Source organism: Talpa europaea (genome assembly GCF_964194135.1).
Source record: "Talpa europaea genome assembly, chromosome: 12".
NCBI lineage: Eukaryota > Metazoa > Chordata > Mammalia > Eulipotyphla > Talpidae > Talpa > Talpa europaea.
In genome coordinates, this window is record NC_140079.1 from 23,068,651 (window position 1) to 23,140,739 (window position 72,089).

Sequence of the window (72,089 nt, forward strand, 5' to 3'; positions counted from 1 at the left end):
GAACACATCTTTTGTAGACCCATCACTTGAGTTGGACTTTGGAGAGAGGCAAGAGATTTTTTCTTCTGCCGCCTTTGATTCTAAACTTTGATGCTAAGCCAATTTACCATATTTTCTGGTTCACTAAGTTACTAGATTCTGCTCTAGCTTGAGGCCTAAGTTCTGGATTTGAAAAAAAAAATCTTTATCTTTTCCTATTTCTCTTGGGACCTGAAAGAGGAGGCTGAATTCCTAAAATAATTGCCAAATACACTAATATTTAATTTCATACCTTTCTAAGCACATCAATTCTAACAATCTAGCACTCCCCTGTCAATGAACTTATTAGACCTTGTAGTTCCTTCCTGCAAATAGTATCTTTAAATTCTGCCTTTTTCCTCCTGTTTTCTTTAGTGCAGTATTCAGGAACTCCAGGATTTTATAGCTCACAAAATCGTCTAAGAGACCTTTATGAAGGGGGTGGGTTGGGCATCCTGTCCAGTAGGACTCGTCCCCACCTCCAGCTATGAGACTCCTGCTACTTAGGCTCCTGTACTAGCCTTACTGCTGCAGCTGTGGTTCTGTTCATGTTCAGATTTAGGAGACAGCTAGTTGCTCCAGGAACCTCAGGAAACATATGAAGCTCTGCAGGGGATCAGCAATAAAAGAATTATTTGATGTTTCATAATATTGGAATTATCATCATAAGAATTGTTTCATAATATTCATGTTTAATAGTATTAGGTTTTCTCAAACTTTTCCTTATGTAAAATCCTCTTGACATGTTTATTTATTACTATAATGTAGATAAACAGTGAAAAAATAAATTTGCTGTTACTGCTAGTATTTTATCTATTTCCAGAAATAATTTAAGAGAAATTATCTTTTGGGTCTGACATTTCACCCAGGACAAACTCTGCCATTGACCTTGGATCTATGGCTAAGTGTCTGACTGTCAGGACAGTTTCTTCTACAAACTCCAAGCTTAGATCTTGCTTCAGTGTGCATCTATTCTACCTGTGACTCTGCTAGACATGCCAACCCTTCTCTACCCTTAGCAAAAACTATTCTGTACTCCCAGGTCTCTTTGTAGTCTGAATGATCTCAGAAGTATCAGGAATCTGAAGGCCTGTAAAGTGAATGGTTATCATGGAAAGTCCCAGACACCAGGGAACTTAGCTGCCAGTGCTACCTTTATTTATTCCACGTGTGTATTTCCAGAAGGATGAAGGCCGACTGGTGGTAAAACCAAACAATTTAGTTAGAATAGCATTACTACTGACCAAAATGAAAATCTCCTTGTTGAGCTGTTAGAACTGAGGTCAGGCTATCCCTCCCGTATCCACCTGGTGTACACTGGCACAGGATGAATTGAGAAACTGAGTAGAAGAAACCAGGCACAGTAGACAGTCTACCTTCTCATGCTTTAATCCCATACCCTGTGCTCCATTTATGGAGGACAGTCTCCCCAGTCCTTTCCACTCCCACAATCAGAGCAGGTGAAATACTTGATTTAGCCTCAACTTCATGGAACCTTTATCAGGCAACAGAGATCTCTGGGCCATGAGATATTAATATTTAGTTCTTAATTACATGAAAATGAAATCACGTAAGAAAAAGCAAACAACACAAATACATGAAAGCCTTTTACTCCGTTCTTCTTCAGGATCCCAGGTACTGGGGTTCATTTTTCCCTGTTATCAGAGAACTGAGGCATGCATGATTGGGTGTCAGGAGAATAATCTTTATGGCCTTAGCAGCAGCCACAGCTTTTTCTTATTTTTTCCATGGTTTGATCTCAGATCTTCTCCAGTTGTCTTCATGTAAATGAAGTGACCTAGTCAATCATGATTGTATAATTATCATAGTGCCTTTGTAAGATGACACTGTTCCAAAATCCCCTCACAAACCCATACAAAGAGGGTGGGGTGGGTGGGTTTGTAGACATGTGGGAATGCAAATAATCTCATTATGATTTAATTATGCTTTACTGAATCCCTCAGCACCCAATGCTGCATCTCACTTGTAGTAGAGGTGCTAGGGACACAACCAAGAGACTGGTAGAATGGTTGGAAGGCTGTAAGCATGAGTAGTCTAATAGGGAAAGAAAAACTCATGAGGAAAGAGGCTTCTGACTGTCCTATCAGTGCCTGGCACCAGGAGTCATTCTGCCAATGGGGATGGGAGCAGCCTGACAAAGTTCACATGAAGCAGCCTTCAGGTTTCACTCACCAGACACTTGTCTTATCTCTCCGCAGGATCAAAGGAAAGTGTGTGGTGAAGCGAATCAGAGGGAGATTTGTAGAGTTATTCTGTGAATGTGTGGCAAAGCCATCAATATGCAAATCTCCTGTGTAGAGTTCAGGGCTGTGTGCTTTAAGATTTAAGCCCAGTAAGGACAGAGCCCTAACGGCAGGTCCCTCGCCAAACCTAAGGGGTTGTCAAGGGCCACTTTAAACTTCAGGCTGTTAAGTAGTCTTTAGGATATGTAACAGCCTGCTTTTGGGGAAAATATAGTTACCACAACCTCTTGAAAGTCTTCCAATTCTCCTACTTCAAGCCTGTGAAGTAGAGGCAGGAGAAGCCTCAGTTCAGTTTGTACTTTGGGCAAAATTATCTCAAGGTGAAGAAGATTGAGAGGTTCTGCTCAGGGTTGTGGGAAGAGGTTATGTAGATCTGGGTAAGCCAGTGAACTCCCTAAGAAAGGTCTTCCAAGGCTGACAAGAGGGATTGTTCTGGCCCAACCCTGGGTAAGAGGTGAATGCAAATCTCTCTCACATGGGACCTAGCTAGGTCTTTTCTGAGTGGGTCCTCTGATGTCTTATTAAGTGATATCCTCTGCTGAAGCTTTTTCCACAGGTAGGGCACGTGAATGGTTTCTCGCCAGTGTGTGTTCTTTGATGCCTGACAAGGTGGTCCCTTCGGCTGAAGCTTTTCCCACATTCATTGCACCGACAGGGCCTCACTGAGGCATGTCCTCTCAGGTGTTTGGCAAATGCAGCGCTGTGGTTGAAGCACCGTCCACACTCACTACAGACATAAAGCTCCTCAGCTGCATGTGTCTTCCGGTGGGCCAGATACCGCCTGTGGTCACTGAAGTCCTCTCCACACTCTCCACACAAATAGGGTTTGCCTCCAAGGTGAATTCTTTGGTGTGTTGTTAGCACAGATTTCTGGCTGAAGCTTTTGCCACAAATAGTACAAAAGAAGGGTTTTTCTCCTGTATGTGTCCTCTGATGCCTGACAAGGTCTGACGTCCAGCGGAAGTGTTTTCCACAATCATCACATCTATAGGGTTTCTCAACACGTGGAGTTCTCTCAGCCTGGACGAGAGGGGAGGTCTTATCCAAATCCTTCTGGTTTACGGGGAATTTATAAGCAGTGCCCATTTTGTGAACCTTTTGGTGCCTGGCAAGATGTGAGCTTCGTGTATAACTTTTTCCGCACTCCATACATTTATAGGGTTTTTCTCCTGTGTGAGTTCTCAAGTGTCTAACAAGGTGGGAGTTACAAGTGAAACTTTTCCCACATACAGTACAGTCATGATGTCTTCCTAACAAGGGGAGGAGAGGCATGGTTTCCTGATGATTTGTGAAACTATTAAGTTGGGAAATATTTGTACCAAATCTTCTTTCAGTAAGTCTACCTGGATCATCTTCCAAGACTATTTCCCAATCTGGAGTCTGGTGAATTTCTGGATCTCCCAAAACAGACCTGTGTAGAGCTTCCAAACTCAGATCTTCTCGTTCAAGATTCTCTTCCTCATCTTCACTCCTATCTCCTGTAGAGGGAGTGAGAGGAGAAAAGGGGCATTATGGAGGCAACAATGTCTTCTACACAATGGGCTATTATTAAATGAGGTTTTGAAAGGACAAGACCATAGAGACTAGAAAAGAGGGAAGTAACTAAGTAAATGCCTACATGTTATCTCATGCTATCCATAAGCCTTAGTTTGGGCAAATACTAATATCCTCATTTCACAAAGGTAGAGATTAAGGATCAAGAGTTTAAGTGAACTGTTTAGCAAGTAAATGGTACAGCTGTAATTCCAGTTTCTTTTTTATTTCTTTCACCATTTTGTATTACATATCCTTCAAATGAATCATTGGGGGGCTCAGAGGGTAGGGAAAGATAGGAAGATTTCGTATTCAGAGGGAGAGAAGTACTGGCTGACATATTAGAATAGCCAATGAAAGGGGCCCCTGGGGGAGAACTACTGACTAGAGGAACTGCCAGCTTGGGAGGGAAGATTCCCTTATCATTCCTTACCTGTGTAGGTAAAACTCAGGATTTCTGGTTCTTGAGGTTCTTGAAGTTCTGGGATATCTGGGACGAAAGGCTCTTCCTCTCTAATGTGGGAGAGCTCATCTAGTCTGGGGATTGGAAATGCTGCTCAAGAGAAGGAAATAAAAGATACTCTAATTGGATCAACAATTCCCTGTGTTAAGAGCAAGAATTTTCTGTTTGGCAGAATACAGAACAAATTCATAGCCAAATCAGTAGATCCAATCTTTGGTCTCTAGCTTGAGCACATCTTAACTACTGCCTATCTCTCACTTGTCTCTTCCAACTCAATAATTACACAACTGTAAATATTACTCTCTTTTCCTATGTTTAAGTAAGATTGAATCCCACTTAATTTCTTGTTTCAAACTCATGCACTTACCTCAAATATACTAAGGCTATAGCATTATAACTTCATTTTCTTATCAGATGTTTTCAACCACTTTAAGCATTTTCTTTTCCCTTAACATGGAAAGATAACATTGTCCTCAGCTAATCCTTAATCTCATTTGTGAGGTAGGCATAGAGAAGTGTAGTGCATACAATAGAAGGTCTAAGATGTCCATAAACTTCCAACAGGATAAAGATCTCTGTGCTCAGAACATTCTACAAACACTTGAAATTCCTTACACAGAGAAACCACAATCCCACAGTCTTCTTCCAAGACATATTCTCCATAGAACTCTTTCTGTGTAGGATCCAGGTCACTCCACTGGTCCTGGGAGAAGCATACAGCCACATCTTTGAAAGTTACCAACCCCTGAAACAACACAAGGATTCAATTAGAAAATAATACTTCATAGAACCGCCAATTTCCTGAAATAAAGGTCATTCATATAGTGAGGTCTTTCCAGGAGAGAAAAAGAACTCAAATGGGACACTTGGCTCCCTTTGCTTCCTGACTTTCTACCTTTGCTTTGGCTCCATGGTTCCATTCAATTGCACTGCTTTTTCTCAAGACCAGCCTATGTTCTTTTTCTTGAGGATATTGTTTAAGAAATAGAAGAAAGATCTTAAGTATTCATTCAACTCCCTATTTGCATTAGTGTCCCCTACAGTTCTACAAGTTTATCTTCTAGGAAGCTTTCCTTAACTAACCCTATCCATTCATATTACCACTTATACAGCATAAACAAGACTTGTTTCTTCATTTACACCACACTCTAAAAACACAGATAAGTTCTACCATTTTGTATTCTAGGCACATGGCCTAGTTTCAGGGCCATGAGGGAGTATATGAATACTTCCTCAATGTCATGGCTTGACTACATGTAATTCTTGGAAGAATCAACAAACATACAACTACAGAGATAGGTTCTGTAGCACAGTCTTTTTTATAAATGATCATCAAGTTTATTCTTAAGAAACAAAACAGGGCCTCCCCTGGTGACGCAGCGGTTGAGCACTGGGCTGCGAAGTTGCCCGCAGTCTCTGCAGCGCTGGTTTGATCCCTGGCCGGCCGTCGAGGGTCCCACATGACATGACAGACCTCTCCTGATGCGGCCACTGCTCCCCTCAGCAGTGTATTTCTTCAGTCTGCCTGTTCTGTTCCCCGCTCTGGCTCTGGTGAATTCTCTCACCCTCCCACGCTTCTGAATGTACCCAGTGCTTGTGTAAATAAATAAATAAGTCTTAAAAAAAAAAAAAAAAAAACAAAACAAACCCTCATTCAACAACTTCAAAGTTATACTGGAATGACACAAAATAATCCCATTTTGTTAGTACCTCTAATTAATGGCAGATAAAGAAGGTCATATTTATATATAGTAAATATAAATAGAAAATAAATATATAAAATATAATCATTATACATAATATTTAATAAATATAATTTATAATTAATCTCATCAGATGCAATTTCTCCCCTTCCAGATATGCTGTCTGTAACTTAGAATTTAAATAGAAAGTGGAAATTTGTGTCCTGTCTGACCTATTTAGCAAATAACAAATGCTAATGACTCTCCAGATGTTTTTCTGGTGGGGAAGGAAACTAGGATGCACCTGTGATAGAGCAGTAAGAAGGGCAACCATCTCTGGGTTTCCAGTGTTCCTCTCTTCGTGAAGATCTGGGTCCTGGGGCACTGGAACCTCTATGGAAAAAAGAAGGCAGAGATCAGCAATATGTAAAACACCCCTGTAATTGGCAATGAGCTAGGCATCCCCTGTCATCTTTGGTAGAAAGGTGGGAATCAAGAAACTAGCCTAAGGGAAATTCAAATTATCCCAACCTTGCCACCTATAACACCACTGGATGCCAATGGAATAACCAAGAATGCTGTAAGTCTGGCTGTTTATGGGTGATGTTAGCTTGTATTGTGTCCTCCCAATAACCTGGATTCTGTGACTTACTCCCATTACCATCTACCCAATCTCCTGTGTAGAGGAGAAATATCTCTCTCCTGTCACTGTGCAACAATCTCAGCTTGCTGCTGAGGCCTCCTACCGCTCTCCTGTGGGGGCTGGAACTCCGATTCATGGCACGGGGTCTGCTCTTCCGGTGCTAGATCTGGGCTCTGGGTAATGTCCTCATTGGACTCCTCAGTCGAGGTCTGCACAAGATCTTGTAGTTCAATAGGTGACTCGGACTCTGCTCCTGGTGGCACCGTTTCCTCTGACAGGACTTCCTGGCCATGAACATGGACAGTCACCTGGGAATAATTCCAACTTCCAGTCACCATGGAGTCAGAAGAAAAGTCTTGGTTGTCATCAGGGCTTACTTTAAGAGCAGCTGCCAATAGAAAACTCCCAGAAGGAACTGGATGAGGTGAAACTCCAGTTCCACAGGGGCATGGATGGGGGAGCTGAAGGTTCTCCTCACAAGCAGGGGACACTGAGATATTGCAGTGCTTTCTGATTGTGCTGTCCCTGTCCCTGTCACCCACCAGGCTCTAGGTACCTATTCCTCCTATCTCCACCCATCCTATATGCAGTTTTCCTTCCCTATCTTGTTGTCTTGGAAGGAGGATCTGTGACTGAGGGTCTGTGAGAACCTTTGAGGAAGTTATAAAATTCTCCTCTCCAGGAACTGGAGGGTCCACTTTTAAAGCAAAAACCAAAGCCATAGGACCCTCATATGGGTGGGTGAGGGCCCTGAAGTATCCCTAGGTGGGTGTTTCAAAAACCAGGAAGTCACATTCACACACACACAGACCTCTGCCCTATGGGGCTTATGGATCTAGGTGCAACCCAAGGGCAGAGCCAATTAAATCAAAAGGGTAATTTATAGGGGCCCTGCAAGTCCTACCCCCAAATCCATCCTCTCAGCAAATAGTCCCCCTCCACATCACACAGATCAGGACTCCCCCTCCTCACCCACCGCCTTGGTCTCCTGGGTTGTTTCTGCAAACCCTCCACCAGCGTCACTGCCTCCTCGCCACTTTCTGGCCGTTGGCCCCGCACCCAGCTCTGCAGTTCTCCAGGTAGGACGGTGAGGAATTGTTCCAGCACAAGCAGCTCTAGAATCTGCTCCTTTGTCCGCCTCTCTGGTCTCAGCCACTGATGACAAAGTTCTCGGAGTCGAATGAGAGCTTCTCGAGGGCTTGCAGCTTCCTGGTAGCGGAAGCGTCGGAAGTTCTGGTGGGAGGTCTCAAGCACAGGGTCATCCCTCTGCAAGACAGACTCTGGCCTGCAGGTGAAATCATCTTCCAGTTTCACCATTAGAATTCCTTCTTCTTCCCAAAGATCCTGGTCTTCTGGTTCCAAGGCTGTAGCCATTTTTTGGCTGTGGGGTGGTCTCACACCATCTAGAATGCACGCTGTTGTTACCCCCCAATCTTAGCCTGGGCACCCCGAGGAGTATCTCCCAAGGGACCTGAGGTAGAAAGTAGAGACAAATAGCAATATTAAGCATTAACTTATACAGAGGACAGCAGTTTTGAGTTCAACCATAGCCCTGTATACATGTTACCCCAAACTATGAAATCCCCATAACGTATTTAAAGTACATCTAGTTGGGATAACATGATCTGTCACTGAAAGTATGTTCTTGTTACTGAGATAAGGTTCATAACCCATAGAAAAATACTGAATTTCTACTCCAAGAAACCTGGTAACATAAAAGGAAAATGGCTAGGAGGAAGGACTCAATCATCTGCTGAAAAATGTGGTACGATGTGACCGTGTACACTGTTTTATACATATACATACACAATTTAAATATATACTAGATATATTCTGAGATATAACAGGCTGAAATAGATTGGGAAAAATGTATTCAGTTCCTTTGAAGTGAAACACAAACATTGTAATTTCTTTGCAAAATGTGGACTCAGATTGTGTGAGGTTAACAGTGAATAGTTACAGTGGCTGGCATATAGATAGCTCAAAAAGTAACCTTCCTCTTAAGATTTCTTTAATTGGAAGACCTACAGATCCTTAACTTCAAGTGTTCAATACTAAACTCATTATTCTTACTCCTAAGCCCACCCCTTATCCTGGAATCCTGTCTTAGCTAAGATACCACTTATACTCAGTTTTGTAATCCTGGGATTCAACTTGGATTCTTCCCTACTGCTTACTGTTCATTAAACCAACTCTGTCTCTGAAGCCTCTCAATCTGTGCCCCTTCCTCTTTCCCACAGCCTACTTTAGTTTGAAACTTTATCCCTTGCCTTAACTTCCTAACTGGGATTCCTGCAGTACTCAATTGTGAGCAAAGGGCAGCAGAATTACCTATGAAGCTTTTCTAAAACAGAGTGTCACGCATCCTTCTGGATATTCTGATTCAGTCAAGAGAGGCAGCTGTATCTTTAGAAATGCTACATGTGACTCTGATGTGCATTCTAGCTAAGAAACACCCAAGTGCCTAAAGTTAAGCGGTCAGACCACTAGGGTCTCAATCCTGGATCGACTCTATGGGACACTGGGCAGGTTCTTATTCTCCTTATTACGCCTGTCACCACATTTACAGGAGGGAGACAATAATGGTATCCCTCTAACAGTTACTGTGAGGATGAAATGTATTATCTGGGAAGAACTCAGGAGTGACGGTAACCCAATGCTAACCGTTATCTTTTTAAATTATAGTTCCGATTACATCACTTAACATTTAAAAATAATTTCGTACTGTTAGTTCTGAAATTTTTGGCATGGCATATGAAGTTCCTGTCAGCTCTCAATTTAATTTTCAAGCCTCATGTCCTGTACTGTACCCTACATTTCTGTGCCATCTAGGAATGAATGCACTGCTGACCACCTTACAATAGGGCACTTTTCAGATCTCCATGCCCCCCCCCCTTTTTTTTAATATTTATTTATTTTTTTATTTAAGCACAGGGTACAGTCAGAAACGCGGGAGGGTGAGAGAATTCACCAGAGCCAGAGCGGGGAGCAGAACAGGCAGACTGATGAAGTACACGATGGCCCGGAGTCGAACCAGCGCTGCAGAGGCTGCGGGCAGCTTCACAATCCAGCACTCAACTGCTGCGCCACTGGGGAGGCCCTCTCCAGGCCTTAGTAAAGGCTTCTGGCTGCAATACTCACCCTCCTCCCCGTAATGCGGTACAGTGTATTCCTATTTCTTAACAGGTAGCCTCTTCTTTAGTCCCATTATTTACCATTTAGGTTCTTCTCTATTGGATTATAGCAACTGCCTTATTACTTCAAGTATTTATTATAACAATTTATAACATTCATAGTCTCACAAGAGTGAGTACCCTTGGCAAATCTGGTCTCCCCACTTTAAGATCCTCACTCACTTCTCTGTCTTTTAAGTGAAAAACAGTTGACCCTTTAACAACTCAGGAGTCAGGGATGCACTTGAAAATCCCCATGTAATTTTTAGTTGGCCCTTGGCATTCATGGGTTCCCTTCTGTGGTTAGATGAATGCATGAATGCAAAAAAAGTGGATCTGTGCAGTACTATCATTTGTTGTTCAAGGGTCAGCTGTACACACTTGTATTACTAGCTTTGCTCTCCCCCCATACCACACACACAATATATGCATTGGAAGCACACAGAAGCCCTATGCTTGTTAGCTTTTACACATGCTTTTCCTTCTGACTCTTTATTGTTTAGTTACTTTACTTATGAAGAAACAGTTCAGGTTTCAGGTCTTGAGATGTTTTCTTTGATCCCATTCCCCCTGCCTTAGACATGGTTAGAAATCACATAAGTGCTCCCACAGCAACCTGGAGACATCTTTTATCGCAGTATCTGTCCTGTCACACAGCCATTGTTTCTCTTTCCTATGAAACGCCTTGAAGTCAGGAGCTATGCTTTTGTTATCAATTTCTAACCTCTAAAGTGCACAATAAATGCATTTACATCAATAAAACTACACTTTGAAACTTCTTCCTACTTTAAAAGAATCAATCTTTTCCTGTCATACTTTAATAAAAAAATTCACCAAATCTTGTTAAATCTAGCTTCTAAATGTTTGTCAGTGTCATCTCTCTCATCTCCGCTGGCATTCCCAGATGAAGCCATTGTAACACACTAGAAGGTTTTAATAGGATCTTTAAAAAATGATAGCCTCTGCCCTGACCCCACACTGGTAAATAATAGGCACTCAGATGTTGAACAACTTGGTTTAACTTTCATCACTGGTCTTCTTGGTCCCGCTGCTTCCAGACCATTTTCTATATTCAAACTGAGGGATTCTTCATTTTTTTATCTTTTTGCTTCACTACAGCTGTCTCAGATCCAACTTCAAGGTTACCATCCACTCTTAGCCATTGCGTCTGATGTGCTGTTGCTCATCACCAGCTTAATTTCAATGGCCATATCATTCACTGTTATTTTTATCTCAAATCTCTTTCTAGTCATGTTTACTTCAATTTCCCACTATCCTCAAACATTTCCAGTATGTTTTCCTGGCCTGTTTTAGATCATTCCATTGTTTAGCTTTTCATGTGTTGTCCTACTTATCGACTCTGCTGTTGCTAACTCACAGTGGTTTTAAGTTTTGGATTTTATGCTCATCTTTAGTAAGATTATTTTTCCTTTGGAAGTTGAGAGCCCTGGGACTTATATGAGCCCTTCAAACACAATTTCATTTGCTTTCACCTAAGTACTGATGGGTTCAGTGACCTTGGAGTGTTCCTAAATTATGCTGACAATGTATTATTTGGGTCAATCCCTGCAAGTGATTTTTGTCCTACCCAAGTATGGAGGCCCATTTCCTTACCCTTCTGTTTCATCAATAGGCAGATTTTCATGATGGGGGGAGCTCAAGGCTGCAGGCTGGCAGGTGGCTCAATTCCATATTCCTCTGAGTTCTTCCCCAAGTTATCTCTTTGTTGACACACAGACATTAAAACCCGTAACTCTAGAAGCCATATTATAGTTTGAAATCTTCTTGGGCTGTAGTGGAGTCAGCTTATACTTACTCCATCAGCTTTTATTTCTGGAAACTGTATTTACCTTTAGTTTTCTCTTTTGGGGGGTGGTAGTGGTGGTGGGGGAAAGGTAGGAACAAACATTTAAAAAATGGGCAGGGGCCCATCCACACTGGTTCTACCTAAAGTATACAGGGAGGTATGAGTGGTGACTTTCATACATACAAAATCAGCCAATGGATTTACACTGTCCTTATGATAAAATTTAAACTCTTTACAATTTGATTCTTAAGGCTCTTCAGACCTGGCCCCTGCCCACCTCTCTTCTGGCACCAAGTCACTCTTTTCCATGTCCCCACTGGACTTTCACTATACTGTCCACTCTGCCTGAAATATATGCCCCCCCTCGCCTCAACTCCCTGGATTTTTTGACTAACTCCACTCATGCTTCAAATGTCAATTTTCCTAGGACGTCTCCCCTGATCATTCAGATTGTCTATAGGGACTTGTACCTCCCCGTTTCACAGCACACACACATATCTATTTTTTCTGTGAGGCAAAAATTGTTCATCTTGCTGCTTAACTCACCGAACTGAGTTGAGGGCAGGGACAATGCAGCACTCTCAACCTCTGTCACAAAACAGGTACTTAGTAAGTACCTGGCACATGCAGAGAACACTCAGGGCTTTTTTTTTTTTTTAATTATTTTTTTTCCAGGATAAATGCCTTATCTTACTAATATTTATTTGCTCAGCAGTACATGGGCTAGACAAATCAATAAACAAATGTAAAAGAATCTATTGTTTGGGGCCTCCCCGGTGGCGCAGCGGTTGAGCGCTGGGTTGGAAGCTGCCCATGGCCTCAGCGGCGCCGGTTCGATCCCCGGCTGCTCCCCGGCCACCAGAGGAGGGTCCCACATGGCGCGCAAGACCTCTCCTGCCGCCCGCTGCTCCCCTCAGCAGTGTACTTCGGTCCTTCTGCCTGCTCTGCTCCCCGCTCTGCCTCTGGTGAATTCTCTCACCCTCCCGCGCTTCTGACTGTACCCAGTGCATGTATAAACAAAACAAACAAATAAATAACATGCCCCTATTAAAAAAAAAAAAAAGAATCTATTGTTTGGATTCTGAGTAAAACAATTCTCTGGTTTCTGAAGTGATGGGACCACAATGCATCGCAAGGTATTTCAGGTTGCCATGGGATAACCTAAATGCAAGTCAAAGTTGGGTATTGAAAAAAAGTCACTTTCTTTTGAAGATGTGAAGCAACTTTAATAAGCACAAAACCAGACATCAAGAAATTTAATGCAACTACAATGATTATTTGTCCACACAGCTTCCCAGGCCTCCCTCACTCCCACCCCTGTCCCCTACAAGGCAGTGAGAGAAAATGGAATTGATAGGCATCCTCTTGGCTTATTGAAGGAGTATCTATTATCCCCAAAGTCCAAGAATCCATGCCTAGCACAGCAGACTTTCTAGAAACTCTCATTGTTTTCTAGTGGCATTAGCTACAAGATATTCCCTCTATGGATTCTACAGAGTATGAATTGAGAGAAGGATTCCTACTCTCATAGGGCTTTGCTAGCCAAACAAAACAATGAATTGACATTGCCACATATAACCTGCTGATTTTAAATGTTCTTCAGAAATCATAAATTGAGATTTCCACTGTTTATTCTCATTTGCTTTGGCAGCTTAGAAACGTTGAGATGAAGACAAAACAGTGCAATGAGAGAGGAAGAGGAGTCCGTGATGGGACGAGAGACAGGAAGGAGCACCAGATTAGGGATCCAAAGAGACTCCAGCCCCAGACTGCAAAGTAACCAGAGCTGCTCTAAAGGTTTCATGAGATAACATATAACAGAATCCTTGTAAAGGGCAAAGCCCTCTGCATATAACCACTCTTCTAACTCTAGCATTAGCTGAATTCTATGAGTGCTTACAAACTATTAAATAACATGTGCTATGGAAATGTCAGGTTTGGGGCTAGAAAATAGATACATTTTATTCTATAATTTATAGGATATGCTACATTGCACATTTGCCCTACAATTTGTTGCCCTTGCTAGTCTAATCCCTTTCCTTAATGACTGGCCTTGGAAGAGTTCCATGGTGAAAGATAAAAACTGAACAACAGGATACTATAGAGATAAGGTGAAACCAGGCCAGAAGGACCTAAGGACTTGGTTCTAGAAGGCTCTATAACATCTGCAGAGATGCTTCATGAACTTGGGCAGGTTCCATGACCTAGTCCTTAGAATGTCTTTATAGGATTTGTGGGGCAGGACTGGGGAGATGTGGAAAGGCACATTTCTTCATTCTTTCTTTGATCCCCTTATCTGAAGGTGTTCTATGCCAGAGGAGAGCCTAACTCAATTCTATTGACAAGAACAGAAAACTGTTAGCAATAAGGTTATCTGGTCTTCTTTCTTAAAATACAACCTCTTGGGGTGATCTTTCTGGATGCTAAATGACAAGGCCTGTAGTTACACATTCACTACCTAAAGGAGAAACAGTGATCTATTTATTGGCAAATAATTATTCTTCAAAAGAAAACAGGGACCAGAGAGGTTCAAATGGTTTTATTGAGCAATTATCTATATAGCCCCTCCTGCCTCCACTAGTCTTTTACCCTGAAAAGCAGGCCCATAATCTGGATATTTGAATATCACTGCTCCTGGGGGCTCACCAGACCTTGCACCAGTTCCTGATGTTCTAGAACAGAAATTGACTAATACAAAATTGTTAACTGCTCTTTTCCACTGGTGGCAAACTAAATATTACTCCAGTATGACTTTCCACTGGAAAGATTCCTTTACTATGCTAATTATAGTATATATATATGTATATAAATGTTTATGTTTTCTGTATAATGGTTATAGAAGGTGGCTTTGGATCCCTATCCTCACTTATTAGCCATGTGACACTCACTAAAGCCTGATTATCATCTACAAAATACTGCCTTCCTCACATGGTTGTTTTAAGGAGTAATGAAGTAACATTAAAAAAAAGTCAACAAGGGCCTCCCCGGTGGCACAGCGGTTGAGCGCTGGGTTGCGAAGCTGCCCACAGCCTCTGCAGCGCCGGTTCCCGGCCACCGGAGGAGGGTCCCACATGGCGCGCAGACCTCTCCTGCCTCCTGCTGCTCTCCTCAGCAGTGTACTTCGGTCCTTCTGCCTGTTCTGTTCCCTGCTCTGGCTCTGGTGAATTCTCTCACCCTCCCGCGCTTCTGACTGTACCCAGTGCTTGTATAAATAAATAAAAATAAATCTTTAAAAAAAAAAAAAGTCAACAAAGCATAGAGGCTGGCATAGTATAGATGCTCAATATATTTTGTTCTCTTTCCTTCAAACCAAGATTAAGATCCTTGGGACAGAGACAGGATGGACCCTTAAAGACAAGTTCTGCCAAATACATTATTAGCAATGCTCCTACATATAGCAATGTCAACATCCCATCCTCGCCCCTGGGACACAATTTGAAACAAGCCCATTTAGTATCCCCATGAAGGCCCTTGAAAACTTAACTTGGAAGGTGAAACAATCGGAAGGGAATGCAGTTTTAGCTTTCTAACATATCACAATCAGTGTGCATCAAACTACTTTTTAAAACCATTTCTTTAAAATTTTTACCATTTAAATGTCCCTGTTTTCTGTTAAGTAACACAAAACATTTAAGTGGTACAAAGCTTATTATAACTGATGTCAAAGAAAGAGACTGAGGTATAGCGAAGAGAAAGGCAAAATGAAATAAAGCAGTCAAGTTAGTAGTGGATGGTACAGGGAAGTCAATGGAGGCTAAATCAGAAATATCTTCTGCAATGTTATGTGCTTAGGACACACAACTCCAAAGCATGGCACATGGGTTCATTCAATAAGATATTGACAAAATGGTAGAAGCAGGAAGGCTGGTTGCTCTGACACACCCTGTCCCTTCTCTTTCCTGAAAGCTAGATAAATCTGTCACTTTTAAGGTACCCTCCCTATACCAGGAGGGAGACATCCTTATCACTAGAGTCAGGGAATTGAGGGCTGACAAAGATCTATAAACAGACATTGTTACATCACCACTTCACTACCCCTGGCCCAAACCCTGTCTTACCAACTCTTTACAAATACGTCTAAAAGGTATAAAAGCTTCCTGCTCTGGTCATTTCTTTGAGCCTCATAGCCTTCTGGGGCTCCTGTACCTACATACATAATTAAATTTTTCACCTGTGAAGCTGTCTTTTTATTATAAGGGATTTTCAGCTAAGACTCTAGACAGGTAGAGGCAAAATTATTTTCCTGCCCCCCCCCCCTTAAAATTTTGTAGACTTTGTGGTTAGGGTATTAGGTGGATATAAAAGTACCATTGAGAGTAATGCATACATGAAAAATGTAAAATAATGCTATATACAAAATCATAGTAATTAATTTTATATTTAATTAAAATACTTTCTGTAGTTAAGTGTGAAAACCTCAGAAGGCAGTTTTGGGCAATAGACAGTTCTGCCTTTGGAGGTAGATGACCTGTGTTGTACCGTCTTAAAGATGTGTCATCTTGGTCAATTTACTTCAATTCATCTTGAAATTGGGGAGGATTCTCTATTGTAAGACAGAGAGCTGGATCATCTTTTGAGAAATCATCTAGTGGTCTGATGGTGATAAAGGAAGGGTTTTGATATGAACAAGGGCATATGCGTTCTTTATTGACTACAAAGATTAGAGGACAAATACAGACTTTTAAGCATCTAGAATTCAGTATCTTGTTATCATAATTATGTTGGTTAACCCCTAGTAGGAAGCTATGCTTTTTAATCTTAAAGGTTACTACCCATAAGAGGTTAAAGGTTTTTAAAAAGTGGGTCAATCTATAGGCCTCTACTTAAAACAAACACCTCAAACTAATCTGCAATAGAAAAAGGGCAATCATCAAACCTGATGAGGAAAGCAGCTCTCATTTGCAGCCACTGTTACACTAGATGTATCCAATTACTCTAATGAACATGTATAATGCCAATCACACAGTAAGAGGAACCATTATTTGATAAAAAAAAAAAACAGGTTCATACATATTATAATACAGCCTGACTAGAAGTATAAATATGGATAATGCAAAACAGCCTGCGGATCCCCTCACCCCGCTCTGTTCTTGGGATTTTGCTTGGCGCCCAAAAGTTGCTGCTGATTAAGCTAAATGTAGAGTTGGGCAGAGAGCCTTTCACCAGGACAAAAGTCTTGGTATGAGGATATCTGCTGAATTCAAGTCTTTTTCTGTGTGTTTTGCTCTGTAATTAATATTCTGCTAGGACATTCTCTGCTCTGTATTTAGATGACTTCCTTCTGGTTTGCCCAAGGCCTCATTGCCTATGATGAGATGTAAAGGATGAGGGCCAGGCCTGGACTCAGCAATCTGGGGAACATCAGGTTTCCACTGCAGAAAGACAAATCAAGGTTCAAAGTAGAAGACCAGGGAGCCATTCACCCCTGGGCACTGTGGAGTGTGTCTCCCACTGTGAGCCCTGATGGCAAGGAACTCCTTCAAACTTGGAAATACTTGGTAGAAAAGGTGCTTAAAAAATATATCTAGAATTTTACTAAGTTGCCTATTTTTCTCCTCCAATTCAGACACTGAAATTCAGAATCAGTGGGTGCTAGGGCTTCTGGATAATAAACCACTCCCAGGGACAGAACTGGGCATTAGTGTTTATTCCAATCTTCAGGAAATCGGATAACATAGTCATCTCCTACTATTATGCATAAGGTGGGGATGGGGGAGAAAGCAGGAGAAAGAGTTCATTCATTCATCTAGAGCATCAAATTGTGTGTCCCAGACAATTCAAGTTATTGGGCAGAGAAAGATGAAAAGAGAACAGGTTCTTACCATGAAGAATTATGTAGTTTAGAAATAACAGGAACTTTAGTAATGCTGGGGATTCACAGCAAAAATCTAGAATACGGGGATAAGTTATATGATCAAAACAGAAGCTCCTATTCAAGGGAATTAAGAAAATGAAAGGAAACAAATGCATATTTCATCTTCAATTCAGCATAACATAGTACTAAGTTTTTGTTAAAGTATACTTTCTTAATTTTGCAAGTGAAAGAACTCAGACCCAAGTGGTTAAATTACCCACACAAGATCATTTTACTGGTTTCTAACAAAGAAGTACTCACACAGTTTTTTTGATGCCCAAACCACTGCAACATTTAAGTGAAGCAATTTAGCCAAAGGTAGTGGTTCTCAAAGTGAGAAACCCAGAGCAGCAGCACAACACCCTAGAGAATTTGTTAGAAATGCAAAGTCTAAAGCCCCAGCATAGACTTAGTATCAGAAGCTATACGGGCAGCCTGGAAAATCTGTATTTGACAAACTCTTCAGGTGCTTGCAATGTGAGATAAGTTTGAGGATCACTACTTAAGGCAAAATAAGTAAAATCTGAGGTCAAAGCAGAGCGGACCCAACTTTTCTAGTGTTAGATCACATTTAAAGAAGGGTTTGCAAAAGCAGAAACACTCTACGACCATTATATGTTTTATGCTTGTGCTAAGTTAACTGTTTAAAATGTTGTAAACCTTAACTTACCTCATCTGTATAGTTTGTAAAGCTCAAGGGTCCCTCACATCGTAGTAAACTTTGCCGTGCCCTTGAAATGACTGTCTACTGCAATAAAGTATATAGAAAGAATGCAAGAGGGGTACAGCTGGAGGAGAAAGGGGGAAAGATTATGAATCCCAGGTGTTTGGTCATAGGTAAAGTCCCCTTCCTCCCTCCAACCCTGCCCACCCTCTCAAGCTAGAGTTAATAGCATAAATGACCCAAGAGAAATGGCCACAAGCTCTAATTGCTCCACAGTCACACACTTCCCACCGGTAAGTCTCCCAGAGCTACCCCACAACCTTTCTGAAGTGACTTTCTGGATCAAGGCCCATGGGGCAGCTTGGAAGAGAAGTTGGGAGGAGGGATGAGGGACTCCACTAGCCTTCCTGGTGGCTTCTGATTGAAGCTGCCCTGGGTGTCACCTGCGGAGTGTGGACAGACAAAGAGCAACAGTTCTAAGCATAGCCGCTAAGGAAGAGCCTGGATGTGGCACTGCTCCCTGGACCAAGGTGGTCCACGAAGTGCTAGTTCTAAGAGCCTACCTCTGGGGAGCTTAGTACAGGGACCAAGATAGACCGGGTATATCAAAGAACCTAGGAGACAGGAACATCCAGTGTCCAGAAAAATAAAAATGAAGCGAACACTGGCATATATATCCAAGTCATACAAACTAACAAACTCTCAGTCAAACCAGACAAAAAGTACGGAGTGATGGTGATATTGATAAGTGTCAGAACTGGCTGTGAGGAGTGAGGGTGAGGGGAGGGAAGTAGCAAGGGGAGACAGAGCCACCAGCTGAGGCGAAGCTCGGGGTCGGTCAGGTCACAGTGGCAGCTGAAAAACCACAGGCCAGATGTTCGCCAAGGTCTAGTATGATGGTGGGTGATACGATCACGGGAAAGTGTATCTGCGTGTGCGTCGGGGGGATGGGTTAGTGGTGCTAAGAGATGGGCAGGGAGTCTGCAAGGGGAATTCGTGAACAATCTGAGAGGCGGGGTGAGGAAAGACTTCGAGAAATAAAGGGGCCTAGACCACTCCTCCCTCGTTCCGGCGCGAGGTTAGGGGAGGGGGGGCGCAGCTGACTCGAAAGCAACGAGAGGTACGAACTAACTGCGTTTCTGCAGGCCTCGGGAGGGGGCGGAGGGCGGTGGCTTTAAAGAAAGAATCTTTGAGCGCCATCCGCGTTCCCGGGGGGTCTAGCTCGGGCCACCAGGAAACAGCGGGTCCACGACGGCTCCGCACCTCACTACGCTGCCGCCGCCCCTTCCCCGGGACGGGGCGAATTCCCCAGGGTCCGGGGAGGCGGGGTCTGCAACCCCTCCCTCTCCCCACCAGCCCGACTCGGCCCGATTCGGCCCGACCCCGCCCGGCCCCCCAGCACTCACGGCTCCGACAGCTCCTGCGGCTCCTCCCCTGCCCCGGCTCGTCCCCCACCCACTCCCGGCCGGAGCTGCGCCGCCGGATCCGAGCGGCGCGGGGCCTGGCCGGTCGGAACACGTGGGGCCTTTTCTTCCGGAACCGGAAGCTGCTCCTGGCCCCGCCTCCTCGCCGCGCTGGGGCCTTTCTAGGCCGTGGGAGGTTCGGTCTTCTCAGTGTGCCGGCGCTTGGCGGAGCTCGGCGACCCGCTAGGTCCCGGGGCGGAAAGCCTCAGACCAAAACTCTTCCGCCGGATGCTGGCCCTCTCTGCAGCAAGGGACCTGCAGTTTACTCGCAAACCTTTGCAGGGGTTTCTGCCCCCCGCCCCATTTGTGATTTTTTTTTTTTTTACTTGTTTAGAGTACTCCTCTTTACATTTTTATCATAACTAACCCCACCCCCCCCCTTTTTGTCCACGAAGCACAATGGAGAAGAGCAGTTTTGGCTTTAAATATTGGCTCTTGAATTCACCATTGGTTGCAGGACCTCGAGCAAATCTTTGCACCTCTTTGAGCCCCAGTGTCCGTTTTCTAAAATGCTGTTGTCTGAGGGTAATATGAGACATTTGCATGTGAACCTCAGCAGAGAAGAATTACTCTATTTTTTCCTTGAACATTTATTTGCGACTGTCTTTCCTCAGCTCATTTACACGTTTCTGTCTGGGACATTTTTGCCCATACCTGCTGGTTTTGTTTTTACTCCTTTTGCTCCTTTCCACCCTCTAAGTCACCGCCCGTGTCACACAGGGCCTCTCTTCCGTATCTTTCACATTTCATTTTTATGGGACACCTTGCTGCTTTTGATGGAGGACGAGGAATAAGTTCTTTAAGTTCATGAAACCCTTCTGTATGCCAGATGTTTTCTCTGTATAGCTCATTGAATATTTGAAAATAGTAAAGTTAAAAAGTAATGAGTAAATATGGTCTCAACATTTAAAAGAAAGTAATTGACCATTTACCAATCATGGTTTTCATTGCTCCACCAAAAGTTTATTCTTATGAATCTGGTGTGTTTATCTTCCAGACCTTTTCTGTGCTTTTACATACAACATGCAACAGATCAAACTGGAACTGTCACTCACACCTTAAAAGGCAAACTCTGAATCATGAAATTGTCTTTACATGAAGTTTTATTTGAGATGGCTATCAATGGAATCGCTGGGATAGTCACTCCAAAAGAACCAGCTCCCCAAATGGCATAAGTGCCCAGATTTTATAAGTGATGTAGGTTTGAAGAAGTGTGTGTGGAGGTAGTTTGGTGAGTGGGGTCCCTTAGGTTACCTGTGAGAAAAGTTTCAGCAGAGTTCCCCTTTCAGCAGCACATGGCAGTTTTACTCAAGAAACAAAGATGTTTGCACAGACACAGGCAGGTGAAGGTTACATTTTAAAGGGACAGGTTTATAAGGAAAAAGGGAGGCACCTGCATGGTCACAGTGTTATAGGACAGGGAGAGGGGCAGCCCAAACCCCGCAAACCTGCCTATTCTAGATGGGTTCTGCCATCCGCCGCATCAACATAAAACATAGGAGACTTTAATGGGAAGGAACTTTAATAAAACTAGGAAACAATACAGGTAAGGCAAAGAGTCTAGTTTCTAAGTGAAGCATCCAGAGTTACCCGTCCCCTCGTGGGTAAAAGTCCATCCAAATGGGATTGGCCCAGAGCAAGGCCCCAAAGCCTGCCATGAGTCTAAAGCACCTTCCAGTGGGGACCCACAGCAAAGGGTCAGAAACAATCAGACAAGCCCAGAAGGAAAAGAGCAAAATCAACATCAAGATAAAAGCTGCCATTGTCACCTCCCCACGGGTCTCACCCACATCTGTGTCACCCACCCAGTCCACGACCAAAAGACAAGCGCAGTTTCTTCACGTGTCTCTAGGCTCCATGCGCCTCCTCCAGGTCTCCTGGCTCCATCCTGCTTCTTTCCTCAGTCTCTTCTGCAGCTTCTCCTCTTCCTGCTCAGCTCCACCCTCCCTTGGGAGGGGCAGGGAACCTCCCCCTTTCCTGGGGACCACCCTGTTACAACAGGTGGGCAGGAGAGCTACCTCTGCTGCTTTGTAAAGGGAAAAGGTTTGTGAAAAGAAACACATGCATAGTCACAGGCAGGCAGAAGAGCTGTTTGCCAGCACAGAAATTATACTGATACAGTGTTCTTCTTTTGGGGAGGGGTCATTTCTTTGTGGAATTGTTATCTATTGTTAATCACTTCTAGGGTGTGAATAGGGTGATTTGTAAGGACCTATGGTTCTCTACAATGACCCTTAATCTCCACCTCTGCTCTGTCCCTTTAATACTTTCTTTTTTTAGAAGATTTATTTATTTATGCATACAAGAGCTGGGGTGTAGGCCAAAGGTGCCAGGAGGTGAGAGGATTCACCACAGACAGAGTGGGGAGCAGAACAGGTGGATTGACTGAGGGAGCAGTGAGCGAGACAGGAGAGGTCTGCTGCACCATGTGGGTTAGCTTCCTGGCTGGGGATCGAACTCGCGCGCTGCAGTAGCTGGTGATAGCTTCATAGTGCTGAGACTTAACTCCTTGCGCCACCAGGGAGGCCCCTTTAATATTTATATAGCAGTCTGATACTTTAGCAGTTGTGCCTAAGGATTTTTCATTTCTATAGCTGGTTTAACAATTATGGTAATAATTTCTATTATCACACCTCCAGTTTCTGGTTGCTGATGCTTCCATCCTAAATTTTCTCTTAGCCTTCCCCATAAGTGGTGAAGGCATGTGAATAAAGAGCAGGGTTTCACATTTCCAGGTCCTAGTTGGTGCTGGACAATCTAGGGGATAGGAGTCAAGGTGTTTGACTTTCCCAGCAGGGTGTTTTCACAGCAGACAGCAGATGTGTTTTTTTTGATGCCAGAGAGATTCAGAGGGTTGTAACACAATCAATTTTCCAAGTCCCCAGGAATGCAGGAGTTAACAGTTAATTCTGAAGAGGGAATGCAAAAGGGTGGTTAGAGTTAATTCCACTTATTCCTAGCTTTTAGTCTCTTATGTTTTCTGTTGCAAAATGGAGGGAATCCAGCTAGAAATTTAGATATGTATTCGTAGAAAATATATAGTATATTTTGTGTGAACATGCATAAATATGTAGCCTTTTTTCTTTTTTTCTCCTAACAGTGGACCTTGGAGATCTGTCCAAAATAGTACACACTCCTCCATTCTGCATAACTTCCCATAGTACACCAAATTTTAATCACTAGACCACCAGGGATTTTCTATAGTTGGATCAGCTATTTGCTTATTGATAATATATAAATTGTTTACACTTGTTTTCTGCAAACAATGCATTGTTACTCTGTGGCAAATACTGAGAAAAAAGTATTACTGGGTCATAGGTTGAATACATGTAAGATAGTGCTAGATTTCTTTTTTTTTTTTTTTAAAGATTTATTTATTCATGCATACAAGACCTGGGGTACAGGCCAGATGTGCAGAGGGTGAGAGGATTCACCAGAGACAGAGTGGGGAGCAGAACAGGCAGACGGACTGAAATATATGCTGACGGGGAGCCGTGGGCGAGACAAAAGAGGTCTGCTGCGCCATATGGGTTGCTCCCTGGCAGGATTGCTTCATAGTGCAGTGCTTAACCCCTTGCGCCACCAGGGAGGCCCAAGTGCTAGATTTCTTTCCAAATGACTGTACTAGTTTCAGCAGTATGTAAGAATATTTTCTTCCTCGATCCATGCTTTTACTTCATATTACCAAACTTGTGAATTTTGGCTAATCTGATGGATTAAAAAGTGATGTTTAATTGTTTTACTTTGCCTTCCCATGATTAATAGTAAATAACCATATAAAAATAAACATCAGTTTTATACATTTATTTATAATTTGTCATTTTCCTATGAGTTTGCTCATTTTTCTATTGGATTTTTTTTATTGTTAGATAGACTTGATGTTACACATTTGACATACATGTTGCAAATGTTTTCTTCATAAATTTAAGCTTATATTTGTTGACTAAGATAAAAGTCTCAATAATATCAATAGTTAGATTAAGAGCTTATTAGAAAATCAAAGTGAAGATTCAAACCTGAGAATTAGTCTGACAGACTTTACTCCATGAGAACTGTTCCAACAATCCCAAGTTTGGGTTTAGTTAAGATAAGACCCATGCATCATTAACATAAAAATGTAATTATTCTTGAGGGAGGGTAGGGAAGAGTTTCTACTTTTCTATAGGCTTAGATCTTTCAATTTCTGAAGTTATCTTGATTGCAAGATATGTTGATGCTATCTGTGCACAGAGGAGGGCTAATGTTGGGGTTTAATCGAGTCTCAGATTTCTAAAGAATGCACTGTGGCAATGCAAAGGATGAGTTTGATTGTTTAACTTTTGTTATCTTGTTCCTTGCTTATTAGTGGGGTCCTGAAAGACTGGCGTATGTGCAGGCAGCATATTTGTACATAACTGCTTCACAGGATAGGAATAGGACAGCAGTTCCTGTTGAAACTTGAAAACCTATACAGACAGCTTTGCTCTCTTGCCTTCTGGATTCCTAGAACATACTCTGTGTTTACAGTATTAAAGTTTGTATCCTTTTTCTCAGTGCCTTTGAATTTTGTGTCTTATTAAGAACATCATTTGCACACCAAAGTTACCGGTGCTTCCTCTTATATTTTCCTTTACTGCCTTTTTTGTACTCACTATTATGGTTGGATTTTGAATTTATCTTTTGTGACTAGTGTAAGAAAGACAGCAGGAACTATTTAGCTGAAAAACCCTGGGGAAAACATATATGTGTCCTCCTCTTGGGGGTTTAGAGTATGTATGAAGATCCTTAGAACTGAAAGAGTAATCTTGAATTAATATTTGTAAGGCAAGAGAGAGCTGTATCGTTCAAATGTGAGCTTGGTGAATCTTTTGGAGTTGAAAGGGAAAAGGCTAGATCTAGGATGAGGAGAGGAAATTTTGCACAATTTCAGCAGGATCATGAGGTCATTACTTGATTGCCTAAGGAAAGGGTTGGAAAGTCTCCTTTTGCAGTAGCCATTGCTTGGGTTTACATCAGTAATTTTGGGAACAGTTCTTAATAACGCCCAGAATCATATAGTGAACACTTTCATGTGAATAAGCTTATTTGGATAATTTATTCAACATGGTGTTAAAGATTCTGAGAAGCTGTGTAGTGAAGAAATTGCTTAAACTTGTTTAACTCTGTGGCTCGCCTGATTTGAATACTTAGGCCTGATTTTAATAACAAATATAGAACACATTGTGGAAGCACTGCTTTACCTGTGTGTGCATTTTCAGGAAAAAACTCAAGAACTTATTGTCAAGGATTTGGCTCAGATGTATGTCCATTGTTATGTCCAAAGACAATTGTCATTAATGTTACCGATAGTAGAAAAATAATTAATATCCAGGGATATGAGTAGTAGGTTGTTTATGATAAAGTTTGGATGGATCTTTGTGTAATTTCATATGTGCATTTTGGAAAGACATTGGGCGTTAGTGACCAAAGAACAATGTTAAGTTTCAGGTGTTGTCGTATTGTCTGTATGGCCATTTTCCTCAAAATTGTGTTCCAGTTCTGGCTCAGACCACATTTCCTCATTGCCTCTTGCCTCTTGCTGGTGAAGAAAGGTCAGAGCTAAGGCAGAACAGCCTTGAAATTCTCTTGTAACTCATGAATCTTGATGGTGAAGCTTCTCCATTGGCTAGTCTTTTCCTTTTAACTCTGCATTTCTTTTTATTTATTTATTTATTTTAAGATTTATTTTATTTTGCTGCACCCCCCCTGCAGTGACCTTCAGGGCTAATGGCTGTTGCCATGGTCCCTGAGGTCTGGCGTGGGCAAGGAACCATGCGCGCAGGGGGAGAACAGCAAACTTCCTAAGATGCAGAGAAGCCGAATGCCTGCCAAGAGATAATGACCACCAGAAGCTGCCACAAAGATGATTAAAAGAAATGCTGACCACCTGGAACCTTATCTCGCTTTCTCAAGGCCCACAAACTTTATTCTGCTACAACTGTCTCTCTAAAATCTTTCCTTTTTCTGGTCATTGATTGCTAATTAAAAAACATACATAATTTAATAAACAGGCTAATCCAAATGAAACATTACTAAACACTGTGTAATAATAGAATTGTTAGTTTAATAATCTTCCTATTATGTGCTTGACTTTAGTACCTATGATATTCACTGCATTATAAAATAAATTCACCCATGACAATTAATTATGAGTAAAAATGAGTAATAGTGATAGTGCAACTAGAAAATAATTATATAGAACAGTAGAAAGAATTTATAGCCTGTCCAATTAGGAATGAGGCTAGGTCCAGATGTAACTTTGGACATAAATCACTGCCCTGTCAATTAAGCTAAGACTATGAGCAAACTGATCTCTTTGATGTTCACTGTTCCTATGCCTTTAGAAAAAACATATATATACTGACCACTAGCTTAATAAAGGCGCACTCAGATTTACACTCTCTCTTGAAGTGTGTCTGTTTGTCATTTCTTTAACCGAATCCCTGATCACCCTGCGCAGTCTCTCAACCCTGAAACGGCCTCATCGTCTACTGCTGTGCTGGTCCGCGGCATTATTTTATTATTTATTTATTTATTCAAGGACTGGGTACAGTCAGAAGCGTGGGAGGGCGAGAGAATTCACCAGAGCCAGAGCGGGGAGCAGAGCAGGCAGAAGGACCGAAGTACACTGCTGAGGGGAGCAGCGGGCGGCAGGAGAGGTCTGCGCGCCATGTGGGACCCTCCTCCGGTGGCCGGGGAGCAGCCGGGGATCGAACCGGCGCTGCAGTTTAACTCTGCATTTCTAATTCCTACTACTAACTGCGTTTCCACCTTCTAGAACTGATTCTCTGACAGACTAAAAATTTGAATTTGTTTTCAGCAGAATCAGTACTAGGCATGTTGCTTGGTACATGATAACAATGTATCAACAAAACATGAAAAATGTGTGAATACATGGTGTTTCTTTTGAGTTTCATAAACTAAAGTGTGGTAGTACTCTCACATTTGTTTTCTCTCTTATAGAGCCTGTCAAGGTCTTTTATGTTACTCTCTGCCATCAAACAGGAAACTCTTAAAATAATAGGCGAGACCCAGGAAAACTAATGTTCATGAAACTTCAAGACAGATTAAAAATAAATTTAGGATTAGGAGATCAATTTTATTGTCATATAATTTAGGTGTAATTGCTTTAAACTGCACTGTTAAATGCACTGTTAAATCAGTTTTGGAAACTGATCTGCTTTAAAAAATATTTTAAAATAGTATCATAACCCCGGTGTCCCAACGTCTCTAGATCTAGGTTACCTGAAGACATCCACAAACCAATTCTGAAGTTCTTTCCAAAATTTCTGTATATTTTTTGGCCATTCCTGTGAACTTACTCATGGATTGTTTCATTCAAACCACATCCTTCCTGATGTGAGACTCTGCTCTTCTTTGGGTTAACACATACAACACACACACACACACACACACAAACAGGCATGCGCGTGTGCGCATATGATGTATAAATACCAATCATACACACATTTGGTAATGTGGAAGACTTTACTGAAGATTTGAGAGGAAGACAGATTACATTATAGAAATCTGGGCTCAAGTTGAGCATCCCCATTCTTAAAGTGCTCTTCAGGGTCCCAAACTTTGAACAATTTCCACTGGCTTTTTGTCAAAGGCTTTTCCTGCTCCATGCCATCTTTTTTTTTTTTTTTTTTAATCAAGGTTTTCCACTAGAGTATTACATTAGAAATGAGTATGGGGGTGAAGATATGCAGATATTTTCAAAATTACATAGTAATAAAAATTTAACATACTGCATTCTTCCATTTGCCATGTTTAAAAAAGAATAGCTCAACTCCATAGTCAGCTGGCCGCAGCAGCAGTCATTGCCTTCCTTAAGACTCCTTTTACCTCCTTACTCACTGTGTAAATGAAGGGATTCAGCATGGGTGTGAGGATAGTATTTAGCACTGACACCTTATATACCTTAAGGGAGATCCCTTATATCCCTTATATCCTTATATATACCTTATATCCCTTAAGGGAGGAATGTGCTGTGGGTCTTAGGTACATGAACAAAACAGCTCCATAGAACAGGGAGACAACTGCCAAGTGAGAGGCACAGGTAGAGAAAGCGTTCTGGTGGCCAGTAGCTGAAGGAATCTGTAGGACAGTGGACAGGATGTAGATACAAGAAATGATCGTGAAGAGAAGTGACCCTGGGACCACCAGAATGATTGCCAAGAGACCTAGGAGCTCCCAGATGCTTGTGTCCATGCAGGCTGCTTTCAAATTCTAATATGATTCACTTTTTTTTTAAAGTAGACTAGGGGCCTCCCCGGTGGTGCAGCGGTTGAGCTCTGGGTTGCGAAGCTGCCCGCAGCCTCTGCAGCACCGGTTCTATCCCCGGCGGCTACCCGGCCTCCGGAGGAGGGTCCCACATGGCGCGCAGACCTCTCCTGCCGCCTGCTGCTCCCCTCAGCAGTGTACTTCGATCCTTCTGCCTGCTCTGCTCCCCTCTCTGGCTCTGGTGAATTCTCTCACCCTCCCGCCTTCTGACTGTACCCAGTGCATGTATAAATAAATAAATAAATCTTACCCCCCCCCAAAAAAAAAATAAAAGTAGACTAAAAAATATTCAAAACTGAATGGATAAAATAGTCTAGGAGACTGCTTAAGAAATGTACTAAAACTGAAAATTGTATAGGGAATTGTACAAAATTTTAATTCAAAAGTCTTAGCTGAATCAGGGACTAATATATAAATTAATAAATGTAGTTGAATAAAGGTCTGTAGTCATGAACCTAAAAAAGTAAAAAAGGGCCTCCCCGGTGGTGCAGCGGTTGAGCGCTGGGTTGCGAAGCTGCCCACAGCCTCTGTGGCACCGGTTCAATCCCGGCTGCTCCCCGGCCACTGGCGGAGGGTCCCGCATGGCTCGCAGATCTCTCCTGCTGCCAGCTGCTCCCCTCAGCAGTGTACTTCGGTCCTTCTGCCTGCTCTGCTCCCCGCTTTGGCTCTGGTGAATCCTCTCACCCTCCTGCACTTCTGACTGTACCCAGTGCTTGTATAAATTAAATAAATAAATAAATAAATCTTTAAAAAATAAAAAATAAAAAAAATAAAAAAGTGAGCAAATGTTAAGGAGCGCAAACTCAACACCCTGGAAAAGGCACTGCTATCAAAACTTTCCTTTGCGACTTACTATCTTTTTAAACCAAGTACACCATTCTTATTTATAGATACAGATTTATAGGCTGAGAATTTCTTTCTGTTATGTTAAAATTCATTAGAAAATAGTAAACTACTTCCTGTTTTACTGAGGATATTCTTCTATATGGCTCTCTTTTGCAGTGACTAAGATAAATTACTCTGATATAATTTGCAAAATTGTCAAAGTATAGAGGAAAGTTAGCTTGGAAGAGGCAGCTCACTGTTCTTTGACATGTAGCTTAATTCTTCCCCCATTTGAGAGAACACTAATTCTCTGAGAGCTTAGGGAAAAAGGATACTTCTATTCCGTCCCACTTTTCTAGATCAGAAAAGAATTATTCTTGTCTATAATATCACAAACTCTAGTTCTTTTCCATGAAACTGAGAAATGGAGAAGTATTTGAACTTGCACTAGTAGCTAATGAAACTACTCATGAACTTGGTATTACCTGAATTTATCTTCATTTCCTATGAAGAGGTGAGTGGCAATCTCTCTTGGGCAATACAAAATTTCCAAGGGCTAAACATTCCACAATTTGGAAATTTAAACTTATTTAGTCCACAAACATTTGTTGTGTACTTACCATGTTCCAAGTTCTGTGAGATACTTAAGGAGTTTATCATTTAGATAGAGGAGAAATAGGTAAAAATAGGTAAAAATCACAGCATAATCCAGCAAGTGAAGGTGTAGATTTGTGTACATATTGGAGAACACCCAGAGGGACTCTTAACTCAACCTGGGCAGGGGTTAAGAATGGATTTCCAGAGAAAGCTGTGACTAAGTTGAGTCCTAGGAGATCAGCAGGAAAAGAGAGTTGAGGAGGGAGGGAAAATACCTTCCAGACAAAGACCCAGTGTTTTGTGAAGTAGACTAGAACTGTAATCCAGTTTGAACTGGAGTTGGGAGTCAGAAATGTCCAGAAACTTCTGATAAGCAATCAGGTTGGGCAGGCCTATCAGTCAGTTACTAGATAAATCCATGAAATTTTTGAAGGGGAGAATCCTGAGTCAGGGATTTGCTAACATTGGGCCAAGGGTGTGTGTGTGTGTGTGTGGGGGGGGGTGAAATATGGTGGTAGCCTTCTTCTCCAACACATGGACACATTTATCTACACTTAAGGAGGTAGGGGCTCAGGTAGTGATTGAGCTCTTTTGAGATCCTGGTTACAAATAGAACTACTATGGATCCAGCTGACACACTCACACAGTGTGGTACATACAGGGAGATACAGATTCCCTTTGCTTTTGTGAGGAATGTTACTTGGCTTTAGTACCATGAGGACCCAGGAAGAACAGCAGTGGTGTCAGCAGGAATGGCAGTGCCTGGCAAGAGCAGTGCTCCAGGAGAAGTAGCAGCAGGGCCCAGTGGAATGGTTGCAGAGCAAAAGAGAGGAGGCAGACCAGATAGTAGCCATCTGGACAGTTGAGAGGGCTGGGTTGTGAGCACATGAGAAGTTGTGAGACTTTGAAGGAGGGTACCTGTCTTGAGTTAGCAGGTAAAAGAATATGCAGAGAAACGGGAAACTAACCACAGGAAGTTAAGGTTAGAGCGTTAAAATACTAAACTCTGAAGTCTATATATATATACTAAACTGTATGTTCTAGACTCATGTTTTCCTTTAGAAAAGTCACATTGTGTAGAGACACAATATTCCTCTTCATTTCCCCATATCAATCAGTTCCTGAGTCCTGTTCATTTTATCTCCTTACTCACTCTCCAATCTATTTCTTTCTTTCCATGTCATCTAGGCTACTTTAGTTGATGCCTTCATCTTTCATCAGACTCCTGTCTCCTGATCTATCATACTCTCTTCTTCCATATTTAAAATTATTGCAAGAACAGTCATTCTGAAAAGTTTTGAGCATGTCACTCGAACCGTGAGGGTAACATCCAATCCTCAGCCTCTGATGACCATCTTACTTGCTTGATATTCTAGTCTGATCTGTCATTTTTCTTTCATCCTTCTCCATTCTGCACTTCATGCATATTGGATTAACCCGATTCAGCAAACTATGACCCTGTGTTTGTAAATACAGTTTTACTGGGAACACAAGCTTCCCAATTTGCTTGTGTATTGTCTGTGGTTGCTTTTTTGCTACCACAGCAGAGTTGTGCAAATGAGATCATATGACTCACAAAAACTAAAATATTTACTATTGCATGCTTTATAGAGACAGTTTGCTGCTAAATCAATAAAAATTTACAAGTGTCCCAATGGAAGACGGGACAGTGTGAAAGAAAGGATGAAGTTCAAGATAATACATTTTAATGGCCAGGTTTAAAAAAGAAAAGAAACAGTTTGCTGATCTCTCTCTAGTTCACTGGAGATACATCCTCGTCTACATATAGTCTTTATTGTCTACATGAACAATGGTTCATGCTGTTTCCTTTGCCTATAACACCCTTCCCTGCTTTCCATTATTTGCCTAAATCCAATCTGATTTCTAGATCTCTGTTGAGGAAACACCTCCTGGAAAGCCTTGCCTCTACTTCCCATTTCCAGTCCAGTGCAGGTTCCCAGTGCTTCTACTACACCCTGCACCTCTGTATCTGAAAACTTACAGAATTGAATTTACTGTTTGCTTAGCTTCCGCCACTGATTGTAGCCCTTTAAATGCAGCAATAGTATTTGCAGAGCATAAACACAACATAAGTCTTCAAAAGATATTTTCTGATTATTTATATATAGATATATTAAAAGTTTGTTAACAATGAGGCAGTTATTATTACATTTATGTATGCTGATACATGCATGAGTTTATAAACTGCCACTATACTAAATATTCAAATGCTGGAGTCTGTAAAATGGGATTGTTTGCTGAATTATCTTTTTCCAAGTCTGCTGCTGCTTCCAGTTCTGCTACATGTAAATCTTTCTCCTCCATCTTTCTCTAATCAGGGATATATGTTTCTTACCCTGCTCTGGTTTTTCTCCCAACCTTTCCAGGCTGCCTGTGTATAGATAGCTTTCTTAACTCATTCAATGATAGACGGTTTGAGATGGAGTTAAATCACTTTCTGAGCTATACTGTTACAATCTTAAACTATTTATTGTCTCAAAAGAAGAAAAAGGGTAGAAAAGTAGTAACTTAATTCTTTTTTTTTTTTTTCCCAGATTTATTTATTTATTTATTTATACAAGCACTGGGTACAGTCAGAAGCACGGGAGGGTGAGAGAATTCACCAGAGCCAGAGCGGGGAGCAGAGCAGGTAGAAGGACCGAAGTACACTGCTGAGGGAAGCAGCGGGGCGGCAGGAGAGGTCTGCTTGCCATGTGGGACCCTCCTCTGGAGGCCGGGTTGCAGCCGGGGATCAAAGCGGCGCGGCAGAGGCCTGGGCAGCTTCGCAACCCAGCGCTCAATCACTGTACCACTGGGGAGGCCCAATAACTTAATTCTTGTGTGGATTTTGGCTAAACAGTATGTCCCAATTGTTTTTATTTGTTTGTTAGCTTATTTACTGTTTTTTAATTGATGATAGGGGCCAACTTTCATAATTTTGATCACATAAGTATAAACTATATGTATCTATGTATATATGTATAAAATATAAATTTGAAATGCCCAATAGAGCAATCTTAAAGCTGGGATACCTAGAATACATACTATAAGGTTTACAGAGGGAAATGCACCAACAATCACTACTTGAGGGCTGTGCTAAGTAGAGTGTAAATAAAGAAAACCAGTTTGAAATTTATCCCTAGGACTGATGGTTCTGGATAAGATACAGTGAATAAAAACCGTAGCCCAAATATTTACTGTGGCTTTTCTATATGAGACAAATTCATTTACTGAAATTTATTTCAAGGCTTTAAGGCATCAAGGCCAACTGCAGCTATTCATTTTAGGAAGAGCAAAACTTTATCCAAAAATAGGGAAATACTCTTTCCCTCTCTGTGACAAAGCAATACTCACAGCTTATGATTCCCAGGGAAACACTTTTGAGGTATGCCTTTGTCCAGGAGTAGACTGAAAGAAAAGGCTGTCTAATTGAGACCGAAGAATTTCCTTTTCCTTTTTCGACATAGGAAAAAAATTTTTCTTTTTAGAATTTAATGCATTGCTGAGTTGTATTCATAAAGCTTTCAAGAAATGGCATGATTTTTCAGTGTTTAAGAAAACTGCATTGGAAGTAATTAACACATCAGTTTATACTAGGTCAAGATTTTTTCTCTCAAAACAGTAATTAGTAAGTGGGGCACTTTCACATCTTCTCCTGGACCATTAGTCTTGATGGAGGTGCTTCAGAGAGTCCCAGGAGACAAAGAAGTTTTTGCTTTATTAGTAAATCAATTCAAGGAATTATCTACTCCTGGGATAATCAATTAGTCGCAGAAGTTTGATTATATGGGTTTTAGACCTTGAATTTCTTGGTTTCCTAAGAACATAAGCCAATGGGCTCAATAAATAATAATAATAATAATAAATAACAATAATAATAACAAATAAATGGGGTTGTCTAATTAACAGAACAGAATTAAGGGTAGCAGATATGTTTGATAATGTGAAAAATGGCCAGTTAGGTAGGAATGGAAGAGTGAGCAGAATTGCTTTTGATTTTCTTCTGAGTTATCTTAGGCTGGTAGGTAAAGACAGGGGCCTATATGTTGTGGGTAGTGTCAAGAGTTGATGAATATAGTGCATATAATTGTTTCTGCCAACAGGAAAATGGAGTTGGAATTGTAACTTTAAAAATATAAACTTTATATAAAAAACAGTCTTTTTAAGCATACAGTTCAATGAGTTTGAATGGATGTACACATCTGTGTAACCGGCACGTCAAATAAGATTTAGAATGTTATGAGCTCTCCAAAAAGTTCCTTTGTGGTCATTTTCAACAACCTTCCTCCTACCCCAGTTACCACTGACCTAATTTCCGTGTCTACAGGTTAATCTTGCCTGTTGTATGATTTTATTTGAATGAAATCATACATATTATAGTATACTCTTTGCTGTTTGGATGCTTTTGCTTGGAAAATGATTTTTGAGATTTCATCCATATCGTTGAGTATAAACAGTTCATGCCTTTTAATTCCTGAGTATTCCATTATATGACTATACCACACATTGCTTATTCATTTACTAGTTGATGAGCTTTTGGGTAGTTTCAGTTTTGATAACTAAAAACAAAGCTGTCGTGGATACTTACATAGGCTTCTTTTCTTTTCTTTTTTTTTTTTTTTTATAAATTTTATTGTTATATTCCCCATACAATTGCAGCCCCCCATTCTGACCCCAATCCCTCCCCTCCCGCCCCCGCCCCCCTAAAAGTGTCTCTGGTTCATAGTTTTTTGTTGATTTTGATTTTCACTTTCTTATAGTTATTCATTTTCCTGGTCCCTTATTTAAGTTTTCTAGATTCCTGCTATGAGTGAGACCATCCGGTATTTTTCTTTTTCTTTTTGGCTTATTTCGCTGAGCATGATCCCTTCCAGCGCCATCCATGTTGCAGCAAATTGCATGTGTTTATCTTTTTTGAATGCTGAGTAATATTCCATGGTATATATGTACCACATCTTCTTGATCCAGTCATCTATTTTTGGGCATTTGGGTTGTTTCCAAAGCTTAGCTATTGTAAACAGTGCTGCTATAAACATAGGGGTGCAGGTGTTCTTTGGAATTGATGTTTCTGTGTCCTTTGGGTAAATACCTAGGAGTGGAATTGCTGGGTCATATGGAAGCTCTATGTTTAGTAGGTCCAGAAATCTCCACACAGCTTTCCACAGTGGTTGGACCAGTTTGCACTCCCACCAACAGTGCAGAAGAGTTCCTTTTTCTCCACACCCTCGCCAACATTTGTTGTTGCTAGTTTTTTTAATATGTGCCATTCTCACTGGTGTAAGATGGTATCTCATGGTAGTTTTGATTTGCATTTCCCTGATGACAAGTGATGTTGAACATTTTTTCATATGCCTGTTGGCCATTTGCATTTCCTCTTCAGAGAAGTTTCTTTTAAGCTCTTCTGCCCATTTTTTGACTGGATTATTTTCTTTGTTGTTGTTGAGACTCATCAGCTCTTTGCAGATTTTTGTGATCAGTCCTTTATCATTAGTGTTGGGTACAAAAATGTTCTCCCAGTTGGTGGGGTTTCTCTTTGTTTTTGTTATTGTCTCTTTTGCTGTGCAAAAGCTCTTTAATTTGATATAGTCCCAGCTGTTTATCTTTGCCTTCACTATCACTGCTTTGGGTGATGTGTCTGTAAAGATGTCTTTGATGTGCAAATCACGTAGTGTTTCGCCTATATTTCCTTCTATATATTTTATGGTTTCAGGTCTTATGTCTAGTTCTTTAATCCATTTTGAGTTGATTTTTGTGTATGGTGTGAGGTGGTGGTCAAGCTTCATTCTTTTGCATGTAGCGACCCAGTTTTCCCAGCACCATTTATTGAACAAACTTTCTTTGCTCCAATGCATAGTCTTTGCTCCTTTGTCAAAGATTAGTTGACCATAAACCTGTGGGTTTATTTCTGGATTTTCTATTCGATTCCATTGGTCTGTATGTCTATTCTTGTTCCAATACCATGCGGTTTTGATGATTATGGCTTTGTAGTATAGTTTGAAGTCTGGGAGTCTGATGCCTCCATTCCCTTCTTTTTTTTTCAGGAGAGCTTTGGCTATTCGGGGTTTTTTGTGATTCCATATGAATTTCATCAATAATTGTTCTATTTCTTTGAAGAATGACATTGAAATTTTGATTGGAATAGCATTGAATCTGTATATTGCTTTTGGAAGGATGGCCATTTTAATAATGTTTATTCTTCCAATCCATGAGCAGGGGATGTCTCTCCATTTCTTTGTGTCTTCTTCTATTTCTTTTAACAGTGTTTTATAGTTTTCTTTGTATAGGTCCTTTACCTCTTTTGTTAGATTTATTCCCAAATATTTGATTTTTTTTGTTTCAATAACAAAAGGGATGGTCTTTTTGATTTCTTCTTCTTCAGATTTATTGTTTGTGTATAGGAAGGCTACTGACTTTTGCGTGTTGATTTTGTATCCTGCCACTTTACTGAACTGATTGATGAGTTGAATTAGCTTTTCTGTGGAGTTTTTGGGGTTCTCTATGTATAATATCATATCGTCTGCAAATAGTGATAGTTTGACTTCTTCTTTTCCTATTTGGATTCCTTGGATGTCTTTCTCTTGTCTTATTGCCCTGGCTAGGACTTCCAGTATTATATTGAAAAGCAATGGTGAGAGTGGACATCCTTGTCTTGTTCCAGATCTTAATGGAATTGCTTTCAGCTTTTCACCATTGAGAATGATACTGGCTGTTGGCTTGTCATAGATGGCCTTTATGATGTTGAGGTATGTTCCTTGAATCCCAAGAATTTCAAGGGCTTTTATCATGAATGGGTGTTGCACTTTGTCGAAAGCTTTCTCAGCATCTATTGATATTATCATATGGTTTTTATATTTCTTTTTGTTGATGTGTTGGATAACGTTGATTGATTTTCGGATGTTAAACCATCACATAGGCTTCTTTTCATGGGCATATGTTATGGCTCATTGCTTTGTAATCTGAGAAATATTTGCCTACCCCAAGATTGCAAAGATTTTTTTAAATGTTTTTTTTAGATGTATAGGCTTATGACCCATTTTGAGGTAGTTTTTAACATTGCTTCAAAGAAATTCTGATGGCAAATTTCTTTTAATCTGGTTTTTTGAAATCTGTTCATATGCTCTTCATTTTAGAAGGATATATTTTTGGGCAAAGAATTCTAGGTAGTTTATTCCATTCCCACCTTCCATCATTAAGCAGTTTAAAGATACTAGTCCATATTCTTTTGGTTTTCATGGTTTCTAGTAAGACATTAGGGTATATTACGTATGTTTATAGATACATGTGTATAAACGTGTATTTATAGCATAAGTTTATACACATATAATATGTTGTAACATGTTTTAATATCTGATTGCTTTAAATATTTGATTTAAATAATATTCAAAAAATATATTCAATTATTATATGTGTAGTTATAAAATTTCCTTTCCCTTTTTTGTTTGATATTTGCTGCATTTCATGAGCCTGTGAATTTATATTTTTTATCCAACTGAAAAATTACTGCCACTATTTATTTGAATAATTTGTTTGTTTAAATATTTTCTTCTCCACTCAGTCCTTTTTTTTTTTTTTAAGATTTATTTTATTTATTTATGCATACCAGAACTGAGGTATAGACCAGAGGTTCAGGGGGGTGAGAGAATTCACCAGAGACAAAGTGGGGAGCAGAACAGGTGGATCTACTGTAATACACTGCTGAGGGGAGCAGCAGGTGAGACAAGATAGGTCTTCTGTGCCATGTGGGTTAGCTCCATGACTGGGGATCGAACTCATGCTGCATGGCTGGCCATAGCTTAATAGCACTGAGATTTAATCCTTGCACCACCAGGGAGACCCCTCAGTCCCTTTTGATCTCTAGTTATAAGTACATACGTGCATACAGTAAATGCTGGATATTGTCCTAAAGGCCACCAAGGTTCTATTCATTTTGATTTTTGCTTTTGTTCCTCCTCCAATCTGTAGTTTGGATAGTTTTTTTACTCAGCCTTCAAGTTCTTTTATTATGAAGCAACTAAGCAGCTATTGAACTCATCTAGTGGAATTTTTCTTTTTCAGCTCTATCTACTCTTCATTCCATTTGCTTCTTTTTTTATATATCTTCCATTTTCTTTCTCATGCTTGTTTAAAAAAATCTTAGAACTTTTATTATGGTGATTTCACATTTATTGTTTGATAAATTCTGTCATCTCTGTTATTTCTAGATGTGTTGCTTTGACAGATTTTTCTTTCATTTTATTTACATTTCCTTTTTATTTTTGTCTAGCAAGTTTTGGTTGGATGGCATATTTTAAATGTTGTTGAATGTCTGTGTCTTGTTTTCTTTCATTAAAAAATATAATAGTTTGTATTCACAGGGTGCCAATTTATTTTAGATTTAATTGATTCTTCTAAGATTTTCTGCTTAAAGCTTTGTTAAGGCACATTATAGTTGACTTTATTTTAGGATTAATTTCTCTCTGTTGCTAGGATATGGGGCACCTGATGTTCAATGAAGGGGGTGGTCAAATACCTGCCACCCAGTTCACTCAATACATTTGTCTAAAATTTTTGAAATTTTTAGATTTTAGGTGGAAATTTGAAATTTGAAATTTTAGGTAGAAATCAACATAGAGGTACCTGGGACCCAAAATACCAAATTTTCAATTTTGTGACCAGCTGTCTATAGCACCAGTTGCCTCTCTCATACTTACAGGATATGGCCAAGAAAAATAATTCCCTTTGTCACTGGCTATGGAGTCCAAACTCAATGTATTTCTTTGGTGGGCTGGATTGGATGATGTGGACTTGTGGGTAAACCTGGGGGGGGGGCAAAAGTGTGACATAACTTGTGAGTCCTCACCTATGCACTTAATACATGTGAATGAGACCAAAAGTAGATATGCAGGGAGAAATAGGAAATAAAAAATGTTTATTTACATATGGAGTGAGAAAAGGGAGAACTAAGAGAAAAGAGAAGTAAATTTATTAACTGGTACGTGGCCAGATGCAGTCTGTTCTACCCTAACATAGTATCAGCAGAGCAGAGACCAGGCTGCAGTTGGAAACCAGCCAACAAGAGAGCAGCTCATCTGTGCTCAGTCTCTTTAAGGTCCACATGGTAAATCCCCTCAACCCCTAGTTCCCAGCAGCCTGCGTTTGGGGAGTCAGGGATTGAGCAGGGAAAGCTCCACCTTTTACTATGGAGCTATGGAACCCATTGGCTCCAAGGTTGTTCCTCCTACAAATTTGTCTGTTAGAAGGTTCTATGATGAAAAGTGCCATCAGTCACTTTAGGTTTATATTCTAATATCAGTCCTTACTATCTTAATATTTTGATGGCGTAAACAATCCAGGAACAGAATCAACATGCAAAAATCAGTTGTATTTCTGTTTATTAACAGTGAAGTATCAAAAAAGAAATTAAGAAAACAATCCCATTACTATAGCAAGAAAAAAAATACTTAGGAATAAGCTTAACCAAGGGTGCGAAAGACATGTGCATTGGAAACTGTAAATCACTGATGAGAGAAAATGAAGAAGATACAAATATATGAGAAGGCATCTTTGTTCGTGAACTGGAAAAATTAATATTACTAAAGTGATTTACCCTACCCAAAGTGATCTACAATTAAAATCAAATCCCTATCAAATATCTACCAAAATCCTAATAGCATTTGTTTTTACCAAAATAGAAAAATATTATAAAATTCATATGGAACCATAAAAGATATTCAATAGTTGAAATCTTTAGAAAATAGAAGCATTACATTTCTCAATTCTAAAATATATTCCAAAGCCATAGTAATCAAAAAAGTATGTTACTGGAATAAAAGCAGACATCTAGACCAATGAGCAGAATAGAGAACCCTGAAATAGACCCACACATATACACTCAACTGATAAATTTGACAGGGTGCCAAGAAAATGCAATAGGTAAATGTCAGTCTCTTCTGCAAATAGTGTGGGGAAACTGAATATCTGCATGCAAAAGAATGAAACTGCATTCTGACACTTTAAAATAAAATCAACATGGGGCCTCCCCTGGTGGCGCAGCGGTTGAGCACTGGGCTGCGAAGCTGCCCGCAGCCTCTGCAGCGCCAGTTAGATCCTCTGCCTCCAGCGAGGGTCCCACATGGCACGACAGACCTCTCCTGCTGCACCTGCTGCTCCCCTCAGCAGTGTATTTCGTCAGTCTGCCTGTTCTGTTCCCCGCTCTGGCTCTGGTGAATTCTGTCATCCTCCCGCCTTTCTGACTGTACCCAGTGTTTTTTTGTTTGTTTTTTTTTTAAAGATTTATTTATTTATACATACAAGCACTGGGTACAGTCAGAAGCGCGGGAGGGTGAGAGAATTCACCAGAGCCAGAGCAGGGAGCAGAGCAGGCAGAAGGGCCGAAGTACACTGCTGAGGGGAGCAGGGGGTGGCAGGAGGGGTCTGCGTGCCATGTGGGACCCTCCTCCGGTGGCCGGGGAGCAGCCGGGGATCGAACCGGCGCTGCAAAGGCTGTGGGCAGCTTCGCAACCCAGCGCTCAACCGCTGCGCCACCGGGGAGGCCCATGTACCCAGTGCTTGTATTAAAAAAAAAAAAAAAGATTAAATCAACATGGATTAAATATTTAAACATAAGAAATAAAGCTGTAAAACTCCTAGAGGAAAACACAGGGGAAAAGCTTCATTATATTGGGCTTGGCAACAATTTGGCTGTGACACCAAATGCACAGAAAACAAAAATAAGAATAAACAGTACTGCATCTAACTAAAAAGCTCTGTGCAGCAAAGGAAACATTTAACAATGAAAAGATAATGAACAGAATGGGAGAAAACTTTGCAAACCATCTACCTAACATCTACAATAAAAATAATATGGATAAGGAACTCCTACAACTTAACAGCCAAAAATGTCCAAATGCTTTAAACATGGGCAGAGGAAATGAATAGCTACTTCATCAAAGAAGACAAAAATGGTAAAGGAATAGATACTTACCATTACTAGTCACTAGAGAAATGTAAATCAAAAACATGAGGTATCACCTCACACTTGTTAGAATGATGATTATTAAAAAAAAAAAGAAGATAAGTGTTGGTGAGAATGTGGAGAAATTCGAACCTTTGTGCACAGTTGGTGGGAATTATAAAATGGTACAGTTACTATGGAAACTGTGATGGTCTATGAACAACCTAAAAATAGAACTACCTTGTAATACCACAGTCCCTCTTGTGTGTATATATCCAAAGGAACTGAAATTAGGATCTTGCAGAGATAGCTTCAGGCTCACATCCACGGTAGTGCTACTTACAATAGCCAAGAGATGATTAAATATCTACTAAGTAAATGGATAAAGAAAAAAATGTGCTATATACATTTAACGGAATATTATTCAGTTTTTTTATTATTCAGTTTTGTAAAAGAAATCTCATCATAAGCAATGAACTTGGAGGACATTATACTTAATAAAATAAGACAAATATAGAAGGACAAATGTCACATGATTCCACTTGCATGTATTTATCTAAAATTGTCAGACAGGGCCTCCCCGGTGGCGCAGCAGTTGAGCTCTGGGTTGCAAAGCTGCCCGCAGCCTCTGCAACGCTGGTTCGATCCCCAGCTGCTCCCCGGCCACTTGAGGAGGGTCCCACATGGCGCGCAGACCTCTCCTGCTGCCCGCTGCTCCCCTCAGCAGTGTACTTTGGTCTTTCTGCCTGTTCTGCTCCCCGCTCTGGCTCTGGTGAATTCTCTCACCCTCCCGCGCTTCTGACTGTACCCCAGTGCTTGTATAAATAAATAAATAAATAAATAAATAAATAAATGAAAAGAATTAAAAAAAAAATAAAATTGTCAGAGAGATAGAATAGAATGGTGAGTCCCAAGGACCTGGGGTAGTAGGGATAGGGAGTAGCTGTTCAAAGAGTCTAAAGTCTTAGTGATGTAAGATGGGTATATTCTAGAGATTTGCCTTGCACTCTTGTGCCTGTGGTTAACTTTACTGTACACTTAAATTTTTGTTAAGTGGGTTGATCTTACAATAAAATTGGACTTTCAGTGGAGAACGTAATGTAGTATGCATACATGTTGTTTTTTAATGAATTATTTCTGAAACTTATGTTACAATGCAATGTCAGTTCAGTTAAAGATAATGCAAAAAATAAACATTTATTGGGATAACTGATGATAATTTATATTATATAATGAAGTTATTTACCAAAAAAAGTAATGCCATCTGTCACAGTACTATTGGCGTGATTCATATTACTTAATAACTAAATATCTTTTGGCTTAACTTTGTTTTCTGAGGTTGTATCTCTATAGGCCTGATAGATTCTTTCAGGAGTACTTTTTAACTCAGAGGCAGTTTCTATAAGCAGTATTTGCTAGAAAAAGTTAATGTGCACTTTCTGGAGGGCAATTTAAATCTAAAAATTTTACATATTTTCTATGATAGTTTAAATCTAGTCATCTGTCTCCTAAAAACAAAAAATATACAGTAAACAAAATTACCCTAAAAATTTCAAAATTAAAGTCTTATCATGTTTGGAGTTCTCATATGACAGTTTACTCAATTGCTCCCTTGTTTAGTAAGTAGAGATTCAATGCCTCACTGGGTTTGCAAATTTCACTTTTAATAATTTCTCATTCCTGTTGCCTTAAAATATGGAAGTGTTCAGCAATTTATTTTGGACAAGAGCAGCCAAAATATAAAGGTTTTTCAAAAAATGTAAAATGAAATCAATGACAGCAATAAAGATAACAATTTCACTGAATTATTTTTCATGTGTATTCACTATAAGCTTATGACAGAAAAGAATTTACATTTCAGTCACTCTCTTTGTATATTAAAACAATGTAACAACTGTTTTAATTAAGAAAATACAGTCTTGAAAATAAAAACCAGAAATTGTTGTTTAACTGTTTAAAAAGTAAGACTAAACTGAAAAAAAATGCAGTCTTTGGAAAATTTATTAAAGTACATGTCTACAAATGAAAATATGTACATTTTCAATATTTAGACAATAGGTTATATATATATATTTTTTTTTATGGTGAAAAATTGTATTTAGAATTAGCCAGCTGGAGTCAGTTTAGATGATCCCAATTTTGTTGGCAACATCCAAAGCATCATAGTCAGGAGCCAGTCGAACATAGGCCTTCTTTTCTCCATCAGGTCTGATCAGGGTATTGACCTTTGCCACATCAATGTCATAGAGCTTCTTCACAGCCTGTTTGATCCTGTGCTTGTTGGCCTTGACATCCACAATGAACACAAGTGTGTTGTCTTCTATTTTCTTCATGGCTGACTCAGTGGTAAGAGGGAACTTGATGATGGCATAGTGGTTAAGCTTGTTTCTCCTGGGAGCGCTCTTCCGCGGATATTTGGGTTGCCTTCGGAGTCGCAATGTCTTGGGCCTCCGAAAAGTGGGTGAAGTGCGGATCTTCTTTTTCTTATGGCTGTGGACGCCTTTCAGCACTGCTTTCTTGGCCTTCAAAGCTTTTGCCTTGGCCTGGGATTTGGGAGGGACAGGGGCTTCCTTGTTTGCTTTCGGTGCCATCTTCGTGAAAAGCGACAATAGGTTATTTTAATGGACATGAGCATAATTTACTTTGTAAAAGTTACTCTGAAAATGAATTTTCAAATAGAAACATTTTTATCTAATGTTTATCAAAAATATCTCAAAACATTTAAAAATAATTGAAAAAGGAAAAAAGAATACAAAGAGTCCAAGGGAAAGTACCCCAAGTAAAGAAATATGTTTATCTCTAAGAGAGCACCACAGGCCTGTAGTAAGGACTTCATGCCACTTGTTTCTCTACTGATCATGATTTAATCCTAGAAAAAGAACAGGGGACGGGGCGGCTGCCTTCGGTGATAGGAGACTCCAAGCTTTTCTTACTTCGCCAGCCACGTATGTGAAATAAAAGTGAACCCAAAGATTCTTTTTTTATTTTAAACACTGCACAGTATTACTTTTTTATTTTCAAGATACTGCAATGACTTGCAGTATCAAACCATTTGTCCAAATATGTAACAACCAACATTAAAACGCACATAATTACCCTCTAGCACCAACATTGAAGTTGAAGAAATGTACACTTCAACAAGTTTCATGTAAAGAATGTCTGGCCCCCCAATGCTCAATCTATCTCAATTTTGAACCCAAGATTCTTGCTCAATCTTTCTCAATTTTGAACCCCAGATTCTTAAACTCAAAAATTTTAGCAGATTCATTCCTCACATCCAAAGCTTCCAAACATCTTGGATTTAAAATGCGTTCAATGTGAACAGTGACCCCCGGGAACTGTTTAATGCAGCAAACTTCCTGACGCTCCTGTGATTGTAGGAGGTAAATTGAATGGGGTGGGGGTGTGGCGTGTGCATGTGCACGCTTGTGTCTCGCACTCCCTCTGGTGGTTGGAGTGTGTGACTAATAAAACTTAATTTTCAAACTTAAAAGGATCAAGAACTTCCTTATGGTGTCTAACTAAGAAAACAATAGAGTGATTAGGTATTTGAAAGGCAGGGCATAAGATTTCTAGTAGTGAAGTCTAAGTTTGGTAAATTACTAGATTAAGAATGAAATTTCAGTTTGTCACTAAAATGGATTTATTATTCGAATCTTTCCCCCTCCATGTTCAACTGATTATATTGAAAAAATTGGGGTTATATTTCTAAATATAATAGTATCTAGAGATTTTTTTCTAATATACACTTAGAGTGTTTTTTTCAAACACTCTAAGAATTTTAATATCATAATCTTTTTTTCTGTATTATGTAGGGCTTATATTGCATCACACATATGTAACACTGCCTCAGATGTTTCATTACTTAGAGAACATTTGCATGACCTGGAAGGGATGGGATAGTTTTTAAAAGCATTGAAATCATTTCATATTTTCAGATACACTCAATTGTATGAATTGATGCTGTCTGAATTCTGTCTGACTTCTGTGCCTCAGGGAGTCCTGGAAGCTCAGAATAGGTGACACACTACTGGAGAGTGATTCAGAGTTCATTTATATTGGTTGGAGAATATTGGTTGGAGATGGTGGGCACCTATGGGAAACACCAGGGTGGGGATAATGATATGTTTTTTTTTATCTCAGCTAATTCTATGACCTTAACCATGATTAATATATTTAATGTTTCTATAAATTACATTTATAGTTTATTTCTCTTACCTACACTTCAAATAATATTGATAGTTCATCTGAAAACTTAGATATCCCACAGGAACTTACAATTCAATTGGTCTAACACCAACATGCCCTTATGTTCCTTTTCTCATCAAGTATCTCCACCTCAGCCATTGATAGGCTGAGGCTTGATAACATCCTGAGCCTTGGTTCTTTTTCCCTCATATCTCACATCGCATTTACTTGACGTGGTTAATAGAGGTGAAAACCACTATTAACTTTCTTGAAATAGTCAAGAGCACGTAGCAAAAAGTTAAAGTTCTGTAACTTTATGTATCTCACTGAAAGTAGTGATGCTTGATTATCTATTACTTTATTTAGAGCTGGAAACAGTGAGGCTCAGATAAGTTGTGATGTGGCCAAAGTCATCTGCAAGATAAATTGATTTAGCTAAGACTAGATTTGGAGACCTCTGAATCCCATGGGTGACTTTCCATGGTTTTAAGATGTGAATATACACTCTGATATGAGCACTGCTCATGCTCTTGACACAGTCTAAAGTTTCTAGCACACCAACATGCTGCCTATCCTTGCAGAATGAATAGACTGAAGAAAAGTTGTATCATGTCCTGAACACTAACGTCAATTTTCCTTAGTATCAAGGAGCTGATTCTATTCACTGTCTCTGTCAACACTTCTTTTACCTTTTTGTTCCTCAAACTATAAATAAAAGGGTTTAGAAGAGGGGTCACAACCGTAATGAGGACAGCAGCTACCTTGTCAAAATCCAGTGAATAGTTCTGATTGGGTCTTACATACACAAAGATGTTGCTTCCATAAGCAATGGAGACAACAGTGATGTGAGAAGCTTGGGTGGAGAAGACTTTCTGGCGTCCCTGGAAGGGATGCTCAGGATAGTTGAAATGATGTAGGTGTAGGACCCAGTAGTGAATGCCAGGGAACTCAGGATGATAAGGGCAGATAAGAGAAAGTTTATGTTCTCAATGAGGTGTCTATATAGGCAACCTTTAGAAGAGGGATGAGGCCACAGAAAAAAATGATTAATTTCTTTGCTACAGTAAGGTATCCTTGTCACTACAATGGTTGGTACCAACATGGACAGGAAGGCCCCCACCCAGCAGCCCAGGATCAGCAGAAGGCAGGTCCTGCTGTTCATGGTGAGGGTGTATCTCAGTGGGTTACAGATGGCCACTTAGCACTTGAAGGACATCACTGCCAAGAGGATAAACACTGTCCCCAGAAAGAAATAGAAGTAGGTTTGGATGATGCAGCCAGGGAAAGATGTGGTCTTATTCTCTCCTAGGAGGCAAGCCAGCGACTTTGGGGTGGTGACAGTGATTTATAAAATATCCACAAATGACACATTACTGAGGAAAAAGTACATGGGGGTTTGTAGGCGATTATCAGTCCATATTAAGAAGATGATGATGATGTTTTTTGTTGTTGTTAATGTGTAAGTGAGCAAGAGAACTACAAAGAGGAAAATTCGAAGTTCCAGGAGAACTGGGGAGGCAATCAGCATGAATTCAGTCACTGTGCTCCAATTTCCCAGGGCTGTGACTGCATGGTGGGCAGGGTGTCCTTGAAACAAGAACAGGAAAATCAGCCTAAGAGGTTATTTTGTAAATACATCTGTTGAAAATGGATTGTGGAGAACGCCTTATGTCTTCTATCTAAAAGTCATTATTATGTAATCTTCAGGAAGTCAAAATACCATTTAGACAGAACTTTTCTATAAAACGAAGAGATAAGGCTGAATTAAAACCTTTAAACTTCCTTCTCATTGTATGAAACTTCCCTTTTAAAATTTCCAGCTTCGTTTTCCTACATGGAAATGTGCTAATATTCTGACTCATACTTTAATTAGAACTCCTTTCTATTATTCTGATTTTACAGTGACTGAGGGAAATCCTTTTAAATATTTTCTAGTTTTTTGATGACAGATTTTATTTCATGTTGGCAGTTGATATTAGTTACCTGCCATGAGTAAGAGATAAAGGTTGATTTCTTTTTTCCTGATATTTGGTGTTCCAACTCCAGAGTGTTCCAATTTTTAAGGTCTTTTCCTAAACGTATATTTATCTATGGATCTATGGATCAACATCCATCTGACAGGAACCAGGGCTTATGTAGTCTCACTGATCATCTTAGATGACATGTCAGAAGGATTAATAGGTATGGTTATCAGATTATGCTCTGTGTCCAATCCCTGCCTCCTACAGTTTCTATGACATATTTAACATATACATTATATAGCTGCCTGCTGTTTGAGAGCACATCATATACTGTGATGGAACCATAGAGGCATAAATAATACACAGTATATATTAAAAAGTAAAGGTCATTCAGCTTCATTTACTTGATCAGTTGAAATCCTAAGACAGTACATCAAGAGCATACAATTTGTTCTTTATCCCCTGAGAAATGGTTCTTTTTCACAGACTTCCCCATTTCAGGTTAAAACTATCCATTCTTTAACTGTGACCTCTGTGCTGGTTTGTTTAACTTTCTTTTACCCTCAGTAAATAAATTACAACTATTTCCCTCAATTTCTTTTTCCCACCTCTCATCCTACCCCTCCTCCAAGATAAAAGAGTTTGCCTTCCTATTTCATTTTTTATTTAAAGTTTTGCCTATTATGAATATATTTTTCCAGTATTTAGAATTCCAGAATTAGAAAATACAAATGCATAAAGAAAATTGTACTCTTTAACTCTTTAATCAAACATGTTACAGATATAGTTATGATTATTTTTATTTATTTTATTTATTTTTTAAGAGGTGCCAATATTCCTTTTTTTTTTTAGATTTATTTATTTATTTATACAAGCACTGGGTACAGTCAGAAGCGCAGGAAGGTGAGAGAATGCACCAGAGTCAGAGCGGTGACCAGAGCAGGCAGACTGACGCAGTACACTGCTGAGGGGAGCACCGGGCAGCAGGAGAGGTCTGCGTGCCATGTGGGACCCTCGCTCGGTGGCCGGGCATCGAACTGGCGCTGCAGAGGCTGTGGGCAGCTTCGCAACCTAGCGCTCAACCGCTGCGCCACCAGGAAGGCCCTATTCCTAGATTATTTTTAAATTCAAATTATGAATCTGAAGTAAATCATGCTAGCATACAATTTTAAAACCAGATTTTATTTTTTTACTAAAATTACTTTCTATTTCAATTACTATGTCAATTACAAAAACCTACACATTTTTCAAAAACTGCTCTTTTTGAGGTATAATTGATATCCAAACAACTGCACATGCTTAATGTGTATGACTTGATCAACTTGGACACATGCAAACGATTATAAGACCTTCACCACATCAAGGTAATCGACACACCCACCACTTTCCAGAGCTTCCTTTATTTACACAGTCTTTTCAGGGTTATAAGTGACTGATTCCAGGTATGGAACTGTGATTTATTTAGCTAGTTGCTGAGTGTTGGCAATTAAGTTGATCAACATTGTTTACTGGAATAGAAAGTGATCAAGTGTGTATATTCTTATATGTAAATCTTTGTGCAGTTGGCTTAGTGTTCTTTAGACTACTCTTATTTCCAGTAGGATGTTTGTTTTTTACTACTCTACTGTGATATAAAAATCCAAGGAAAACCTGGTCTTATAATATTCGATTTTACCTTACAAGAGAGAGGATGATGTGAAACCACTCGTTGATGGTTTCTTTTGCTGAGAAAATAGTTTTGGATTATACCTAAGGCTGGGTAGCTGATGTCTCAATGAGATTAAGCTGCTGTGCTCTTTTTTTTTTTTAAATATTATTTTGAGCAAAGAAAAGAGTTGAATCTGGCAATATTCATCAATTCTTACATTTCTTGAAGGAGATACAGGAAATGTGGGCCCTATTGGGAAAGTGAAGTGATACAGCAAATCACTTTGTGATGTAACAAATTAAATTAGTAACCAGGAGGTCTGGGTTGATCTCAGTCCTACATTCACATTTTGTGTCACCTTAATTTCCAACCACTAACTCATGAAGTTGATTTCCTGCAACATTTCCCCATAGATCTGAAAATTTCAAGAGATATTTATTGCTGCATGGAGATATGAGGAGCATTTGATTTTATTTTTTAATTTTCAAGACTGAGCTATTAAATTTTGAACTGACCAATTTTCTGAAAGTATTTGAGATTCAGCATTCAGAGCTCAAATTTCTCAAGGGTTAGCAAGTGAAATTCATTTACACCTTGTCCTTGAGTTTCTTCCTATTTATCTCCCACCCCCTTTTAAAAATGAGAGCAGTAAAGCAGAGACTCTGGCACTTAAAAAACAAATCCTTTTTATGTTCAGTTAGAATGCTGGGCTACACATTTATAAGATTCACTCCTTGTCTTAAGGTTCTACTACCAGTTACTGTTCAGCTCATTTCTCTACCTCAAAGATTCTAACTTCTTTCATTTTGTACTAAATAAGCTCCCAACAATTCTGGAAATTACTGTACAAAAGTACAGTAACCATGTACAAAAGTACAAAAGTACTTTACAAAAGTAAAGTAACCATGAATGTCTATACCAATATAGTAGCATATGCAATGTCATATGAACTTTCAGGGCATTCTGTTATCTGTTTTGTATAAGTATTTCCATGAGATTGTTCAATACACAAATTATACCTTGCATTTTAAAATTTAAGTATTAATTTTATTAATGTGAGACACAAAAACTTGGTTCTAGTCCAAGTTCTTCCTTTTTTATAATATGGAATGCTTCACAAATTTGCATGTCATCCTTATACAGGAGCCAGGCTAATCTCCTCTGTATCATTCCAAATTTAGTATGTGTGTGCCAAAGTGAGCACTTCAGCCCCAGGATTTTTGAACCACTTTTAGTTTTGTTATATTAGAATAAATTTTTCAATGAGTCATACTTATTCAACTGAGAAATGAAGTGCATTGTAACATTAAAATGAGCTGCTTTGGCATGGAGTTTTCTGAAATCATTAAAAATAGATCTACCATATGATCCAGCAATTCTACCACTAGGTATCTACCCAAAGGACATGAAAACACAAATTAGAAGGGATATATGTATTGTTATGTTCACTGCAGCATTATTTACAATAGCCAACTTATAGAAGCAATCTAAGTGCTCAAAGACAGGTGAATGGATAGCTATGAAGTGATTATATGTACACAATGGAATGACAGGTAGCCATATGAAAAGAAGAAATATTGCCATTTATAACAGCATGGATGGAATTAGAAAGGATTATGTTTTTTTTTTTTAAAGATTTATTATTTTATTTTATTTATTTATTTATACAAGCACTGGGCACAGTCAGAAGTGTGGGAGGGCGAGAGAATTCACCAGAGCCAGAGCGGGGAACAGAACAGGCAGAAGGACCGAAGTACACTGCTGAGGGGAGCAGCGGGCAGCAGGAGAGGTCTGCGCGCCATGTGGGACCCTCCTCCGGTGGCCGGGGAGCAGCCGGGGATCGAACTGGCGCTGTGGAGGCTGCGGGCAGCTTTGCAACTCAGCGCTCAACTGCTGCGCCACCAGGGAGGCCCTAGAAAGGATTATGTTAAGTGAAGTAAGTCAGAGGGAGAAAGACAAATACCAGATGATTTCACACATATGTGGAATATACAGAAACAGGGGAACAGACAAAACCAAACCAAAACAGCCCCCTGAACTTTGATTGCAGAAGTGAGGCTACCAAAAAGGGAGGAGAGAGGAAGGGATCAAAGCAAGGAGGAAGATCCAATAGACTATGTCAGAGGATTTGGGGGACTTTGTTGGTTGGTGTGGTTGTGACACCATGCATTTATAAAAGTCTGAACCTATGCCCCTAAAAAACATATACAGTGTTGTAAACCAATGTTATCTCAATAAGTATAATCTTAAAAATCAGGAAATAAATGGAAAACTCCCCCAAAAGAGGTGCTTTAAGGTTTAAGTTAAATAATGTGTGGTAATATCATAGAGTTTATTGTTATGGTTCCTTTGAGAAAGCATTGAGATGACCTAAAGGAGATGAACAATTAGAGCTGTTTTTTAATCTGAGCAAATATAATGAATTATGAAAACTTTAATTTGTAACTGAGGAATAAATTGAATCCCTCTCAGTCTGGCATTGACCCCATGAAGAATATTGACACAATCAGAGACACTATACACAGAGAAGTCAATTTAACCAAAGTGGTATCTTAAACAAAACATGTGAAAAAGTATATTTACACTTCACTGATTGTATAGATAATGCAAAATCCTGTTAGAGTGTTTTGAATGCACATAGTAAAAGAGTCAAACTTTATAATTATGTGTGTATGAATGAATCTTAAGTATTGTACCTTGAGTTCCTCCCCCACCCCAATTCTACTCTATTTCTAGCTCATAAAAGCATCTCTCAAAGATAAAATAGACCTTGCTAGGTCACTAAACCATCTAACCCCAATATGAGTCTTCTGACCTCACCACATATACACCCTGCCATTGTTGGGATGATTTCAATGATTGGGAAATCACTGTCTGGCTTTAGCATTATCTGAAGGAAAAGCTCTTATCTCGAATGGTAAACTCAATAACTTCCTCCTACACGATTATGCACTGACCTTACAGGCCAGATACTAACTTTTTTTACCCTGACAGCCCTCAAAAACCTCTCCATCTAGATATCCTCCCTACCCTACAACATCGCAGTGAGTTCAGCACAGCACAAATTCTAAGTCTGTTTTTGCAAAGAAAGAGAGAGAGAGAGAGAGAGAGAGAGAGAGAGAGAATATGGATGTGGTAGTTGTGTTAAGTGACTTTAAAAAAATTGCACGAATCAGTCAGTCACAGCCAGATTAGAGAATACCCTTTCTGACTCCCATATTAAGAAATTTGTTCTTGAAAATCACTGATTCTTAATTGTCAGGTGTTTTTTTTTTCCCTATACAAGAAAGCTATATGTATTTTTTTTTGGCTAATTCTCAATCTCAGTAATTTTAGATACTTAATAACTAGGCAATTCAATCCCATCGACTAACTCATTCAGATGTGAATATAGCAGGATTCCTTCAGTGTCCTCACCAAGTGATGAGTTCAGTTTATGGGATCATGCTCCACTTGGTTCTTTAAGTATTTATCCTTCCATTGAAGCTTTCACTAAATGGTCTTGGATACTCTAAATCACCAGATTAAAAGTGACATGATTTTTTTTTTTTAAAGTTACCTCTTTCCTTTTCTCTGTGTAGTGAATTTTACTTTTCTGTGTGAATTTTTTTTCCAAAGTGGACCAACTATGATTTTTCCACAGTGTTGTTTGCCTTAGAGATTTAGATAGACTAGCTCAGGGAATATGGGGCAAAAGACGTTATTTAATAATATTGTTATAAAAGAATATTGGTTCTGAACTACCTTACCATAATTATAAAGTTTTAGAAGGTGTCAGATAGACCTGTTAAGGGTTCTCATTGGAGATTTCCTTAGGCACTTTGCTTTCTTTGCTTTATCCATTTATAGAAAAAAGAATACTTAAAAAAATCTATAAGGAACTTAAGAACACAGAAAACTTTATCTTTCCCAAATTAATCTATCAGTAAGAAATATTCCTGAAGAATGACTATTCTAGAGTTTCAGATAGTACTCAGTACCTTTGTCTCTAGCAGCATAAATTTTCAAAAATGTTGCAGAGGAAAATATAATTATATAAATTTCATTGATTTTTATCCCTGTCCTGTCCCTGTTCATAAAGATAAGTTCCTGGTCCTGAGCCTTGACTTAGTTCCCATAGTTTCAAGCTTGCCATGAACTTGGACTGTATTCTTGAATATGCATGCTTTTTTTCCCAATAAGAATAACTTCCACAGTTTCCTCTAAAACTATTGCACCTTTTCTATCTTAATAAAAGTCTAATTTTCACCTGCAATCGGTGGTTCCTCTGAGGTTCTTTTGAGTGAACGTGGACATTGTCCTTTCCATGTTAAGGGTTAGGGGCTCAGGGCTGGAGAGACAGGCTCATCATAACTGATAGGACTGTTATTTTGCACCCAATTGCCACTTTTAAATCACTGCTTTTCTGGTTTCTGACAAAAATCTTCCATGATTCCTATTGTTCAATCTTCTATGGTTTTTTGTTTCTGCCACCTATTGCTTGGGTTTCAAGAAAGAAATAAACATCTACCTTAGAGCATGCAAATAAAACAAAGATAGATTTAAAAAAATTGAAAAATATGAAAATCTTTGGTGACATTTTCAGTGAAGAATTTTTCAGTGATTCATAGCCTTCCACTTCATCCTGAGAATTATTATCATTGTAGGAAATGTGAATATTGATGTAAACGGCTCATAGAATATACTAAAAATTGAGTTTCTTTAACTTTGCTCCCAATGAGCACAAATTATATTCCTCTTAAAGCATCAACTCCATTATTATAATTAGGATTTTACCATTACATAGGATTACTCAATCACTGAAACCCCAAACTCCAAGACACAATCTTGGACCATAATCTCCCAATTTCAATTTTTTGCCCTAAATGCTTAGTCCATGGCCTCATCTTGATCTCCAGTCTACGGATTATCCCCATTCCTCCCCTATCATTCTTTCTGTCTGATGTGTGTGTGTATGTCTGTATATGTGTATTATGTATATTTTAAAAGACATTTGTAAAATTATATGTATACTTGTAAATATATATTTATAAATTATATTCCCCCAAATATATATATTTCTACAAAAAGAAAATGGGAGAAAGGGCAAAAGAGGAGGGAGGGAGAGAGATGTGTGTTTGTGTGTGTGTGTGTGTGAGAGAGAGAGAGAGAGATAGAGAGAGACAGAGAGAGAGAGAGAGAGAGAGAGAGAGAGAGAGGCAGAGAAAGCAAGAACATACAGGTCTTTGCAGTGGAATGAACAACTCCAAAATGGAAGTTGGCATAAAAACTAGAGCCTGTGGGAAATATATTAAAACATAATTCAAGTAGCACTGGGGAGAGGAATGGAAAGGCCTAACATTTTATTGACATCTTCAAGTCTCCAAAGGTCTAACTGTGAGTGGCTTTTGCCAGATACATAGGAAAAGCTCCCCTACCCCCCACTCCTAGTCAGAGGGATTGGCTGCATTCCACAGCCCTCAGCCTGAGGGCTCTAGTTCTCTGCCAGCTACCTTCATTCTGCTCTTGAGGGCAGCCCGCTGCAGGGTGCTGCCTGGCATGTAGGGTCCTTCTTGGCACTGTGAATATGTGAATAAATCGCTGCCAATCCAGTCTGTCCAGTGTGGAGTGTTGTGTGCTCAGCCATCCCCAGAATCCTAGAGGAACCTCTCCTCCCTCCCCAGTGGGGTGAAAAGGTGGCAAACAAAACTGTGAGTGGAACACTTAAGTCATTCATTTGGGCACACATACGTGTATGTGTGTGTGGTGTTTGGAGAAGACAGAAGTGCTGTAAATAGGGGAGCAGATTAGAGGGAATTCTGGTGAGAAAATACATAATAAATAATAATGGGAATAGTGGTAGATTGGATAGGACAGCATCTCAATTACCTTCAACATACTGCGATTTTAAGCGTCTTTTCTCCATATTTGCCACTTTAAATACCCCAGCTACCAAAACCTAAAATAAAGTTCCTATGCATAACCATTTATAACAGCAAGACCATTTGTTTTAAAGAGTCTACAGAATAGGAATAAAATGTTGTGGGAGGAGTGACCTGGCATTCAGAGCAAACTTTTTCATCTACTGGCAAGTGAGGGGGTTACTTTATAGCTTTCGGACAAAAATTTCTATTAGTGTTTCCCCAAATTTCCCCTCTCCCAACTACACAAATAATCTTTGTGTCTCTATGTGGGGTTTATTATAATCTGTTGTCTTCTATATTACATTTATAGAACTCTTTCCTATTACTTAATAAGTGTGGAATAAATACTGACTGAATGATAGGCTGGGTGTCATAAAGGAAATAATAGTAAATTAGCATAGATTGTGACAGGTTCTGGTTCTGGCCCTCTTATTACCTAGCTAGATCTTGAAAATTTTGCCTCATATGAGTCTCAATTTTCTGTATAACTTTTATTTTATTATTGTTTTTTTAAAGGATGTGCTTTCTTTTCTTTTTTTTTCCTTTAAAGATCCATTCATTTATACAAGAGCTGGGGTACAGGCCAGAGATGAAGGAGGGTGAGAGGATTTACCAGAGACAGAGCAGAGAATAGAACAGGCAGACGGACCAAAGACACAGCTGAGGGGAGCAGTGGCGAGACAGGAGAGGTCTGCCACGCCATGTGGGTGTCTCCCTGACTGGCCAGGAATCAAACCCGCGCTGCAGAGGCTGAGGACAGCTTCACATCGCTGTGCTCAACATGCTGCACCACCGGGGAGGCCCTGTAAAACTTTTAAAATGAAATGATTATAATTATTTAATAGTTTAATTTAATTATATAATAGTTTAATTTGTTGACAAACTGAGGAAGGCAGCAGACTTGTGTCTGAAAGACCCTGTCCTGCTCTTTGACAGAGTGCAGGGTTATCTATACAAAGGAGTCAAACAAAAGGGAGATGGGCAAGAGTCTGCAAAGAGGAGATAGGAAGGGTTGGCATGTCCTTTCTATGCAGGCATGTGGAGATTTTGGGTGGGAACCAGCTTGCTTTGTCAACACGTGCTGTTTAACTTCCTTTTCCTTAGAATGCAAGAAGACAAACTTGTTAAACAAACAAACTTGTTAGGGATGCTTATCTGGTGGGGCAGGAAGAGAGACCTGTACATCAAATGTATGAGCACGATGCTCTCTAAAGTCCTTCCAGCCTATGTCTTTCATTTTGTAGCTGTGTCTGTGAGAGATACTTACCACAAATACCAGCAAAGAGAATGGTGCTGTATAGTAATTACAAGGATGGGTTTTGAAGTCATCAGTTCTTGGTTTGGCTTCACTTATCAGATGAATGATTTTGGGACAGTAATTTAATCTTACAACTCCTTAGTTATCACCTCTGTAAAATGGGGATATCAAATAGTGAGGCAAAATGAAGCATGAGAGCTTTTTTTTTTTAAAAAAAATTATTTATTTATGCATACAAGAGCTGGGGCACAGGCCGGAGATGCAGGGGCATGTGTGTGTGTGTGTGTGTGTGTGTGAGAGAGAGAGAGAGAGAGAGAGAGAGAGAGAGAGAGAGAGAGAGAGAGAGAGAGAGAGGATCCACCAGAGTCAGAGCGGGGAACAGAACAGGCAGACTGACTGAAATACACTGCTGAGGGGAGCAGTGGGCGATACAGGAGAGGTCTGCCTCACCATGTGGATTTCCCTGGCCAGGCGGGGATAGAACTCATGCTGCAGAGGCTGTGGATTGCTTCATAGTGCAGTGCTTAACTCCTTGCGCCACCAGGGAGGCCTAAAGCTTGAGAGCTTTTAACAGGTTCCTGGCAAATGTTCCGCATTCAGTTAGTTCTTCCTGGGGTCAAAGTTCCTCAGTTGCCTGAGGATTAGTGTTGGAAGGAAGAAGAATCCTTAGAGTGTTCCCTAAAATGTGATAGCTGTGTTCCTGAAAATTTGACTGGGATGGAATGCTGTTGGATCTGTAATGGATTTATGATAGACCTTTATTTATAGAGATAGATGGAGGAGAACATTTCTGCTTAGAATTTAGCTACCTAATCTGGTATTCATTGGCCTCTCATACATATGAAAGGGACCTATGAATTTGTATTTACATGAAAAAATTTAAATTTATAAATATTTTTTCCTGGGGATAAGATTTTTCCAGTAGCATTTATTTAATTTTTATTTCCAATGCTGCTGTTGTTTTAATTATCTTGCTTGTATTTTTTGTACTAACATTGAAATTTCATTTGGAATGCCATTTTTAATAAAAACATTTGACAGTATGTTGTTTACATTCCAGATCTTTGATTTTGTTTAGTTATCTTTTCCTACTGAATTACAATTTTGTTCCTGTATATAATTAGAACAATACTCAATTATTTATTATAAATTTCTTTTGACTCATTTGTCACCAAATATATGACCAAGTTTTGTCATTTCCAATGTCTGCTTGAAAATAATGAGATAGTGTGACATCTTTCTTTTCTGTAATTCTCTGTATATTTCCCTGTTTGAACTTAATTCTATGGGGGGACCCAACCCAATCTCATGAATCCTTCAAAGATGAGAACTTTGCCCAGTTAGACAGAGAGAGAAGAGCTGAGAAAAAAAAGGTAGGAAATCTGTGAGAGACTTGTCCTGCAGTTGCTGGCTTTGAAGGTGGAGGGAGTGGGGAGGAGGGACATGAGCTGTAGAAACTGAGCTTAGAGTCAGCAAGTAAATAGGACCTTGGTCCTACAACTTCAAAGAACTGAATTCTGTCAACAAGTCAAATGGGTAGGAAATAGGTTTCCCCCTAGAGACCCTAAAATCATCCTGCTGATTTTAGCCTGGTAAGCTGAATGTCAGACTTCTGAACTACAGAAATATAAGAGAATAAATTGTGTTCTTTTAAGCTGCTAAAATTGTTATGGAAGCAGTAGGAAGCTAATATAAGTAACTTTCAAAATCCCATCTTCAGAAATGTCCAATTATGAGTACAGAGCAGAAAATTATGATTGCTTCCTTCCTGGTGATATTGTTCTACCATCTTTTTATCCTTAAATATTTGTCCACTGCACTGTCTTATAATGACTATATTCTTGTAATATTCTGAGCCCAGTCTTAAAACAGAACTTTTTCTACCTGCTCTTCTATGATAGAATTCATGCCAGTTCTTAAAAGTGTCCTTTTTTCCTTGCAGTTAGAAGGTTTGTGCTCTCAGCCTATCATTTTGGTTGTGACCTTGGTCACTATTATAATGGCTTTTTTTGATCTTAGAGATGCTTATTTTCTTCACTCTTTGTAGAGTGCTTGTCCCCATAACACCTGCTCAGTGCCTTTGTGGACAGAGAACAATTTCACTCCTTGCTAATCCATTCCTCATACAAACAAGTGAATCAGAAGATGACATTTAATACCAATTGAACCAGTCATATCCCCTTCCCAAGAACTTGGATTTTGAACTGGGACAATTTAAAATATAGATCTATATGAATTCTACACAAACATATTTAAATATATTCAATAATTTGTATTGATTGAATACATATCTATGATTGAATATATATATATATATATATATATATATAGGTTTCCCCCTACTATCAGAAAAGTGTTCTTATGAAACCTTTCATAAGCTGAAACATGTGAAGTGAAATAATTACCATTAATTCATATGGAAATTTTTTTTCACATTCTCAGATCCAAAATATAAACTACCAAATCATACCAAATAACGCATGAAACCTAAAGCCACAATAACATATTGTCAAAGCAGGACTGAGATGCCCATTCAGCTGTGTGCAGGGGTTCTGGAGGCTCTAGTGTACGTTGCTGCAGAGATCCTGTAAAACCCACGTGCAACGCTGTTTTGCTTTTCGCCTTCCATCATGAAAGCAGTAATCATTTTCAGATTTCTTTCATTAGCAGAAACACCTGCTGACGTAGGGCTTTCGTCAGAGTGAAGTGGCCTAGTGCGGCCTTTTGAAGAAGAGAACTGGGGATTCTTGTGTGGATATTTATGAACCACCGAAGCGCCCTCCTGGCTGTGTTCACCACCATGTGGAGAGAAAGTGTGCAAAGAGGAACAAAAAGCAGGTATGTGTGCGCCGCGGCTACTGTGGTCACCAGCCTCCACAAACTTGGTGTCTCAAGCAACACTGATGTGTTTTGTTATAGTCTGGAGGTCAGAAATTTAAAATCAGATTCCCTGGAATGAACCATTGGTGTCAGTTGGGTCATGCTGCAGGCTCCAGAGAAGAAAGAATCCATTTCCTCTACTTTTCTAGCTTTAGGAGTCGTTCTTTCCCTCCTGGCCTTTTCCTCTATCTTCAAAGCCAGCCAGCAGCATAGTATCTTCAACTCTCTTTCCACTTCCATCAGAGCTTTGCCTTCTTTGGGATGGAAAAATCTTTGGTTACAATTGGGATCCACCGAGATAACAGTATAATTTCCCTATTTCAAGATAGTTTCCCTATTTCATTCACACAGGTGAGTTCCCTTTGTCGTATCAGGTAATGTTCACTGATTAAGGGAATAAGACCTGGATACCTTTGGGGTCCATTATTCAGCCCACTGACAACTTCTTGTGGTTGTTAAAAGGATTAAATTTGATCTATATGTATGTAGTGGGCGGGAAGGGACACAGGACAGATTTTCTATGATTCTATGCAGACGGAGTAAAGGAGGGGAGAGTCCTGGAGCCCTCGGAGGCTTTACAGGCTTTTATTGGAATTGCCAGGTACACAGCAGGCAGTGGTGCTGGGGGGCCGGGAGGCTGCCTGGCCTCCCAGCCCCCAGCAAGTCTTCGCTCTATCTGGGCTCCCTGGCGTTCTCTCGTGGCCTGTTCTCTGCCGTTCCGTTCATTCTCTCTGCTTCTCTCGTGGTTCTGCTCTCCTCATGGTTCTCTCTCTGCTGGCATCTCTGTGAGGCCGCCCTTATTAGCCCAGTCTTAGCCCAGGTGAATCCCATCTACGTATGCCCACACCCTACTCCAGGTGCCCGCCATCAGGCATGCATTTGGGACCACAGGGTTCCGTCATCTGTCCTAATGGCGGGAGGGCAGAAAATCCTGATGCTTTTTACCTTACCCTACAATGTACATGTTTAAATACACTGTACAAACCCAAGGCAGGTTACTCCTCTACCTTAATTTTTGTTATTATTATTTTTATGTGTTTTAAAAGAGTAATATAGAGACCGCATGACCCCAGAGAGAGTGATCAGTTTAGAGGGAAGAGAGCGCCTGCCTTGGTTCCTTAAGGATTCTAGTTCCTGTTTCTTGTCCCTTAGTTGGTGTTGCTATTTCTTACCTTCTGGGGTTCCATGTGTCACTCTGTTATACTAAAGACCTATTTTACTTAAGCTAACTTGATTAGTTTTCTGCTTTTATTTTTCTCCAACCAAATGAATCCTAGTCATTCTTTTGTATATGGCCACATCGGTCAGTTGCCATAGATCATCAACCCAGTCGTAAGGTCCATTCTATTTGGTCTCTTTATTGGTCCTTTCTTTGCAACAATCTGTTGTGATTGCATCCTCATTTGCCCTGGTCTGCAGGTGTTCTAGGTTGTTAGGGCAGGCAGTGAACACTTCTGGTTTCAGAAAAAGTGGGTAACTTCCAAGGTTAACCTCTGTCTCTCCTTGTAAGTTTCTTCCCCTTCACATTTTATGAAACAGGGAGATGCTAACATAGATTAGGGTTCACATGGTTTAAACTTCTGCCACTCACCTGGGCTGCACTTTGGGACAATGCTTAATCCCTGTGAACTTTAGTATTCTTATTTATAAGGAAATTAATACCAGCTCTCATGGTTGTTAAAAGGATTAAATGTAACCTATATGTACTTGTTTAAATACACTGCACAAACCCAAGACAGGATACTTCTCTTCCTTGTTTTTGTTATTTTTATGATTTAAAAATTATGTTTATTGGGGGTAACATTGATTTACAACACTATGTTCAGGGGTGTGGGATCACACCTCTACAAATGTGTGTTACCACATTATGCCCACCACCAATGCCCCATTAATCCTCCATCATAGTCCATTTGTTGTTGTTATTATTATTTCTTTATTTAGCTGTCAGAGATGAAGCCAGTCATTTCATAGCATCTGAAAAGTCTTAGTCAGAAATGGTCATTCTTAATGACATATGGCTGCCTATTAGAGACTAACTGGCTAAGTCTACAACAAAAATAAAAAAGAATAGTATGTTTGGGTGATGCAACCAGCAAAGATATGGTCTTCCTGCCCTCTAGGAGACAGGCTAAATGCTTAGGGGTAACTGAGGTTGTGTAAAAAAATGTCCCCAAATGACAAATCACTGAGGAAGAAGTACAAAGGGGTTTGGAGGCAATAATCAACCCATATCAGGGAGATGATAACAATATTTCCTGTTAGAATAAGCATGTAAGTAAACAAGAGGACCACGAAGAAGGAAATCTGAAGCTTCTGGAGAAGAGTGGAAGGCAGGGTAAATTTAGTCACTGTGGTCTGATTTTGCGTGTCCATTACATGCAATGCTTGAGTGGGCAGTACGTCTCTGAAAAAAATACAGAGATGAAAATCAGCTTAAGTGTTTTTGTTACAGACCCCGACCCAAAAGCTTTCTAGGGAAAAAATTCACCACAGAGCACTAGATGTAGTTAAACCAGGCAAGGCCTTATTAGAGAGACTCACACAGAAGTGAACCATTTCTGGAAAGAATTTAGCCTGGCTGCCCAAGGGAGTTATAACAGGAGATATTTAAAGGTAAGTCAGGGAGATGGGGAAGAGGAAGGCAGCTCACAGCTTTTTCTGGGTTGGGCTAGCCTGGGCATGTGCAGACAGGTCACACTGCAACTGCTTGTGGTCTCTGCCTTCTCCCTCTAGAAAACTGTGAAAACCCCATTAGTCAGGAACTAATGCTTTTTGTCTAGTGTGGTGCCTCATGGTCAGTGTGGTGGCCAAATTGTTTGGATGGCACTTGCCAGTTCATGATTCAATTTACCTCTTCAAACAGGACTTGAAATAACTCATCCTATCGCCTGGCGATTTCTTTTATCTAGGTTGTCTCATTTTTAACACTTACTATCAATGATAAGATGAAGTATTAAAAGGTTTATGTGAAAAGTCAAGAATGATTTGTTTTCATCTCACCTGTAAAGCTAATAAATGTAGGACCTTGGATAAATTGCATGAGTTCTTTTAATTTCAGTATTCTCAAATTTAAAATTTTTTTGAATGAACTTATCTTCACAATATCATAAAACTCTAGTCTTTATGATTTTATTCTTTTTACATAATGCTCCTTTCCTCCTCTCTTTTACAAAGCCTAGTTTCCCCAGCTGGCTCTGTGTCTGAGAGACATACATTAAGCATCCAGTCAGTAAATTTGGAAAATAGAGGAAGGGAATGTTAATAAAAATTCAGTTGTTTTTCTCTAAGTTATTTCAGCTTCTCAGATAATGTCTAAATCAAAGAGCAGAAACTATGAAAACTGGTCAAGATAGTGAGATGAAAGGGAATCTGTATTTGTTTTTACTCACTCTTGTTGGTATTGTATTGAGCATCAATATTAATATTTAGTTGGAGATAAATTATTTTGATGTGATAATAATATATCTCTTCAAAAGGCTGCAGAGTTTTTCTTTGTTAATTTCTGTAATCATAATGCATTTCTTGGTGCCTATGCTGTTACAAAACAAAAAGGTCCATGATATGTGGCTCATAATTTGCATAACCTATATTTTTAAATAACTCTTTTTAGAAAATGATCAGAGTTTCTTCTCTGTTCCTTGCAGTGAGATGTCATTGGCAACATGTTTAAGAATAACCCAACTTTCCCCTGCTGTTCCCCAAATGATTCTTAACAATTTTTCTCAACAAATTTCTCATAAATTATATTCTTTTTAGTCATTTGAAAGTCAGGTTATTAATATCAGTACAAAGTGTTTGTAGATAGATGGTTTCGAAATGCTCAGCTTGGATTTTGAATACTGCTAAGTTTGCTGAACATCTATTTCATGTCTATATAATTCAGTTGAAGCCTTATCCTTTGGTAAATTATTTTTCTGGAAAATCCTTTAATTTTAAGTAAAAGTTACCAATTATAACCCTGAGCTAAATTCTTTTTCGGCTTGAAACCTATTCAGTTCTTTTATAAAGGTCATTTTCCCTAAAGGGTGTTGTTATTCTTAGTGAAATAAGTCAGATGGCGAGAGACATATGGCATATGATTTTACTCATGTGGTACATAGAGAAACCAAAAAAAAAAAAAAGAATAAAATAAATAAAATAAAAATAAACTTTTAGACGAAAGGCCAAATTAGTGGTTACCAGATGGTGAGGGGAAAAAGTGGATGGGTAAACTGTGTAAAAGGGGTCAACTGTATGGTAAGAGAGAGAATTGAACTTTTAGTGGTAAATTTAATGTTGTATAGACAAGTGTTGATTTATAATCATGCACATCTGAAACTTATATAATGTTATAAGGCAATGCTACTTACAAAAAAATAAAGGAGGTCATTTTCCTCAGGCTTTCAGTCTGGGAAAATTAACTCCTAGCAGCTGTGTTGTTTTTCTTTCTTTCTTTCTTTCTTTTTTTTTTTTTTTAAAGATTTATTTATTTATTTTATACAAGATATGGGGTACAGGTCAGAAGCGTGGGAGGGTGAGAGAATTCACCAGAGCCAGAGCAGGGGACAGAACAGGCAGACGGACCAAAGACACTGCTGAGGAGAGCTTTGGGCGAGGCAGGAGAGGTCTGCTGTGCCATGTGGGTTTCTCCCTGGCCAGCGGGGAATCGAACTGGCGCTGCAGAGTCTGCAGACAGCTTCGCAGCGCGGCGCTCAACCGCTGCGCCACCGGGGCAGCCCTATATTGTTTTTCTTAGACTTTTTTCTGATGGATTTTCTTTAGGCAAGTTAATTGTGACTTTTCTGGTTCCTGTTGTGGCCACTTTACTGCTATTCACTGCTTCTTTATCCCACAAATCATTTATTTATGTTATTTCACAAGAGTTTTGTCTTTATCTCTCTTCTAGACATTTCTAGGTTGTTAGTGAGTAAATTCCTTTACAAATGCATAGTGCTTTCCATATACCTGAGAGTAATTGTGAGTTGAATAACTTGATGTTGTTGAATTTAGTCATCAAGGTTTTTTATTTTCTCTGAAATCCAGACTCCAGTTTCTACATCTATTAAATAAAAAAGATTATGGTTCATCTATGAATTCCTTTCCAGTCTAAATATTTCTTTTGTTTCCAGAAGGCAGGCGCCCTATCTATTTAGCTCCCATGCCCATCCTTTGAAAAGAGAAGGTACTTATTTGTTTATTAAATAAATCAATCAAATTCACAGAACTCCTCTCTTAAGCATGAGGTTGCATCTATCCCACGATTAACCAGTGGTTAACTGTTGTCTGCATTCTTGTAATATCAAGCTAGAGTTTTTTCATAACTTGAAACTTTTTGGTGTGTTTCACCTTTTCTCTGGTTGTTAATTTGAGGTCTGTGTAATTCTGGATAATTGATTACTGTAATATTAATGCTGAGCATGGGAAAGGGACCTGTCCATTGGTCTCCCCCAAAAGTTCAGATAGACTTAATGTGCCCAGAGTAGATCTCTTGTTACCTTGGAAACTAGAGATCAATCAAGATGCTGTGAACCTTGGGAGGTCTATGCAATGACTTAAAAGATGCAAATTATTTTGAGTTGAGAGCAGTGAGGATCCTGGAGGCTAAGAAGATGCTTTTGTCCTTGTCTGCATCCTTTATCTTTGATTAATTAAGGAAATGATTATTACTTCCTTTTTATGAATTAGAAGAATGTATTTTGGGAGTATCATCCAGGTATAAGTTTATCAGTAGAAAAGTGGCCTTTCTATATGTGAATCTCATCTTTATTTCTAGAGTAAAGACGTCAGTCCCTCCTTATTATCATGTGAACCTACCCCCATTCCCCTGGATGCTGCAGGACCCTAAACACAGAGTAAATATCCCCAATCAGCTCTATTATTCTTTAATTACTTTAATTTTTTTGCATATTTATTTTTTCTTTTTTAAAAATTAAATTTGTTAGTCATTTAAGTGTCTGTATAACTTTGGGGTTATGTTTTCACTGTTTCATATGTACACAGATATTCTTTAAAGTTTACAATCATACAAATTTTGCTCACATTACATTATTAAGTTTGCTCTTCTCTCTTACTAATCTGTCTAAAGTTAATTTATTCTCTTCCCAGGCTTAGATTAACACAGATGGGGTGGGGGAAATTTCCCCTGCATTCTAACAGACCCAAACACCAATAAGCCTAATTGATTAGGTCTTTTAGGGTTTAGAGATAGGGTCACAAAAAGTGTAAAATCTAGAATAAAACACAGCTGCTTACAATAGCAAGGTTTTTGTTCCATTTCTTCTAGTAATCTTTGAAACTGTTATAAGGCAGTCTATTTAATCTTTTAACTTATCAAAGTGTTGGGATTCAGATGATGAGGTTCTGTGTGGGAGGGTCTTGTGTCCTTCCGAGACAGAATTAAACAGACACATGACAGGTTTATTAAGGAAAAGAGAAACGTGCATAGACACAGGTGGACAGTCTTAAAAGACAAGAGCTGCATTTTGGAAGGATTTAAGAAAGGGGCACCTGGATAGACACAGGTGGGCAGACTTAAAGAGTAAGAACTGCATTTTGCCAGAGCAAGGAGTGTTCTTTCATAGTGTTCATGGATGGAATTATTGTGGATATTATTACCTTGGGGGTCAGGTTGGGTTGGTTTTTTAAGATCAATAATCCTTTCTGCTTCCACCTCTGACTATTAATTCTGACCCCACCTTAGATTCCTGGGAAATTCCGTAACTGGGTTTAGTCTTAAGATTCATTAATCATACCTACCCCCACCTCTGGTGTTTGTCCTTGTGAGACCTTCCATCCTAAATTTTTCTCCTCTAAGGTTCCATCAAAAGGACTCCAAAGGGCCTAATCTATTGAAATAGGACCTTGGTAACAGCAGGTGTCCTTTCCAATACAAACATTCCAACATTGACTTCTCTCACTACTCATGTATCTAGATAATAAACTTCCAAATGCTTAACTACTGCACAAAAAGGTATAACCACATCTGGGTAGACAAATATTAATGTCATCAACAGCGAACTATGAATAGAATACAGCACACTATGTAGATAAATGGAAATGTACTAAAATTCCCTTCCATTTCCCCCTCCCTGCCTTTGTCACTGACACACTGGGACTTGATAGGTATCTTAAAGCAGAATAATATGGATTCTCATGCAGTTGCCTATTTATTCCATTTGTCTAGTCAATCATTTCACAATATTCATTTTCCTTCCTGTTGATAGTCTTTGATGGCCCTGATGGAGGTTTGATTTACATCTGCTAATGTCAAAGTTAAACAGCTTGGAAATTTAAAAAGCATCATACCATTTTTTAACAACAAAACTCTGGGATGGAAAACACAAATAGAGTTGCTGCTTTCTATGTTGCCCCAAGGATTATGTAACCATGGAAATAATGGCATTGGGAGCTCTCTGATCTGCTGTATTTGGATCAAATATACTTTCCTGAGAAGAACCAAAGAAGTAGCATTGCTTTCCTTTGTGGAATCCCTTAAGTTCATGGCAGAAATGAAGATGGCTTTGTGCTAGTGTTTTCTAGATGGTCTTGTACCCTTAGAAGCCCATCATGTCTAGGAGGACAGGTTCTGGACCACGATAAGGTCCTTTTCTGTACAATGACAATAATTTTATTGTAATCTTGCCATATTAAAGCTTTCGTTTTCTGTTAATTTTCATTATCATTCCTGTGGATCCTTTAAAAATTGCACAGTTGTGTATTTCAAGATTTTAAATCTATTCAGGAAAATGTGGCCTAATAGAAAAAGTATGGCGGGTCTTAGAAACAGAACCTGTGTTGTATTTCTTGTTTGGCCGTTTGTAGCTTTGAGATCTTTAAAAAGATGCTTAAGTATCCTGAATCTTGTCTTCCTCATTTCTAAGATGAGGATAATCATAATGCCAGATTCAAGTCTGAAAGTAAGGCCTACCATAGTGATTTATGCATAATTGGTGTTCAAGATATGTTTGTAAGAACATAGGGTTGGGGAAGGGTGAACCGAAAAGGTCTAATATATAGCAGGGTTGGTGATAATTCAAGATCTGTGGTGCTATCAGTAAAATGTGAAAAAGTTTAATTTAACTGAGGTATATTTAAAACATTAATTTTTACAATATAGTATATAATAAGCGATGTTACGTGAATTTATTACATAATCAGCAACATTAATTTATATAAAATAGTAAAGCTGTAACATTTGACACCTACCATCACTAAAATTTTTGGCAGAGTGGTAACTACACTTTAATTTATAAAATCTTCATGTAAATTTGGTAAGACTCAGACAATTTGACATATAAATATGGATAACTACATAATAAAATATACTTACATCATACTGATTGTAGAACTGTCAGTATTTTCCTCCTTCAAATATGTTAAGAAATTTGAGTATTTTTTCCTCCTGTATTCCAATTCATTATTCTTTAAATTCTCTTATTGATTCAATTTTGAATTCCAGATAAATCTCTCAGTTGTAGTCTGAGACTCTTTCCCATATGATATACATTCCCCTTTTCCAAACTATACCAAATGATTAATTTTTGCTTTAGTAGTTCATCCTTCTTCCTTTGAGTGAAATTTTATCCTTTTATAGCCTCTGATTACTTTCACTGGTTCTTTTTCTTATTCACACAGAAAAAGTCTGAGTCTTGATTTTCACCAAGATGAAGTCCAAGTGTTATATTATCATTTAATCGTCTATTTTACATATCAGGTATATACATACTTTAGAATAGATATGGATTTTCAGAGTTTCAAGTAATATATATTCCAGATCATGTTTTTGGGCCAAAGGGATCAGTATGGTTAGGTTTGGTGATGAATCGAGAAGTCAGACAGCTGGTTAAGAGCAGGTCCTCTGACATCTATTTTAAGTCTGTAACAAGAATGACTGAAAGATTTCCAGTTCTCAGATTTGCTTTATATTTGCAAGAATGTAACTTTCTCTCTATTCAATTAATTTCTATATCTTCTGTGCTTCCATTTGGAAACCTGGAATTGTTCAAAGCCACACAAAGTTAGATTAGAAGAGAACTTAAAGAGTATGTGAGCCAACCAGGTCCTAAAATATTCTGCAATGTTTCCACCAAGTTGTTGCCTAGTGATGTTAAACTCTCATTTTTTCTTTTTTTTTTTAAGAGGCATGTATTTCTATTTATTTATTTATTTGTTTGTTTGTTTGTACATGCACTGGGTACAGTCAGAAGCGTGGGAGGGTGAGAGAATTCACCAGAGCGGGGAGCAGAGCAGGCAGAAGGATCGAAGTACACTGCTGAGGGGAGCAGCGGGCGGCAGGAGAGGTCTGCGCACCATGTGGGACCCTCCTCCGGTGGCCGGGGAGCAGCTGGGGATCGAACTGGCGCCGCAAAGGCCGTGGGCAGCTAACCCAGTGCTCAACCGCTGCGCCACCGGGGAGGCCCTAAACTCTCGTTTTTTGAGGTATCTCCTTTTACCTAAAGGGTCCTGGTTGTTAGGAAAAAAAACATATTTGTATTCACTGAATTATTCTTAAACTTCCATTATATTGTTTAATCACTCCTGTTTGGTTCCTCAGGCATATTTTGTCCTGATTTTAGGTAGACAGCCTTATTGCTTTCTCCAGGAAAAAGTACCTTGTCTATATTACATAATTTTTTTATATATATAATTTTTTTTTATTTTTATATTCCCCATACAATTGCGACCCCCTTATTTTGACCCCAATCCCTCCCCGCCCCCCACTCCCCATAGAGTGTCTCTGGTTCATAGTTGTTTGTTGATTTTGATTTTTACTTTCTATAGTTATTCATTTTCCTGGTCCCTTATTTAAGTTTTCTAGATTCCTGCTATGAGTGAGACCATCCGGTATTTTTCTTTTTCTTTCTGGCTTATTTCGCTGAGCATGATCCCTTCCAGCGCCATCCATGTTGCTGCAAATTGCATGTGTTTATCTTTTTTGAATGCTGAGTATATATTACATGATTTTAATGATTTATATTTAATGATTTTTTTCCACTTCCAGAATGACTTTTGGGACTATGACATAAAAAGTGGTTAATAAATATTGCAGTCACAGAAGTTCAAATGAAGTAACTAATCATAGTTACAAAAGTGAAGGTCTCCCGGAACACTCTTGGGTGCTTATTTTATTTATTTAAAGAAAAACTTAGGGATCTGCTTTAAATCCTCAGGGAACTAAAATCTTGGAAAACTTAAAAAACTTAAAAATTTTAGACAAATATTCATGTTATATTGAAATAAGTTTTAAGCTCTTTTTTAAAACTGAGGCAACATTGCTTTCAACACTGTATATTTCAGGTGTATAGGCTCACTCATCTTCAATTGTGTGTTATCATAGCACAACTACCAGTGAAGTGCTAGTGACCCTAGCATGGGATCCCCTCTGTCCTTGGCTCCCATCCCAGCCCTTTCCCATCCAGTAATGACAGTTGTGTTGTCAAAACCCAATGATTTGTTTTTGGTTTATATTTATCTGCTTGTTTGCTTTGTTTCCTTCTATTCCACGAACCTGAGATTATTTACATATTATATGTACATTTGTACACATATTTCAAACAATTTATTGAGATATGCTTTACACATGCTAGACCATTTCAGGTGTATAAACTGTTGAGTTTGACAAGTGTATAGTCATGTAGCCATTACTGCCACTGCAAGAAAGGTTTAAAATATTTAAATTACCTTGAATATTTTCTTTGTGTCCTTTTAGTAACAGAGCAAATGCTAGTCCCTTGCTCAGCCTCTGACAACCACAGATGTGTTTTCTGTCAGTGTAATTTTGAACTTTCTGGAATTTTATATAAACACAGTTTTACAGCATGTTGTCTTATGTGTGTGTGTGTCTTCCACTTAATTTGAAGTGGAAACAACTATCAGTACTTTCTTCTTTTGTATTAATGAGGATCATCTACTCTGTAGATTGTACAGTCATGTCACTCATAGCACTTCTGCCAATGACAGGTCACATATATAATGGTGCTCCCCAAATTCCTATAGTGTGGTGACATAGTAGCTGTCATGCTGTCATGCTGTAGCATTTTGTGCCAGTTGCAGCCACACAAATCTCATGTTTACTGTATCTTTTTTTTTTTTTTAAAGATTTATTTATTTTATTTAAACAAGCACTGGGTACAGTCAGAGTGCGGGAGGGTGAGAGAATTCACCAGAGCCCGAGCGGAGAGCAGAACAGGCAGACAGATGAAGTACATTGCTGAGGGGAGCAGCGGCGGCAGGAGAGGTCTACACGCCAAATGGGACCCTCGCCCGGCAGCCGGGGATCGAACAGGTGTTGCAGAGGCTGTGGGCAGCTTCACAACCCAGTGCTCAACCGCTGCGTCACTGGGGAGGCCCCTGTTTACTGTATCTTTGATAGCATAAAAACATCATTTACCATTACGCTTGATTTCATCTGTTTGGTTCATCATGGACCTAAGCATACAAAATCCTTTGCTAACCTCGCCAGTAGGAGGCCATGCCAAGTGATTGGTCTGGAAACAAAATGCAAAATGATTAAGGACTACAAAAGTGGACAATAGTGCAGGTGATTGCTCTCCAGTCAGGCTTGTCTTGTTTCACCATAGCTATAGTCTTGAAGTACCAGAACAAAGTGATGAAAGCTGCTAAAGAATTTGCTTCATTGAAAACAATGAGATTAGGGGCCTCCCTGGTGGTGTAGGGGGTTGAGCTCAGTGCTGTGAGGCTGTCTGTAGTCTCTGCAGGGCAGGTTAGATCCTGGCTGGGTGGGGAGATCTCACATGGCAGGGCAGACTTCTCCTGTCTTGCCTGCTGCTCCCCTCAGCAGTGTATTTCAGTCAGTCTGCCTGCTCTGTTACCCATTCTATCTCTGGTGAATCCTCTCACCCTCCGGCACATCTGACCTGTACCCCAGTTCTTGTATAAATAAATCTTTAAAAAAAAAGAAAACAATGAGATTAACCAAACATTGAATAGAGTTTATTTCAGAAGTGGAGAAACGTGTAATAATCTGGGTCGAAGACCAGACACAGAAGCGTACCCCTCTCAAAACCATAATGATAACAACCAAAACAAAAATTTCTTTATAATGTTGATGTAAATGACTGGGTGCAACTATGATGGAATTGAAATAAATTCCAATTGAAATAAATTTAAGAATTGTACATTACATAATGTGAAAGTGAGTGGTAGTTATGTGTGCTGATGTAAAGGCAGCTGAAAAAATTTTTGGAAACTCCAGATAAGTTGTGGAGGATAATTACTTGCCAGAAAAAAATAAATCTTCAACAAGGATGTAATCTCCCTATTCTAGAAATAAATGCCAGAAAGGACTTACATCCAGAAGGAGGCTAAGTCATTGCCAGGTTTCAAGACTTTTTTAGGAGAGTCTGGGTTGGGGACAATAATGCAGGCTACAAATTAAAACGCTTTGTGATCTGGTACAGTGAGAATCTCTTCAATCATATCACTGAGCACACCTGCCAGTGTACTGCAGGAGCAATAAGAAGTCATGGGTGACCCAGTTCCTATTCCAAGATGCCCTTCTGAATGCTGTGCCAGCAAAATGGAGAAGTTCTTATTTAGAGAAGAATGTATCTCTCAATATTTTGCTTATTGTTGATTATACTCTGGGACATTTATTGGTGCTCTATATCGTAATATCAAAGTGGTTTTTCTCCTTCCAAATACCACCTCTTAAATTCAAGCAATGGATCAGGGAGTTATAGCACCTTTTAAGACCTACTACCCAAGTAGGATCTTTGCTTAGGCTAACCCTGTGTTTAAGGAAGACATTGAGAAGATGGATGCAATTCCGGAACAATTACAACCTTTATAACTGCATCAGAAATCTTCGTTTGGCTTGGGATGATGTCACTAAGGGGTGTAGGAGCAACATCTGGAAAAAGACATTCAGGTGGTTCATTCATGATTTTAAATGATTTGTCAAGAACTAGAAGGTTGCGGAAATCAACAAGATTGTGGTTAGGAAGCAAGCAAATTTAACCTGGGTGTGGATGAGGATGAAATTGAAAAGCTCCTAGGACTGTTCTGAGGAATTGGCTAATGAGGAGTTGTTGGAACACATAGATGAAGAAGAAACAAGAGAAAAGGAAACTATAGGGGAATGAAAAGACTCTCTCTCTTCACCTCCAATTTTTAGTGTAGTGTTACCAGATCTTCTGGAGACCTCTCATCAAGCCCCTTAAAAAGTTTCAAAACATTCTCACCTCTGGCTGTGGGCACAACCCTCTCCTGCACTGCTGGTGGGAGTGCAAAATGGTCCAACCACTATGGAAAGCTGTGTGGAGATTTCTTGACCTACTACAGATAGAGCTTCTATATGATCCAGCAACTCCACTCCTAGGTATTTACCCAAAGGACACAGAAGCATTAATTCAAAAGGGCACCTGCACTTTATTGCAGCACTATTTACAATAGCTAAGCTATGGAAACAACCCAAATGCTGCAAAATAGATGACTGAATCAAGAAGATGTGGTATATATACACAATGGAATATTACTCAGCAATCAAAAAAGATAAACTCATGCAATTTGCAGCAACATGGGTGGAGTTGGAAGGGATCATGCTCAGTGAAATAAGCCAGAAAGAAAAAGAAAAATACCAGTGGTCTCACTCATAGCGGGAATTTAGAAAACCTAAATAAGGGACCAGGAAAAAGACTAATTGCAATAAAGTAAAAATCAAAATCAACAAGCAACTATAGACCAGAGACACACTACAGTGGGGGCAGGGGGAGAAGAAGAGGGATTAGGGTCAGAAAAAGGGGGTGGGAATTGTATGGAGAATATAACCAAAATGAAAATACATACATTATGCAAAAATGAAAAATGATGTAAGAATTATATAAAATAAAATAATTCATAAAAAAAGTTTGAAAACATGGATCCTACTACTGAGAGGTTTCCATTAACAGGAATGTTTATGGTGAAAGATCTTACAAGAAATCCTCATCATCATTATCATCATCATCACAACAACAATGCAGTAAACTACCATGTATATATATCTGAAAAGAATGACACTTCCTCAAAAAGAGCCTCAGGCTAGTC

General features: G+C 39.4%; 3 protein-coding genes across 3 annotated transcripts; all 3 read right to left on the reverse strand.

Annotated features, from left to right (window-relative positions):
• Positions 1 to 3,297: 3,297 nt before the first annotated feature.
• Positions 3,298 to 8,083, reverse strand: ZNF202 (zinc finger protein 202; the record flags this gene model as incomplete). Its single annotated transcript, XM_084249851.1, has 7 exons — positions 7,576 to 8,083; positions 6,707 to 6,887; positions 6,265 to 6,353; positions 4,894 to 5,023; positions 4,249 to 4,368; positions 3,626 to 3,760; positions 3,298 to 3,302 (listed from the first exon to the last, which is right to left on the reverse strand). Exons 1-7 carry the CDS (start codon positions 7,975 to 7,977, stop codon positions 3,298 to 3,300), a joined length of 1,062 nt encoding a protein of 353 aa, XP_084105977.1. The 5' UTR covers positions 7,978 to 8,083.
• A 34,244-nt stretch (positions 8,084 to 42,327) lies between these two features.
• Positions 42,328 to 42,826, reverse strand: LOC311180848 (large ribosomal subunit protein uL23-like). The gene has a single exon (XM_084248844.1). The coding sequence runs from the start codon at positions 42,815 to 42,817 to the stop codon at positions 42,350 to 42,352; it is 468 nt and encodes a 155-aa protein (XP_084104970.1). The 5' UTR covers positions 42,818 to 42,826; the 3' UTR covers positions 42,328 to 42,349.
• A 2,157-nt stretch (positions 42,827 to 44,983) lies between these two features.
• Positions 44,984 to 45,942, reverse strand: OR6M1 (olfactory receptor family 6 subfamily M member 1; the record flags this gene model as incomplete). The annotated part of the gene is given in 6 exon segments (XM_084249852.1): positions 44,984 to 45,300; positions 45,303 to 45,407; positions 45,410 to 45,455; positions 45,457 to 45,612; positions 45,616 to 45,759; positions 45,763 to 45,942. Coding segments are annotated over 6 exon segments (948 nt in total).
• Positions 45,943 to 72,089: the final 26,147 nt, after the last annotated feature.

Bases quoted from the DNA above. Each gene is read 5' to 3' on its own strand.
- LOC311180848 (XM_084248844.1), bottom strand. From the start codon at position 42,817: ATGGCACCGAAAGCAAACAAGGAAGCCCCTGTCCCTCCCAAATCCCAG.